The sequence below is a fragment of the Tuber melanosporum genome (genome assembly GCF_000151645.1).
Source record: "Tuber melanosporum whole genome shotgun sequence assembly, scaffold_116, strain Mel28".
Lineage (NCBI taxonomy): Eukaryota > Fungi > Ascomycota > Pezizomycetes > Pezizales > Tuberaceae > Tuber > Tuber melanosporum.
The window spans coordinates 266592-337655 of NW_003298773.1; the positions used below are offsets into that span (position 1 = coordinate 266592).

Sequence of the window (71064 nt, forward strand, 5' to 3'; positions counted from 1 at the left end):
TGACCGTGTGCCTTTCTGCCTAGCAGATGCCGACCGCTTTTGCTCTGCGTAGATATTGGTTGCCTTCACAATCAATTTTAAAATTGCCGGGGTCCAAAAGAGAGAAAAGAAGACGATTGGTGATAATTCAATATCTGGCGGTAGTACAGCTTGAGCTGCATGCTCTGATGCAGCATACTCTAAAGGTTCAAAACCTTCTGATCCAACACAGTTTTCTGAACCAGTACTAGCCATAACTTTTGGCTTCTTCAAAGGTATATTGCTGCATTTTTCGGATAAGGGCTTTCGAGAGCGTTTAGAAGACATTGCGTAGTCAAAATCTTCCTTCACAGTCACTTTAGAACATACTGATGATAGCTTTACCTTGATGAGAGATTTTATGCCAAGTCATGCTTACCCATTTACAGCTAGTTTACTGACACTAATGCATGAGACCGATTTTCCCACCTTCTTGACCGCCCGGGAGATAGGCATGATACGAGATCAAAATGTTCAATGAAAAGTACCTTTACGTATGTGGCTCCTTAGTGTGATGGCCTATATGGCAATAACAGCTACAACTCAATTGGGAATAGAGAGACAACGCTTCTTCAAAGAATTCTGCCGAAATTATTGACCAATCCTCTGGAAGCACCTCTACCAGGCAAACACCAACCTTCCTTAGTGTTGGACGGAAATCTTTCTTGGCTGCTCACCGCATATTTCCCCTACGACAAAGACTGAACAACCCTAGCCCAAATACGCTAACCAGGGGGGTCTGCCCATTTTCACGTGACCATCCCTAACCCTCTCGACATATATCAACCACTCCGACACCTCTATGTTTGACTACAGGTTAGTCCTACACATCAAACAACACCTGCGACAACACCTGCGACAACTCCATTGGGAGTTCTTACTCCTATCATGTGGAGATACCGAATATCCTCGGTCATACTCTTATCCTTGGTCAGAACTTACCCTCGGTCGAATCTTCTCATCCGCGGCCGAAATAGCAAAATGGGAGGCAGTGAGATTGAGCATGATGAACACGGCATACGCTGGAAGTATGTGGGGAGGAATCAGGATGATCCGAAGAAGGATAAAAGGCAGCTTGTTTTCCCTTTTTTAGTTGTTTTCGTTTATCATCCAATTTGTCTCTCTTCCCTCCATTACCAGTATTTGAGTCAAATCAGTCTTTTCCTTTCTTTTCATTACCTATTTTCTTCGTGAGAATATTTCTCCGGTTAGGATATTTAATACGATCGATCTTTGCATCATTGTTCGACCATTCAATTCGAGTCAACAGTGTCCAAATCGCCGCCGTAAGCCTTGTTGTTGAAAACATAGGGTTCCTGGTTCTCCACTGTAGTATCATAACTTGGACAATCGATCCACCGTCGAATAAGCAATAGCGCTGCATTGCAATGGGCTTGGCCGAGTAGACTAACGGAGTTCCTAACACTAGTTAACGAGACCAGGGAAGTCCGGCTCGCTCAAGCCGTACCTTTTCAAGTAAACACCATTCCCAGATGTGTATTTTGTCGCCAACTACGGAGATTAGAGGTGTCACAGAAGCAGTGGATCGTCCAAGTTTCCATGGCGGCGGCACTGCTCGTGAATCTTCGAGTTCGACCCAGACATACCCGGCTGGGACCGGATTAGCGAACACGGGGGATGGGATTCAAGTTCGATGCTATTACCATAGCCTCAAACCACTCTATAGCTATGTCGGTAGTATGGAGAGAGCGATCGCCCTGTCGAGAGACTAGGGTGTTAATGGTGCCCCATACCCGCTCGAGGACTGCTTGGTTCCTCCACTAAAAGCAGCCATGGGCCGTCGGGGGCGTCCCTTTTCCTCCCCTACCTGGTATCATGAAGGCCATAAACCTTTGGCTTCTATCTTTGAGGCTTGGCAACTTTAAACATTGCTTTGATTGCAGATTGGAGTATCTGCAAGCGTTTCCTATAGGGTGCATTCCCCTCGCTTAAGCGACGGGGCCAAGTAGGTCAGATTCTGACCAGTACACTCTGCCCTTGCATTGGATTGTCCTCCCCAGCCTTTATAGCCCCTGCTACGAACTACTAAATCACTACCACAATGAAAGTATCAACACGGTGGAGCCCGGGAGTTCACTGAATATACTCGCACAAAGGGGCCTTTCCACCATAAAAGATTTAGTTCGTGTATATGACCAAAGACATGAGCAAAGTATATGATTGGATAGACTATCATAATATTATTGCAGAGGAAACACAACCACCGCCCCACACGTAGAGTACCAGAATCGCACCATGCCAGAACAGATCAAGCGTAGGCCAAATCAGTCGGCCAGGCTTCACAGCGTGATACTAGAACACTCGGGCAGTTACCACCGCACCCCGAATCAAAGATTCAAAATCCAGCATGATACTAATGACAGCACCCATCCGCCTGGCCCACTTTTGATCCTAGTACAAACCAACAACCCTGATATGGCAAGCCACGACTCTAACTCCAGCATCGAGGATAAAACTTGAGAAAAAATCAGGAGTACGGTATCATACTATCATATCAAAAAAAAAAAAAAAAAGGTTTTCCCTATGATACAGGAATAGATTAAGATGTTGGAATCTCCGGCCGCAAGGAAAATAGCGGCACCTTATTTATTCGAATAATTGGTTTGTGATATATATGTCCTTGGGCCCTCCCCCTCTCTTAGTAATGTCAGTAAAAGTTTTGTCTCTTTTTTTCTGTCCTGGAAGAGTGGAGTTTCTGACCCCATATAGCACATGGTCAGATTACCCGGGTTTGTATTACTGCAATTGAACCAAATGATACCGAGTGACTACAAGTACAGTCAGTGAACCCAAGCGTCCAGTTCGTCCGTCTTTGGGGGTGGACGGGACGGACGGCGGTACCTGAAAGGACGCCCGGGACAGCCCGAGACGGACTGGCGGGGACTACAGGTGTCTCAGGTTGCGGAAGGTGTTGTGCAACGTGAGATGACGGGCGGGCCCTATAGGTGACGAGCGGGCCCTGCAGGTGACGGGCGTCCTGCAGGAACAATTTTTGTGTTACCATGATATTGAGGACGGCAGGGCCCTGCCGTCACCCTCTTAGACGGCCGTCTTCTCCAAAAGACGGACGCCCTTGCCCTGCAGCCTGAAACACCTGCCGGGCGGACGGGACGCTTGGGATCACTGAGTACAGTATCCTACCATGCGCATAACAGTATCATGGAACAAGCCAAGAATCCTACCCACACCAATAGGCCTCTCAAGGACACGAATCAGTCAGTCCGGGGCCCAGCTGGAGTGAAGATCCCCCCCACAAATTTGCGAAAAACGCAGAACCAAGTTTCACTGGTGCTCACTCTACATTGGAACCACGCATAGTCACTCGTCTCTATCGGAAATATTTTTAGTCTAGTGCTCGTGCCTTTCACTCACACAGGTTAGCAATGCCGTAGCAGCGCTATTGGAGCTGTCAGTCATGGCTCGTTAAATAGCAATACCTCATTCAGCGTCGGAACCGTACCCGCAAAACCCCGCATATAAGCGGATCTACATAGCCCCTTGCTCAGAGCCAGAATCAGTCGCTGCCGAGTATGATATAGGTCGGCTTCACATCTCCACAACGACTGCTACACAAAAAAGATATCCCAACGAGTCCTCGTGAGCGAGCTCATCGAGGGGGCAGTATTGATCGACCCAGTCGTGTTGGCCATGCGCGAGGTTTTACGGTGCTTGTACTACCGGCAAGGGCTAAAGTACGCAGTACCGATGATCCCGAACGAAATCACAGAACACATCACCGCCAATCAAGAATTGGATAATCGGCCCAAGAAGACCAACCCCTATCTGTTCCACCCATTTTCCCACCCGTGCACGCCCAGGACATCTAGAGAAGGCAATTTAAAGTGAGGCAACCCAACCAAGCCCAAATGCCAATCCTATCCTCGCACAGGCGGTACCGTATCACACAGATTCCTGGATGATACGGATAAACTATCCTGTGAGAATAGATTAGAAGATTCCGCGGGTTCTCATCTACCATAAAGGTATTTGCAAAAGGTGTGTTTCGGTACTAGCTCGCCCGGCTGTCCTTTGTAGGCTAGAATCTTGTAAGATAGAGAGAGGAAAGAAAGAGGGAAAAACCCAACGGACTTCCCGTTAATTTATACTATTCTTCAATTTGGTCCCCCGTTGAACCACTTGACCGGAAAGGCAGTGAATACATCGCTTGATGGATCTGATATGAAGGGATTCTCAGGTGCAAAATTTAATGACCGCAGGAGCACGATGCAAGCCGGGGAGTGATATCTTGTGTTCACAATAACCTCGACCTGTACATCGCTAACCGTAGCATGCATATTATTGCCACACCTCGCAATATCCGCATTCCAGAGCCTAGTGACGGCTTCAATGTAACTTCTCTATCACGTACAACGTCTACCTTAGACCGCCGACACTCATCACACCCCCACCCACTTCTAACCCGTCTACAATCCGGCTACATCACCGGAGAGCACAACACAACTGAACTCAAGGCAAGCAAACCAGCAAAGAAAACCGCCAAACACATACGATACCATTACCATTATGATACCCAAACTAAAGCAACACGAAAACAAAACACCAACCTATGCAATGCAACTAGCTTACGGCGATGGTGTTGATCAGAAAAAGAAAAAACACAAGCATTACTGGTATATGGCATGGCTATGCAATCATTTCCCCCCTCTTCCGGTAGTAGTTTTGCGTTTCTTGACTGGAGCAGGGACCTGTTCCTCGCGGTACCCCTCTCCCCCGAGCTCTTCATCGTCACGACCTTCACCGCTGTCGTTGTTAACCAGAGATTTCTTCCCCCGGCTCCTCCTGGCTAACGCTCTCTTCCTCTTTGCCGGCTTCTCCGCCACTTCCGCCTCCCCCTCATCCCAATCCTCCAAATCCCCATCTTGCTCGCCCGCTGTGCCCCCCCCACTGCCATTAATCCTCTTGGCCCTCTCGTGTAAACTTAACATAGCCTTCTCCATCCGCTTACTCTTCTTAACTTTCCTCCTCGGCGCGCCCGCCATCCCAGCCGCACCCGTCCCCATCCTACCCTCAAAAAACTGTGTAATAGTACTCTGCGCACCCTCAACTTGCTTCGTATTCATGTCCTTGATGACCGGAACAAGTACTTCATCAGTGCGCTCCTGCGACCAGCCTACCGTCGCCATGAGAAAGCGCCGGAGACCATCGAGGTCTGGCATTCCCCATTCGAACTGGGAGGGGTCGTGGTCGACTTCTGGATGCATATAGGCTTCGTCGACACGTGGGTCTGGGAAGTTTGTTGGGAGGAAGACTTTTGTGGCGTTTTTGCGCTGACGGGGATGTCAACCCGGGAGGCGGTGGGGGGAACAGGGAAGGAGATAACTTACGAATTTCTTCCGGAAGGGGTTATCGTCGTCGTCCGCAGGCTTTCTCAAGCCGGTTTGTACTGCTGTCCACCACTCTTTGAATTCGGTTAGGCCATTATCGCTCGCGAATTCGGCTAGGAGCTCCATGGCTGTGACGGGACCAACGGTGGGCACGCCTTCTGTGTAATCACTGCCAAGTAGATGCGCTATCCGAATAAGCCCTGTCCGGTCGAGTGCGTATTCCTTCTCCAAATCGCCGGCGAGATAGCATTCAACGAATTTGGCTTGATTGAACATGTTCTTGTACACTCTCGTCCCGCCGAATAAGAACGTATCCGAATCATCTGTAACAATGCCATCAACAAGTCCGAGGCGAACCAACTCCGCGCATTGAGCTTCTGCCTCCATTGGTGCGGTGATGTAGGGTATTCCGAAGAGCGTAAGTAATTGCTGGCATTCTTGAACCATCGCTTGCGTGACCTCGTCAGCGTCTCGGCGATCCTTAGCTTGCTGTACACGGAGGGTGTGGAGTTCTCGCTCATATCCCTCTCGAGTTTGCTGCTGGGGTTTGTTATTTAGTTCCGCGGCGAACCGGGCATGCTCCTCCGATTCCGCAACGAGTTGCTGCGCTAATTCCAAGTCTTCAGGTTCTGCGTATTGTTCCTCGTCGTCTGTATATTCCAGTGGTGGAGTTGCCTCCCGAGGCACTCCGTTCTCAGCTCCATCAGGGTCAGGGGGTGGGGGCGATTCTCTAGGATAAGGTTTTGGTGCGGCTGCGGATTCCACTGTCGCTGGTGCACTCTCATGATCGCTTTCTTCCCATTCGATCTCTTCCTCATCGCCCTCCCGTTGGGAGCTTATCGGCCCGGGCGGATGAGTCCTTAACCGGTCTGCCACATCGTCCATGTTCAAGTCACCCTTCTCAGATAGACCATCTAGCATAACCACATCATCGTTATCCTCCCCATCGTCGGAATCAATCATCACCACATCCCGTTCTTTATATCGCTTATTAGCAATCCTCTGCATCTCTAGCTCGTATTCCTGCCTTTCCTTCTCCTCTCGAGTGAGTTCCCTATCGCGATTAGCCAAGCGCATCTCTTCTGCTAGATCTTTTTTTGGACCCCCAGTGAACCACGGCGGTAGTGGCACAGAATCACCTCCATTTTTATCCTCTCCCTTGTCTCCGCCCTCCCCCATCTCTTTAGGTTCCCCCTCCGGGTTCTTCCCTTTAAATAGCATACTCTTGCCCATGTCTAAACGCTCAAATGGCAACAATCCTCCAAAGGGATTCTTCGGGACAACAGAAGAGCTGGAGCCCTTGCTACTCTCACCAGGGGCGCCCCAGCCGGAATCCCTCGGCATGTCACCACCATTCATACGCCTGGATTCAGAAATAGCTCTGCTGAAATCTGGATCCTCACCAGGCACTACAAGCAGTAGTGGCTTCTCTTTTTCCACTGCAGGCACCTCGATGGCTTTCTCTTTGCCCTTATTATTAATGGGCTCGTCCTCTTCTTCCTCTTCGGCGATGTCACTAAGATCGCGACCAAAGAAGGTTGATTCCAACTCCGTATTATGATATCCTCGATGGGTCTCGAGTGATAACTGAATAGCTTTTTGCAGTTCTTCATCGCTACCTTGTCCCTCACCGACAAAGTCCAATGGGAATGGATCGTCGTCCCCGTCCTCATCATAGTGTTCATCATCGCCAAGAAATAAAGGATTAGTAGGTTCAGCTAGACTAGTATCAGAAATCGGGTCTGGCGAGAGCTTCCATTTGTTATTCGACCCATTTTGCTCTCTTTTGCTCTCGTAAATTGCCCTCCTCAGCATCTGCGCCTCCGCGCCGTCTAATACATCGTACGTATAGCTCCCTTCACGATCATCGCGGGATTCAATGTGCGGTAATCTATTCAAGCCCTCAACTGGAACATCCTCAAACTCCTCATCATCATCCGGGTCTTCCTCTCCTTCGCCTTCGAGTTCCTCTGTATTATCAACGATGATAGGTTTATTCCTCTCACCCTCCCTCGCCCCAGAACTACCGACAACACCCAGGACCCAACCGCCCTCGACGCCGTCATTCTTAACAAGAACATATTCCCTTCCCTTCTCCCCAGCAACCCTAGTTGGGTCATAAGATCCCGGCTGATCGCTTCTTCCATTGAGATTCATAAGGCGCTGGGTAAGGTCATTCCGTTCCTTAACCCGCTCAATCTGAAATTTAGAGAAATCCATCCGATTCGGAAACATAGAGTCGAGCTGCTCCTTCGCCAACCCCATTCTCATCCTGGAACGTAATCTCGCAGCATTGAGGATATTGTACCTATCCGCCATGGGTAACGAGATAAAGAAATCCGAGTCAAAGTCGATCTTGGAAAAGTCGTAAAGGTTGACTTCCTCCCCGCCACGGAACATACGGGCATACTCTTCCAGATCATCCTGCGACATGACTCTCGGGTCATTCGGAGCTCCCAGGCTCTCCATGCTGACAGGGAGTTCAGGTAAGTGATAGGGATCCGACTTTCTAAACCCACGGGCTTTCGCCCGCTCCTTGAGGGTCTGCTCCAATTCATCAACATAAACCAACTGACTCGCGTCCCCAATCCCCTCCTCCCCTTCAGGCTGCCCCTGCTCCTGTTCCCCATCAAGTATATCCTCCCAATCCCCCGACTTCCGGTTCCTTCGTCTCGCAGCCTCAATATCCGCACTCCGCTGAACCTGCAAGGCCAATATCCTTCCAGCAGTCCTCCTAGCATCCTCCTTCCTCCCTTCCCTACGGGCCTTCCTCCCGGCAATGGTCTGCCTCTTTAGCGGCGGCGCACCACCGTCGAACACGAAAACCGGTTTAATCCCGAAGAAAAGGAGCTTGCATATCCTCCTAAAGAAGCCAACTACGTGCGAGCTCTGGAGCGCGTGTCCTTCTTTATCTCTCACAGCTTTAAGGAACTGGTAGATCCAGATGGAGGCGTCGACGGCGAGACGTTTGCGAGCAAGTGATTCGAGCTTAACGGGGCGCGCACAGGGGTTTGCTATCGTCCATAGACCCGTAACACCCATGGTTTTTCTATATTATGAAATCGTGAGCTAGCGTGATATCATGGTATGATCAGTAGATTCTCAGAAGGGCTGGGGAAGAGGGTTGATGAGTTGTTATGGTGGGAACTGCCAAGGGGACTGGATGAGGATGGTTACGTGGTGTAACCTTACCCCATGCCCTAAGCCCAATAACATAACAAAGCTTTATCGGGATGAATCCGTATGATAGGGAATGCATGTGTCATATATAATAGCTCTGTAATTTATGAGTCTCCCATGTTTGATCGATGCTTCTAATTATTATCGTACTCATAACATCCGGTGTAGATGAAAGAAAGAAAGAAAGAAAGGTACAAGAAACTCTAGTCTACTCGAGTAACTAGGTGTGTGGGCTAACATGCTTCGTTCCCTCTATTTTCCTCCCGGATGAAAATTGCACATTTTTCAACACCACAACCACAAAATCTCGCCTAAATTATACTCGTATACACCAAACCCACCAGAATGGCATCTTCTGGTGGGGTTAGAAATTACTCGTGCCAAGGTTGTGGCTGGCCGCCATAATTCCTAGCTGCTAGCTCGCTCGCAACCAACAGCTCAATAGAGAGTTTGCGCTGTAAGACCTAGGTGGGAGTTAACGGAAAAGAGACCTAGGTCTTGCGATGAGTTTGCGCAAGAGGTATAGGTCGCTTGGCAGTCAGCTGACTGTGTGTCATCATCATCACATATGAGATTATAGGCAGTACGAACAAGTGTTCCATAGCGACAAACGAGAAGATCAGTTGAACGCAAGAGAAGTCTATGAAAGAGAGCCTGAAGCCTATCTTACTCTGTGAAGCCTCTACTAGGAGGTTACCATTTCGCATCAGGTGTCAAATGCTAGTGAACTGGCGGGTTGGTAGTGACATTTGCCTCATGTCCAGAGTGGTTTCAGAAAGTCTCTATTCTTTCAATGCTCACAGTTCAATTTCTCCATGCTCGAAAAAGGCGGCAGTTGACTGCCCTCCAGGCACTGCGGACCGCATTAGTGCATGATAATAGCCGAAAGCGAGGTGCTTTGCGCGATGGCGGGCAGGTTGATTTGGACATGTTAGATGAGGGGGAATGGAGGAATCTATTTCGGTATGTAGCAAGGAGCCAAAATTATAATTAAAGTACGTGCTTACAAAGATTTGAATAGCTTTACTCGCGAGGAAATAGAAGAATTAGTTGTCGCTCTACAACTACCAGTTGTGATTCGAACAGATAATCGAATGATAGAGGATCGCCGAACTGCCTTGTGTATGCTACTTGCTCGACTTGCCTATCCCAATAGGCTAAGTGATTTAGCAATAAAGTTTGGATGGCCTGTGGAGAGAGTTTCTCATATGGGTACTCTAGTGCAACAGCTAATTCATGAACACTGGGAACACCTACTAGAATGGGATCCCATCCGCCCAACTCCACAAAAGTTAGCTCAATATGCACATGTAGTTGAGCGTAAGGGGGCTCCAATAGGGACTGTGTAGGGTTTCATTGACGGAACTATACGAGGTATTGCTCGTCCAGCATGCAGGCAAAGAACTTGTTACAATGGGTGGAAGAGTAAACACTGCCTCAAATATTATGCAATAGTAACACCTGACGGGCTAATCAGTCATCTATTTGGGCCAATTGATGGTAGGAGAAATGATGAGTTTCTCTGGCAAGAGTCAGGTTTACTAACTAGACTACAACAGCATGCACGATCACCAGATGGTAGTCCCCTGCAGATATATGGTGACTCTGCATATAGCTTTAACTCTTTCCTTCTCTCATCATATCAGAGGGCACATATAACTAAAGACCAAGAGCAATAGAATCAGTCAATGTCACGGTTAAGAATTGTAGCTGAATGGGCATTTAAGGAAATGATATCAACATTTGGATTCCTAGACTATGTTGAAAACCAAAATCATTTGTTACAGCCGGTGGGAATTCAGTTTAGGGTTGCTGCCCTTCTTAACAATGCTCATGTCTATCTTCACTAGCCGTAAATTACACAATACTTTCAAAATCTTGATCGGCCGGGGCTGAACGCAAATGAAGAAAATCCTGGTGACGAAGTACTATTAGAACCACCTACACTAATGGAATATTTTCACAATTAAGAGTATTCCCCCTTCTTAGCCCTTGGTTTCTCCTTCGTTAGGTTGTCTAGCTAATTGATAGATAGAGATTTAGCAGACTTCCGGCTCATAGAATAACTCTCTTTGACCATTCACAAGCGCATCTACCGCGCCTTCAAACAGCTACAAATACAAAACGTCACAATATCACATCAAAGGTAACATCAACTCTTTTAATACAAAATTTTTGGTTAATAATGTGTCGAATAACTATAGGGTAGCTAACGAGAAGTCCGAAAATTTTGGCCTTTCTTTCTCCACTCAAACCCCATTGGCAGAGATGGCACTACGACATTCAAACGCAATGGGTCAAGGAGCTGGGAGGCTGGCTTTCACGAATGGAGGAATATTGGAATTGGTTTCATGAGTTTGATAGGGGGAAATTGGTTGGTTCAGCCCTGTATTGCTATAGAGGTCCAGAGGTTGAAGAGACCTACATTGCGTAAGAGGGAAGATACACGACGGGAGACAGATATTGCTAATAGGTTCTAACGTCAGCTCGCTAGTGGATCTTCATGCAAGCCTAGACACCAACCCCGACCAGGCAGGCGCATCAGGCTGGATGCCACTCTTTTAGGCAGCTAGGTACAGGCATAAGGCGGTAGTGAGGATGCTTTCGGAACAGAAAGATGCCCCCACCGCTATGCCGGATAACAAGGACCAAACCTCATCTTCGCTGGCTCTCTCCAACGGGTGTGATGGAGCTGTGCAGATCATACTGGAACTGGACAATGTCGATTCTGGCCGCCTGGCGCCTCTTCCGCCCTCCGCTGAATATAGAGACCGGTGTGTGATGGAGATACGATTCGGGATTGGTGATTCTGATACTGTCGTCGCGGGCCTTGATGGCCGTCCTACGCTCCTATCCATAAACCCTGATGTGGGATCAAGAGGAGACGTTAAAGATTCTATTTCCAGGTCTACAGGTAGTGACATTGCCTTAACCGCACCACTCAGGACTCCTCAAACTCCTTCCGTCTGCCCCATAACGTCCCCGCCCTCTCCAAGGTAAACTGATACCCATCCTAACAGCACAGGTCTAACACCCCTCTTCCTACTATATGAATAGGAATGAGTTATCTAGGCCGCAGCCACCAGGCTCGAGTTCCCCACCGATTGGAAGAGCTAAATTTTTTCGACTCGAAAAACCTTTATAATTGTTCCTCAACCCCAAGTCTGAATACCTCCATCACTCCGCCGCCCAAAGCTAAGATTAGGATTGATGAGAGGTTGAAGAAGAAGATTGGAGTGGGGAGGGAGAGCATGAGGAAGGAGAGGGAGGCAGTACTTGCGAAGCAGAGGATTGATGGTGGTGTTGGGGGCAGAGGGGAGGGACTTAAGAGGAAGAGAGAACCTGAAGAAGAGGATTACGTCAGAATGGATGATTTGGAAACCGAAAGGCTGATGTTGCAGGAATTGAAGAGAAATCGGAATTTTGGCAACGGATAGTTGATAAACTACCCACAGCTACCAATGATCTGGCAGCACATTGTACCCAACATTCCAAAATATATAGCCGTTATGAAGTAAGTTCTATTCTCTAATAACTTGCTTAATTAGGGTGCACTCATTTAACAGCTGAATAGACCATGAATTAGAAGGTAAAACCAGTACATCCAACGGAGGCATGGAGATTCGGGGTTCAGTTACCATCACAATATCTAAGCGAATATGAGATATAAGATCTCCTCTACTTCAGTTAATGGGAGTGCTGTGAATAGAATTACAATAAGGGGGGGGGGGGGTTGGTCTACTTGGTGCTTGGGTACTCAGAAAATATTTGGGATGAGTCAAAAATCTCGTTACCATGTATTCCTTGCACTTTACCAATTTATTATAAGCAGGGGAGCCTATTGGCTCAAATTTCATTGTCCTTTCGTAGTGCCTCCAATATCATAGCTAACTCCTCCTTTTTTGCCTCCCGTTCCAAGTAGGCATCATGAGAACAACGCTCACTTTGCTCCCGAATCTCCTCTGTAAGCCCTAAGATACCATACATAAGATCATCATGCTTTGGATCAGCCTTCTTCTCCATCTCCTTTAGTTCCTTTTTGTCTTCCTCCATACCCTCGGCAAAGTCAAGAAGGATCTTCTCAACATTTTTAGCAGGAAGGTTTTTGGCTCTCTTCTTGGGCTTTGTTCTTGCCCCACTGCCGGTAGCTGAATCAGACAAATCTTTCTCCTCCTCTTCATGACGCCTTACTAACCCCCTCATCGAGTCATCTCGTACCCTCTTTCCATCAAGCTCCAATTGAGCGGCATGAAGTTGAGCAAGCTTTCTGGTCCCAGGATCGATACTGCTTTGGTCCCAGCGGGTACTGAGCTCAAACATGTTGAGCTCAAACTCGCCAAACTCCTCATCTGTACCAGTCTTTTTAAGAGAAGCCAACTCTGCTTTCTATTCATATAGGTAAATATATGTCCTTATATTTTATCCTAAGTGACAAATTATTACGTATCTTATAAATCTCAACAAGCTTTTTCACTCTTTGCAAGCAGGACTCAGAGGTTTTGCTTATTGGTTGCGGTTTCAACTCCTGCAAAATCCGAGAAACCTCGCTCCACTTGGCTACTGTATTCCCCCACCTGCAGTTGATAGGATCAGTGGCTAGGACTTGACGAACGAGAGCACGATCCATCCATTCGGACCACTTGAGAGACTTTGCTCTTCTTCTTGCCTAAGTTCCCTCTCTTCGAGTCTCAGAGTCTGCTAGAGGAGGTACAGAGCCTCGGTCAGCTCCAGCGTATGCGGGATCCAGGTCAATTGGATTATTCACTGCATTCAATTCCATCGTGTGCGTGATCTTTGGTTGGGTTTCACGGTCAGGTAATCCAGGTCTCCTTTACTGCAGTTTACACCTCTACCAGGTGGTAACGAAAATTTGCTTAACATATATTAACCGGTTTTCCGGCCACCTAGGTCTTGCAGCGCAAACTCTCTAACATGATACAACTTTGTGGTTTAATATAACTTTGTGGCTTGCCATATCATAGTAACTCCGGAGCTCAACACAACTTTTTAACTAAATACAACTACCGTAAAAACTCGAATACCGTAAAAACCGAAATAATCGATAACGGCGCTAAGAGGTGAGTTTAAAGTTGCTTACACCAAGGCTATTGCGCAATATCAGTTTCAGATTACACTAACATGTTTCCTCATAGAATACACCGTCCTCATCATCTTCAACCTCAGGCAACTCTATCAAATTATCATCTAAATCTATCCCTGGATTTACCCCAATTTGCTAATCCTTAATTCCCTCCTGCAGGTAGGCACAATCAAGCCTGTTTATGCTAATTTCCTCATCACAGGAGCCATTGATTGGAAGCACTAACCCCAATACCCAAAAGGATTTCTTCATCACCTCTGCACGCTCCCGGGTAAACATCTCCCATGCCTCACATACTGTCCAAGTTGTGAGAATTCTTCACCTCCCAACTATAGTGCCTGCCAAAGCCCCCCTTGAGGTAAGAATTCTCTCCTCTTCTGCTTCCATTGCATCCAGGTTTTCTTCGAGCACTTTCTATTCATTTAAATGAAACGTTAGCTAACTCTGTTGTTTGTTTTTTTTGTTTTTTTACACGAACCACTTGAGAGAAGGATAACAGCTCATATCAAAGCAAGTCCACCCTCCAGAGACAATTCCCATACTATCTTTCAGGAATGCAGACTTCCAGAATAGGAATTCTCTAGCTGACGTGGACTCACTTTGGTGGGAATACCTTGCTTAGAAGGTCAGTAAGAATCAGAAAACATAGTTCTTTTATCTTCAGTGATTTATATGAAATTGTAGAAGTGTTTTCTAGTTTTTACTGACACTCCCGAGTACTAGTACCATAAAATCTCATATATAATAAACTGGCCTGGTGTTGGACGGGGACAACCTGATAGACTTCAGAGTTGTCTAGGTCAACCAAGATTTGTTTCTGCAGATAGAGATTGTCTTGGAAGGCTTGGATTCACTTGTTTCATTTATGACTACCAAGAGCAAAGTAGAATAGGTAAAGTAAGATAAAATTGTAAAAATAATATTTTATTGTTAAGGTCTCTTCTCCATTGCTTGATGATTTCTAAAAGCTTGGGAGGCACTTCAATATTTATATTCCGTGTCTGAGTGTTTACGGACTACATCTATCTATTATACAACTATGTACCTCTCTGATTGTAACTTACAATATCGGGTATTCTTCAAAGGTGCAAACACCTGAAAACCCTGAAAATCACTACACCTTCGGTAATTACAATATAACTATCTAGGAACTATGCTGTTCCCAATAATAATTACCTAATCATTAGAGTCTTTACACTTATAGCCTAGTTCTCATGTCGAACTGGGTTGGTCCCAATTATCTCCATTATTGATGAAATGATCAGTCTCATCTACATGTTGTATCTGCGAATGTAGTCGTCATCACAACCTTTCTTGGTTGCCTGATTTCAAACCTTTATAACTTCCTACCCAACTAACAGATATCTTCCAGGGAACTTCCTACTAATTTGCAGGAAGCTATTCCACTGGACTGACAGATAATCCCATGGTCAGCAACTCTTAGTTACTCTGGGTAGCCGGGTTTCAATCATTATTCTATTATTGGGAATTATTCCAGCAACCACAATGTATTCCAAAACTGTTAGGCGGAGACAACCTGATAGACTTCAGAGTTGTCTGGGCCGATCGAGATTCGTTTTTATAGACGGAGATTGTCTAGGAAGGCTCGGACTTCACTCATTTCGTTTATGACTACTAAGAGCGAAGTAAAGTAGGGTAAAGTAAAGTAAAATCGTAAGAATAATATTATATCGTTAAGGTCTCTTCTCCGTTGCTTGATGATGTCTAAAGCTTGGGAGGCACTTCGATATTTATATTCCGCGTCTGAGTGTTCGTGGACTACATCTAACTAACATACAACCATGTACCTTTTTCCAATATAACTCGCAACGTCGGGTTTTCTTCCAAGGTGCAAACACCTGGAGACCCTGAAAATCATCACACCCTCTTTGATAATTATAATATGACTATTTGGAAGTCATGCTATTTCCAATAGTAATTATTCGATGGTGAGAGTCTTTTTAAACAAATGGCCCAATTCTCAAGTCGAACTGTGTTGGCTCCAATCGTCTCCCTTGTCGACGAAATGATCAGTTTCGTCTGCGGGTTACATCTACAAAGATAGTTGTTATTACCGACTTTCTAGGTCATCTAACTTCAACTCTTCATAACTCCATACCCAACCGATAGGTCTTTTCCGGAGGACTTCCTACTTGCCTGCAGGAAGCCTTTCCATAGGATTGGTAGATAATCCCTTGGTCGGTAACCCTTGGTTGCCGTGGGTAATAGGATTCTGGTTACTGTTACCGGTTTGGGAGTCACCCCTTCGGTTGCAGTATGTACCGGAACCTAGTTGTAACACTCCTCGAACTTCATTGGGTTCGATGGTAGTATTCTCAGGAGTTCCAGACTCTTCTGGTTATCGTAGGGTAGATGTGAATGTATTGGTCTTTCATTAAGATCCTTTACTATTCATCATCATCTTTTTGCGCGAAAACGTCCCGTTACTTACGGCCTATGCCGAAGATATCTCGTTCTTGAAGCCTAGTAACTTTCTGGGTAGTTGACGGATTCACTCCGTTATACTTCCCAGACCTAGCCGAAGGTCCCCTCTTATAAATCCTGCGAACAGGATCCGGTCGGACGGACGGCGGCGACGTATACGGTATTATTTTAACACCTTCGATTCTGTGGTATAATACTCATAGGATGCAACTTAGATCGATATGTATGATGACGCGCGGGCCCCGTCAGGGGGCCGGAGGGGGGTGTTGGAGACCTGAGATTTCGATTTTGGGAGAGGTTACCCTACCTAGGGTGGTTCCTAGGTATCGGATCTCGGTATTCCTAACATGAGCTTCCTCCTCTTAAGGCTTCGTCCCGAATGCCTTTTTTGGTACATTCAAATAAAAATTAAAAAATTTAATTAACGCAACTAATTATTAAACCTTAAACATTAATTCTTTTAGGACCCGATAAGAGTAGGGTAAAAAACCTCCCGCGTTTGCTTGGCTACGGCAGGAAAACCTTTTTCTCATCGTCCTTCCTCTGCCCGCCGTGGCATTTCTGGGTTATCGCGGTGAAATTCATCCACCATTTCTCTTGCGTTATCCATGCCCATGGCAGGTTCCGAGGTGTTCTCATCTTCAGAACATCCTTGCCATTTAACGAAGTACCATAGTTCACGTACCTCCTGGTAGCGACTACGTACTCTTTTTCAGTAAGAGCGTATTTCGCTTCTTACTATTTTTTCTATCTCCTATTGTAAGTCGCCCTCAATGTCCTCGGGTTCTCTGGGAGGTTGTTGTCGGTTGGCGCGTACCGACTCCCTGTAAGGTTCTAACAGAGATACATGGAACACTGGGTGGATGTTCCATCGATCCGAAATGTTGAGTTTGCAGGCACGGTTTTCCCGTTTCTCCAAGATCACGAATGGTCCATATAGTTTTGGACTCAGTTTCTTCGACTTCCGACGCGTGCGAATGTTTTTTGCATTTAACATTACTTTGTCACCGATTTTGAAGTCAGGTTATTGTTTGGCCTTTCTGTCATAGTATTTGGCCATAGCTTCTCGTGTCTGTTGAAGTGATTGCCTTGCTTGTTCATGGATCGTTCTTATCCAGTTCGCATAAAGTGTGGCTCCTGGATTATGCGCCTCGTGTTCCTTCATCCATTCTGTTTGTGGGTGGAAACCATAGTTTGCGTAGAAAGGGGTTAGTCCATGTGCATTGGTTGCCGAGTTATTATAAGCATGTTCGGCTGACGGTAGGAGCTGGTACCAGTCATCCTGATCATAGTTGACGAAACTTCGCAAGTAACCTTCCAGCACTTGGTTGGTTCGCTCAGTTTGTCCATCTATTTGGGGATGATATGCTGTAGACATCCTTCTTTTTATACTTAGTGTTTTGCACAAGGATTCCCAAAATTCTCCAGCGAACTTGGAATCCATATCCGAGACAATTTCTGTTGGTAAGCCATGTAGCTTCCATATTTCTTTTGTAAAGGCTGTAGCCACGTCCTTTGCGGCAGCTGTTCCTTCTAATCCGATGAAGTGGGCCATTTTTGTAAACCGGTCGACCACTACCATAATTTGGATACAGCCTTGACTTTGTGGTAATTGTATAATGAAGTCGACTGATATTGATGCCCATGCTGCATATGGTACTGACAGTGGTTGTAGTAGACAGTATTTCGCATGTCGTGGGGATTTGTTATGTTGACAATCATCGCACGACCGTACGTAATCGTTTACCCAATTTGCCAAGCCCTTCCAATGGAAATCCCTCATAATTATCTCAAGGGTTTTTTCTTGCCCGAAGTGTCCTGCTATCTTAGCATCGTGACATCCTTCAGCTATTGTCGTATAAAGGTCTTGGTTATTTGGTACAAATAGTCTTTGTTTATAGTAGAGCAATTCATCGGATAGGGTCCAATCTTTTGGGAAAGGTTTGTCATTGTCTCATAGTTTTTCTAACTCGTTTCTTCTTTTAAGCCAATCTCTATCTTCCGTGATGGCTTTTTGGATCTGTTCCAAGAATTCCGGGTTGAATTGTTTGAGTTCCTTATGGGCTAGTATAGAGCTAGTCGTGAGGGTTCATTCAGGTATTTCGGCTGTGCCATACCAGTGTATATTCTGTTCCGCTGAGGCATGTAACTGGCTGACTACTGGCTCCAATTCCTGGATCATAATAGCCCTTATTGCGATGTCCGTACTGCTGAATCCCGACGTACCTCTTTCGGTATCTTCTAGATTGTCTATTTCCATCATATCTGCAGTATTAATTTTTTCTATCACTAGCTGGGCAATTCGGTTGCCAGCTTTAAGGTGACAGTCTGCGTCTTGATGATTGAATAGTAATACTTTGAGTTCGCCGGTATAATCCGCGTCGATTACTCCAGCACCTGTAGAAATACCGCTTTTGACTGCTAGTCCACTTCTAGGAGCAATTCTTCCGTAGGTTCCGGTTGGGATTCCGATTGCGATTCCAGTTGCCACAACTAATTGTCCCGGTGCTGGAATTATATCCTCCTGCATCGCGTAGAGATCATGTCCCGCTGCCCTCCGTGAACCCTTGGTTGGTAGCCTTGCTCTTGTATCTAACCGTTTTACTCGAATCACGGAGTTCGAGTTATTCCAGTTTGCTGTTTCCTGTATATCACCTGTACTTATATCAACCGGTGAGCCACCTGCTATTAAGCATATTTGAATTTCCCTTTTTGTAGTTCTTGTTACGGAACTGATTTGGAAATGTTCGGGTTTTAATATCGCCTGTTCGTGATGTGCAGCTCCCCCCTCAGAACGGTACTCCGGCCGTCTGCTGAGTGCATCAGGTTTACCTTCCTTTGTGCCTGGACGGTAGACAATTCTGAAGTTGTAGTCTACCAACTTCTGCGCCCAATGGATTTGGCGTCCGCTCCAGACCTTCGAGGTAAGGAAATATTGCAAGTTTTGGTGATCGGTATAAACCGTTATGGGTTTTTCGGTTCCGACAAGGTATTGACGCCATTCTTTGAATGCTTCTAGTATTGCCAGCAGTTCCTTATCATGGATCTCGTAATTTCGTTCTGCGGAATTTAGTTTGCGGGAGTGAAAAGCCACCGGATGCAGTTTTTTCTCCACAAACTGGGAAAGGATGCAACCTAAAGCGAAATCACTGGCATCCGTTTCCACCACCATTTCTCTTTCTGGGAAAAAATGGTGTAAGATTGGGGCCGAAGTAAACCTTCTCTTAAGCTCCTAAAAGGCTTTTTCTTGTTCCGGACCCCACTGGAACTTCTTAGGATCGCCTTTCAATGTTTCTGTAATTAGAGCACAAATCTTTGAGAAGTTTTCTATAAATCGTCGGTAGAAGTTTGCAAATCCTTGGAATATTTGAACTTCCTTGACCGACGTAGGTGACCTCCAGTTTAACACTGAATCCACCTTTCGGGTACTCATAGATACCCCATCGACAGCTACCATATAGCCTAAGAATTCCACCTCTTTAACGTGGAAAAAGGATTTCTTGATTGAAATCGCGAGTTGAAAATCTGTTAGTCTTTGTAACACTTTGGTTACTAGCTCAATATGTTCCTTCTCGTTTTTTGAATAGATGAGAATATCGTCCAAATAGCATACGACCTCTTGGTCTAGGAATTCCCGGAGGACTTCATTCATCATGTCTTGAAATGTAGCTGGAGCATTGGCTAATCCAAACGGCATGACCTTATATTCATAGTGTCCATAACGCGATTGGAACGCTGTTTTCCATTCATCGCCCTTTTTAATTCGGATGAGGTTGTAGCCATCTTTTAAATCGATTTTTGAAAAGATACTAGCTCCTGCTACCCAATCACGTAATTCCGACATTAACCGTAGTGGATACTTGTTTAAGATAGTTATCTTATTTAAGTTTCGGTAGTCCACTACCAGTTGTAATCTTCCATCCGCTTTTGGTGTAAACAGGATTGGAGCACCGAAAGGTGATTGACTCTTCGTGATCTTTCCTTCCCGTAACATTTGGTCAAGGTATTCTCGTAATAACTTAAGTTGTTTGTCAGACAGAGGATAAATGAGTCCCCAAGAGGGTTTTGCTTCTTCGACTAATTTAATTTCATGGTCGAAGGTTCTCCTAGGTGCTAACTTTGCCGCAGTTTGGGGGAGAAATAGCTTTTTAAATTTCCAGTAGTGTTTTGGAACAGAATCGAAGTTGATTTCATTAGGATCCTCTATAGTTCCAATTCTTCCTACTTGGATCGCATTTTCATCCCAGGCTACTGTCTCATCGTATTCGAACATATCTGCAATTCCTTCATCTTCTTCTTCCACGTAGTTCTTGCATTTGGAGTCTTTGAATTCCCACTTTGCGGGTTCTCCAATGTTGGATAAGGGGTGTTCTGAATGCCACCATCCGAAAGGGATTATCATCCCGTAATCACCTGCTGCTGCGATTTCGCACGCAACTTCAGATATATGTTTGTTGCGACCTATTTCAAGCCAAATAGGATGCGTATAAAATTTTCCTCCGGACGGAGTTGATACTCCATCAAAGCCTTGAATATTGACCGGATTCGGTCTCTCTGTGAACGGGATTCGTAATTCCTTTATCGAGTTCTTTGTTGATCAGGAATACGTTGGATCCTGAATCAAGTAGTATTCTTATTTGGTAGCGCTGACGTTTTGGGTTCATAATGTGGATAAAAGCATGTCCCTCAGGACAGTTATATCTTGTAGGTTTTGGTGCACTAAAAGCGCGTTTCTTTGGATAAGGTGTCGAACCGTTGTTTTGTTGTTTCGACATGTCTGAGGTGTGATAACAACTAGGGTGTTTGTTACCGTGCCTGCACAGTTTCGACCATTCAGGTCTCCTCAGACAAGCTTTGTTTCCTTTTGGTATATTGGGCAGCCCACTACTAGCGGTCTTTACCCCCTGCCGAGGGGTTCCCAAACCTTCCACTTTATACTTCCTGTGGAACCAATCTAGGGGGTCTCTGCCATCGTCCAGATATCATGGAAACAAAGGCCGGGTGCGTAGGGCTGGTCGGCTGTCTCTTTGATAACCTTCCCGGGCTTATTCTCCACCCTCGCTTAACCGTAGACAGTGTCCTCATTTTATCGAGTTCCGTTTGGTACCAGCGCGGCACCTAAAAAGCAGTAACTAAAGGTAAGGTCTAGAGCTCTTGTACCTATTTCACGTATAGATCGAAGATGTGCTTCGCTCATCCTCTAGATCCTTCATCTTAGCCCTACTGTCGCTCCCTTCGGAACCCTTGGTGCTGTCTGTTTCCTGTCTAGGCTTTGGTCCTTATTGGAGACCTTTCAGTATCCAGGTCACGTGCCTGACTACCCTAACGGTCATGCATTAGGTCATTAGACTGAGCTTGTGTCACTCTCTTGGGAAGTATAGAGGCGCCGCCAATGCGTACATTGCTCTTTATTAATCCCCTTGTCCTTGCGGCAAGAAGGACGCGTGTACTCCCACTCAGATCATGATCACAAGGTCGTTTTCTTCGCTTCGACGTCCCCTTAATTTGCCGTTGATTTCGATTCCTAGAGAGTATGTCTCTTCTAAACTACCCGAACACCATAGTTGTCGCTACCAATGAGATGACTTAAGTCATCTCTTCGTCATCGCCGAGTTCCCAGAGTTTATTACCTCTTGGAACTTGGGCGGTGGAAATCTTTCTGGGACGGTTGACTGTTGCCACCCTTCTAGGCCTTAGTGTCTTGAATGGTCGGTCATCTGCCCTTGTTCTAGATACCTGAATTTGTCCCCAGCAGGTTTTGTAGTCGTGGTTTTTCTTACCACAACGAGTACAATTGCCATCCCGCTTTCTTTCATCGATAGTTGACTGAGGGATTCCTTCATGGGCAGTTTTGAAGTTTGTGTGTGTTAACTTCGTAGTTCCAGCAGATTTCTTTACCGGTTTATTGGTTTCCGGTCCCCGTTTCCTTTTCTTGAAAGGACCACCTCCTTTTATGAAGGGTTTCTCCCTTTTTATTTGAATTTTGTCCGTAGGTTTCTTATCTGAAGACGTCCTTACAGGTTTTGATTTGTCCCGGTCCAGGTGGTCCCGTTCCTGTTGTTCCTCCTCATCCCTTCCTGCTTCCCGGACTGCTTTTTCCCATTCGGCATCGGTATCAAATTTGTTTAAGGAGAGTGGCCACCTAATCTTGGAGGGCAATTTCCTATCACATGCTATTCGCCAGGCTGGTCCCGTTAATCGGGCGTGGAGATTAAGATTATGCATTTTCCCCATGAGGGTCTGAATATCGTTTTTGTACTCCACAGATTCCATATCCCGTATGGCCTTTCGTCCTTCTTCGAGAGGGGCGTATCGACTAGTGAATTTGTGCTCAAAGCGAGTCCAGGAAGATAGTTCCGGATCTTGTTCTTCTCCTCGGAGACCATCCATTGCGCGTCAGTACCATACAGCTATTGGACTGACCTGATCCCCTTTTGTTCTTCCCAAGGCGTAAATGATGCGTTCTCGATCATCATCCCAGATTCTTGGGTTCCGTTCGAAGTAGTCTACACATTAGGTTAACCAATGGTAAATACATTGACTGGCCTTTGCTTCGAAAAATGGGGGCAGGTCTGCCGGTCGTTTAACTGTTTGAGCCAATGCTTCTGCAAGTACATCAGCTGTTCCACGCTGTTCGTGGGTTAATCCCCGTTTGAATCTGAATGGCCCTCCTCCACGTTTTCCTTTGTTTCCATCGTCATCTTCATCATCACTTCCATCATCCGGGTCACCACTCGGTATTAGAAAGGTTAGAGGTTCTCCTTCTCTTTGTTTCCCCTTGTCTCGAGAAGGGATTTCTTCAGGTTCCCCCTGTTCTGCAGTCTCTTCCCATTCCTCTGGGACTGGTTCCAACAAAGCGTGCCGACCACCTGGTTGTCCGCTATCTAGTGCCTTAAGCTTGTTAAGAACTAGTGATAGGGTATCGGATATGTGGGTTTGGTCCTTTTGGATGGTACGGGTAAAGTCACTATACCGTTCTGAGTCCCTATCTTGCCTTGCAGCCAAATTGGATATCAGGGTTCACATTGCGGTATTTTGCTAGGTCTGTTGTGCTCTGAACTCTTGGAAGGCACGTTCCAAGGTGAGGTCTCGTTCTAGAGCTTCTCACTGCAGTTGGGTGGTTACTCCTTCGTGATGTTCTTGCAGTGCATCTTGTGCAGCTAACTTGGCGGCAATTTCCCTATTGATCCTTTTTTGGATTTCTCGAACATTTGCTTCTACCATTGCACACTGACGTAACATAATAGCAATGTCATTGTCATGTATATCTTGTCCTTCCAACAATCGTTGCTGGACAGCTATCAGTCCTCGTGCATTGGTTTGAGAATCTGCTGATAGCGTGTCAAATGCAATATTGGCAGTATCAATACTGGTTGATATGTCTTGTCGGATTTAACCTATGACAATTCCTACCCTAGCGGCAAGTCTTGCGAGAATTGCTGCATGGGTATTTGGACGTGGTGTAGTAGATCGTGAAGCAGGAGAAGGGGCTCTTGAGGATGGAGGGACACTGTGAGCCCTGCCCTCTTGTCCTCCAATAGGTTTCCGAAGAGCGGGAGGAAGTGAGGAAGAGTGGCTGAAACTTGTAGAGTGATCATCTCCTGAGGTATCCATTGGTTCTCCTGGGAGGATCTGCTTAGGAGGTTGAGCCATCTCTCTTGCTCGTTTGCGAGCTTCTTTTTCTCATAGGCAGGCTATGAAGCCCGCGTTTTGGGACGTTTCCGTTTAAGTAGAATATGTGGCGGGACACTTGGTGTCCTGGCCGCGTCGTGCAGTAGGAGGAGATAGATTTTAATGAGAGTTCAGATGAGTTCCGAGTCTCCACACTAGCGGTATAGTAGCAGAGAATCTGCTGCTAAGAGAACTTTTCTCGCTGGTATCCCAGTCAAGGAAGAGTTTCCAACTGAATTCTGGTCCGTACCAGGTTTCGTATATCTTTTGGAATTGTTCCTCCGTAGGAACTAGGTTGGGGTCGGTATACTACGAAGGCGCTTCTTGTAACAGAAATGGCACTTCTGAAAGCTCGAACTGGCTAGAAAACACTTGACCAATAGATGGTAAGTGAATCTTAGTCGGTGGTTCGAAAATTGAATTGGTTCGGGATAGTTCTCCACTGGTATCTAGGCCGACCGTAGTATTAAGTACTTCACTGAAAGTGTGAATCGAACACATGCAAGTGGTAACCGATTAGAGAGCCTTGGTAACAAGGAGATCTAACAATATACTGTTAGGCGGAGGCAACCCGATAGACTTCAGAGTTGTCTAGGCCGATAGAGATTCGTTTTTATAGATGGAGATTGTCTAGGAAGGCTCAGACTTCACTCGTTTCGTTTATAACTACTAAGAGCGGAGTAAAGTAAAGTAAAGTAAAGTGAAATCGTAAGAACAATATTATATTGTTAAGGTCTCTTCTCCGTTGCTTGATGATGTCTAAAGCTTGGGAGGCACTTCGATATTTATATTCCGCGTCTGAGTATTCGCGGACTACATCTAACTAACATACAACCATGTACCTTTTTCCAATATAACTCGCAACGTCAGGTTTTCTTCCAAGGTGCGAACACCTGGAGACCCTGAAAATCATCACACCCTCTTTGATAATTATAATATGACTATTTGGAAGTCATACTGTTTCCAATAGTAATTATCCGATGGTGAGAGTCTCTTTTAGACAAATGGCCCAATTCTCAAGTCGAACTGTGTTGGCTCCAATCGTCTCCCTTGTCGATGAAATGATCAGTTTCATCTGCGGGTTGCATCTGCGAAGATAGTTGTTATTACCGACTTTCTAGGTCATCTAACTTCAACTCTTCATAACTCTATACCCAACCGATAGATCTTTTCCGGAGGACTTCCTACTTTCCTGCAGGAAGCCTTTCCATAGGGGTGGTAGATAATCTCTCGGTCGGTAACCCTTGGTTACCGTGGGTAACGGTATTCTGGTTACTGTCACCGGTTTGGGAGTCACCCCCTCAGTTGCAGTATGTACCGGAACCTAGTTGTAACACTCCTCGAACTCCATTGGGTTCGATGGTAGTATTCTTAGGAGTTCCAGACTCTTCTGGTTATTGTAGGGTGGATGTGAATGTATTGGTCTTTCATTAAGATCCTTTACTATTCATTATCATCTCTTTGCGCAAAAACGTCCCGTTACTTGCGGCCTATGCCAAAGATATCTCATTCTTGAAGCCTAGTAACTTTCTGGGTAGTTGACGGATTCACTCCGTTATACTTCCCAGACCTAGCCGAAGGTCCCCTCTTATATATCCTGCGAACAGGATCCGGTCGGACGGACGGCGGCGACGTATACGGTATTACTTTAACACTTTCGATTCTGTGGTATAATACTCACAGGACGCAACTTAGATCAATATGTATGATGACGCGCGGGCCCCGTAAGGGGGCCGGAGGGAGGTGTTGGAGACCTGAGATTTCGATTTCGGGAGAGGTTACCCTACCTAGAGTGGTTCCTAGGTATCGGATCTCAGTATTCCTAACAACTACTCTATGGAGGTAGACAAGTTCTCTAGAGTTGGGAACTCAGGTATTGGAAAAGAAAATTTTCTTCGGTTTTTGTTCCCAGCTTGCGATAACATCTTTGCTTCTAGCAAACAACTTTCTATGAAGATCTTTGAAGCAACTGGTATATGGCCTTTAAACCTGCTAAAGTACAAGATTGCTTTCCACCTCCACCTCCAAGACCTTGGCAACCTCCGCACTATGAAAGAGCAACAGAAAGCCTGACCAGAAACCTGGAATTAAAGCTTCGAAACTTGGCTACAGATAATAGGGTTCTTACTACTGGTGAAGATTTGCCTATAGTTCAAGCTGCTGATGAGCTCGTCCACTTAAGCTCTCAGGTAGTGCAACTACAAACCAAGCTAGCTTGTAAGGAGGTGGAACTGGAGAAAGCTATGATGGAGCTTGAGCGGATAAAGGACACTGAGGTTGACAAACGAGTGCTTACCAAAACCTGACTTTGTACTACTGAATATCTTGCTCAGAGGAAGAGAGAGAGAGACAAGGGTAAAGGGATAAAAGATACTACAGATGGTGGAATCACGGTTGAAAATAGAGATAATAGGAGGGGGTATGGAAAGGATACCAACTGGGCAGGTATGGGGGAGGACCAATATGCAGGTGCAAATGCTAAGAGGAGGCGCAAAGTAGGACAAACTAATGGCCGCAGTTATGCGGAAGGGCAGGCAAGTGGTATACAAGTACCTCTTGCTTCTGGTAGTCAAGGGATTTGCTTGGGTCATTTCAGTTCTTTGGTTTAATGTGAATATGAGTGTAAATAGTATAATTGCTCATGCATGAGCATCCAGAGATCCTTTTCTCTGTTGTTTCACTACACAAGTTCTGGAAATCTATTAGTACTGCTTCTGATTGGCTACTAACTCTCCTTCTTTTAGCCAATAAGAACTATTTGCCACCCACCTGTATATTTGGAGAGGGTGTATATTTCCCTGTCCCGCGATCGTACGGTGCTCTAACAGCCATCCGCCGAGGCACCATTGTCCCTACTCAGAATAGCCACAGAGCACTCGATTGGCTTGGCCACTACTGGTTTCTTGGCACGGGAGGAGTCATACGTACGAGTATGATACAATACATTTGGTAGCCGCACTGCTCCGGGATATATTTGTTACGGCACATTAGAGTTGATACTCAAGAATTGCACCCCACCGTTTGCAAATCCGAGCAATAGCATGGGCACTCCCGGTGGTCCCGTTCTCGCCCAGCACCCGGGAATCGTATGCGATGGATGTGACAGGGGGCTGGTAGGCCCCCGATATAAATGCGTACAATGCGCAGACTACGACTTGGTAACTAGACATTCAATCCAACTAGAGCCCCATCTACCCCATACATACATCCAAGCTAACCGCAATACATATAAATAAAACGTAGTGCGCAATCTGCGAAGGTGAACTCTCTGAACAAAAATTCCACGATACCAGCCACATCTTCGTCAAGATTAGGAATTCCTCGGGCCCGGATTTTCCAGGGGTGGTCCTCGCGGGGCCGATAACACACCCGGCACATCCACCACCCTGGGACAGTCCAAGAGTAGATCTACCGGCCGCGATCAACAGCTTCGGCTTCAACTTGCACAAGGCCCTGGATGGGTATACTATCTGCCCCGTAAACGTCTTCTCCGCACTGCTCATGGTGGCGAACGGCGCGGGTGGTGACACCCTAGCTGCGATCCTGAGAGCTCTGAATTTACCACTAGTCCGTGCCGATGAGATTACCGGCCTGGACGCGCAATATGCACAGCTGGAGGCCCGCATCTTTGGGGGGGCGGGCGGGGAGGGGATGGATATCAAGACTGCCAGCTCGATATGGTACCACCGAAACCTCCAGCCCCTCCCGCAATTTGTGGAGAAAATGAGGGCGTATTTCAACAGTTCCTCGGGGCCCATAAATGCCGTAGGGATCAACGAGTTCATCCGCGCCAGGACTCTCGGTAGGGTTACCACGAACTACAGCCCCACATCTTTCAAGGACTCCACGCTCGTGCTCATTGCATGCTTCTTCCTCAAAGCAGCTTGGGAGATCCCCTTTTTGAGGGCCGACTCTCCGAGTTCGCGCTTCAGGCACTTCTCGGGAGGGTACGAGCAATACACGTCCATGCACCAAACAGCGCACTTTGACTACTTGGAGGGCGAAGCCGTTCAGGTTGTCTTTCTGAACTACAAAGCCCCAACAGGAAAGTCACACACACCTTGTCAATGGACCGCAGCGGTACTCCTCCCCAAGTCACCAACTAGAGCCGCCCTGCAAGTGGTCCTAGGGTCCCTCACTTCCGACTCTTGGGCACAACTACGTAACGATGTGCGCAAGTCGAAAGTCCATTTGTCCCTCCCGCGCTTCGAAATCTGCGAGAATATCGACCTTGCCGAGGCATTGACGCGCAAGGCCTCCCCCGTCGATATCTGCCCTGCGTTCACCAACGCTGCCGAGTTCCCTAGGATTAGCGGTACGCCTACAAAGGTGTCCGGCGTGGAGCATATGACGCTTTTGAAGGTCGACGAGTTGGGGTCTGAGGTTGCGGCGGCGACGGTCGTCAAGACGACGTTTGGAGCAGCGCAGGGGGAGGTTCATGAGATGGTGGTGGACAGGCCGTTTTTGTTCCTGGTTTTTGAGAGGGGTTCGGGATTGGTGGTTTGCTCTAGTCTTGTGGAGAGCTTGCGGGGGCCAGATATATAAATTGGTTCTTTCTCTAATGGCTTCATGTAGTATCACTCGGGGACTGAAAAATGAAGATAGGAATGTTGGGTGTAAGGATCAAGCCTAATTTGGTGCTTGAGCGAGTATCCTAGTGGGGGGGATTAGAGTAATTTTCAGAACTCAGAGGGATGCTGGCTGCTCCATCGATACCGTGCCCCACATGTTCCCGATCAATGGACCTCCAAATCTAAGTAAAAGTGGCAACCACAGGGTATGACACTAGGCGAACAGAGGAACACCAATTGCACAATAATCTGAAAAGAAAAAAGAAAAAAAAAAGCCAGCCACAATATATATATAACCCCCCCTCGAGATCAAGTGGGCGAACCAGTCTCAAGTTTGCACCAAACTCAGTATAATACACCCACTGCACATACCCTCACAAGGAAAGAATATCTCCCATCGCCAATCTATTTCTTCGGAATAGAATGCCGCTGCGCAAAGATATACCCTCTAATCTTCGTATCCTTGAGTAATTCCATATACCTCTCTGCACCCCGCGCCCACCCCACCACCTATTAGCTCCTTCCGCCCCCCGGGTGCAAAAAGGACTTCTGAAACCCACCTCTCAAAACCCCACACCTGGCAAGGTGATTAACCCCCTCCCTTCGATAACACTTGCTCAACTCCTCGCGCACGAGTCTCGCCATCATCATGCGGACCCATTGCTCACGGATGATGGCGTCCTGGGCCGCCTTGAGCGCGGTGTTGTCCTCGTAGTCGACGCCGTCGAAGGTTGGCGGGACGGTGGGCTTTTTGGCAAGGAACGCGGCGGATTCGGGGGTTGGCATTTCTTTTGTTGTTGTTTGTCGTTAGTTCCTGGGTGAGCTTTAGTTTTTCTTGCCAGCTACTTGGATGGACTGGAACGGGGGCAAACGATTGACGATTCTGGGTATATCGATTGAATGTTTGCAGTGGGGGCGGGAGATGGGGTTTGTGACGTTTGAAATGGGGATGTTGGGAGAAATGTAGATTCTTAGTCATAGATTTAGTAAGCGAGATAAAAGATTTTGAAGATAAGGAACTGTGGGATTCTTAGGGAGCTCTTCATCAACATATCCTTCGCAACCAACAGCAGTTTGATACCCAACTTCCCTCCCTCCCTCCAGTTCAAACTTTTTCGGCCACTGCTCTCCGGAGAAGAAAATAATGCCATTCCCTTACACCCTCCCCACAACCTCTACAATCTCCTACCCAACCTACTTCGAATCCCCCCTCTACCCAACTCTCCCACTAGCCACCTCCTCCCACCGCGGCTCCCTCCGCAACGCCCTAAAGGCACACAAGCGCCTACCCACAGCTTCACAAGCCTCCAACATTCCCTTCATAATCAAGCTGTTAGAAAGCTACCTCGCACACCTGCTAACTCTCTACGACACCCTCACCGCCGGCGACGCTTTTCCCAGAGAGGGCGCTCCAAGGCTCACTACCAGCTGGCGCACGGTTCTCAGCGCAAGGAGGGTAACGGCAAAGGAACCACCGAGGGTGGCGAGACCGGGACTCAGCTATGAGATATTTTGGAGTATAAGCACGCTAGGTTACGCCTACACGCTACTCGCGCGGTCACAATTGCAAGGGATTCTAGCTCCCCCTTCGTCTAACACCACAAGCGGGAGTACTACAGACGCAACTGCAGCAGCAAACTCCTTTAACCAGGCAGCGGCAAACCTCTTCACCTCCGCCTCCATATTCCAACACCTCCTCACCCGGCCTCTCCCCCCACACGCAAGTTCCTGGCCACCAGACTTATCGCCGCAGGTTCTCTCAGCACTCAGCAGCATCTCACTATCTGCGGCGACCCTCAGCGCGGTTACAAAGCAAGACCCATACCCAACGTACCTGAGCACCATAGCGATCGAGAAGAAGAAACAGCAGAAGGGTAAAGAATGGCTGTACAACCCTCCCGCACCCCCCGCCGGCGTGCGCGCTCTGCTGATAGCGAGATTGTGCATTGCCGCATCGGACCATGCGGCAAAAGCATTGGGACTACTATCCACAGCGGAGAAAACGGACGCGGGGGAGATTGGCGAGGAGTTGTTGAGGTACGCGGGTTCGCTTCAGAAGGTTTCTAGGGCGAAAGCTTGTCGCTTCCTGGGCATAGATGCCGAGGCTGCGGGAAGGGTCGGGGAGGGTATTTCTTGGATCAGGGGTGCTAAGACCATTCTTAACGCTTCGGGTTCGGCGAGCTCTGTGGGGTCGTTCGTAGGGGATCGGTTACGAAGGAAAGATGATGTCTGGGGAGCTGATGCTGGGAGGGTAGATGAAGAGAAAACACTGGATGCGCTAGAGGGACGGTGGAAGAAGTTGAACGATAGTGTGATGTTTCAGAAATGTCCGGATTTGGAGGAGTTGATGGGTAGAATGCCGACCGGGAGGGAGCTTCATCAGAGTATTAAGAGTTGGGAACCCCCCAAGTTGGGGGCTGATGAGTTGAGGGCTTTGAGGGCTGCTGGAGACTTGGGCGCAGAGGTGGTGATCGAAGAAGAGGATAGTGAGGAGGAGGGGGTGGGGGTGGAAGACGGGGGGGATTACGCAGGAAGAGGGGGGTATTATTAGGGGCGAGATACCAAGTGTACTATATCCGATTCCACAGATGATACCAGTAATGATATTATGAAAAGTACGGCACTAGTACACTGTTTTTATTAAGGTATAATGCTATAGCTAGACTAAATCGCAACGTACAAACAATCGACCTATCATACAGCACATGCAAGCTCATGAAAGCACCATCGTAACTCAAACCAGCTGGAGCAAGATAAAACCCCAGCTATCGTACAATCACCCAAACGCCTTGCGGTAGCATCATGAAAAGAAAGCGAAGCCAGCGAAAAATTTCCCAAGAAACGATCAATCAAGCATTCAACCTCCCCCCAAACTTCGACGCCTTGCCCGCTGCAGTTCTTGCCCCGCGCCTCTTCTTTTCAATCGGTGACTTAATCCTCTCCTCCTCATCTTCCTCATCATCCCCTTCTACCCCTACTTCAACCTCAGACTCAGGAACCTCTAACACCTCTGGACTGCGAGAAACATGCTTACTCCTCTTCTTCCCAGGCCCCGCTATTGCCACTGCAGCGGTTGTAGTCGTGCTCGGCCCCTTGCCACCAAAAAAATCTCTCTTCCGATGCTCTCCAGACAGATCCACAATAATCCTTGGCCCCCCCTCCTCACTACCCCCTGTGCCACCGGCAGACTTCCTCTTCCGTGAATTTGTAGCACCAAACACGCCCAATTCCGGACTAACATCCCTCTTATCAACGGCGGTTCCCTGATCCCTCTGCTGCACAGCCGGCTGCCCACCCACCGCCGCCTCGACATGCGCCTCGACAAAGCCAACCCTCTGTGCCAACCCGTCGAGCAGAGCAAGTTTGCTCTCCAACCTGTCCAACAACTCGATCTTATCCTGTACCCCCTCGCGAACCTCTTCAATCTCGCCAGGGCTGTCGAGGTCAACGTCCACTTTTGCGGCAGCAGCAACCCTTTTGAGGCCCCGGACAATATCACTCTGTTTCTCGTGGAGCATCACACACATTGTCATCACTCTGTCGATGTTTTCCGCGGTGGATTCCGGGAACGGGTGAAGGTGAGTGTACATTTCTTGAGTTTGGGCGGGAGGAAGAGAAGGGGTTCGCGAGGAGTGGTGGTAGAATGAGAGAGATGTTAGGGGAAGGGTGTATTTGTTTCTGAGAGCTTGTTAGTTGCTATACGGTAAAGCAAACCGCAGGAATTGGAGGGGGAGACTGACTGGAGAGTGGATAGTTTTGCAGTAGTCGCCATATACATCTTTCCCAGAGTGATTTCGCATTTTCCACAGGTGATATTTTTGTAATTGCTAGGTAAACAATTAGCACAAACTCACTCGCCTACCAATTCCTAGTCAAATAGGAATAGAGAGAAAAAACAAACCAAAACTCATCCCACTCCCCCTCATGACTCGTCTTCAACCCCCCCTCCCCGACAACCACCGAGACCATTGAACCAAGAGTAATAGTCCCCATCTGTCTTGTGGCGTACAAAAACGCAGAACTATCCCCAACAATACGCTCACAATTTGCACAAGAGACTGTGACAGGCGAGCACTCCATTTGGTCAATCTCAGCGCCGTTGCTTTCGCCGTCTTCGTTTGGGAGGGAGAAGTAGGGTGACAATTCGCGGGAGGGATTGTTGTTATCGCCTCTGGCTTGAGGGTCTGGTGATGGCATTGCAATATAATGTGTTCTTCTATTTTTCTCTTTTCCCTTGTCTGTTTGATCAGTCGGTGTTGGGAGGAGGGTGGTGGGGGAGGAAGGTGGGGAGGTGGTAATTAAATTAGGATGGATGTTTGTCTATGTATGAGGACTTAAGACGGGAAGACGCGACGAGTGCTCATGAAATCTTGGCACCCCCGTTTGCGGCTCTTTTTCGTGTCACCCTGATTATGATACTCTCAAGAAGGCCCTGAACTGTGGAACAGCATCAATCACATCGCCATGACGATATAGACTATAACCCCAACTCAACTGTAGAATGCAGGGCACAGCAGGGAAGACAAACAATACCTATCATTATGATACTTGCACGGTCACTTGAGTAAGGTATGCTATACCAGGCACAAGCCCTCTTCTTTTACAACACAAAACACTTGTATCTTACGGCACAGAGAAGAGATTTCGTCTAAATACGATGAAAACTGCCTTAAAGGGTACAAGAATGAGGGTGAAAATACAGACAAAAAAAAAAAAAAAAGCTAACAAAACGAAGGAGCAAAAAGGGAAATGAAATCGAAAATCGGAAGTGAAAATTGAAAGTGAGAAAGAGAACTTTTAAACATGAAGACAAAAGGACAATCACCCCACTGCTTATAAAAAAGGTAAAAAGCGAAGAGCAACGAAGAGCCTGGATAGAACACATGACCCGATAAATTTACATTTTGTTTGAATTTCCCCTCATTTTAACCAAGCTTTTTGATCTCTCTCACCCTCACTTTCAAATCCCACAGCCCAGTTCATTACGTTGATTGATCAATAATGAAAGACTCGTAATTTCGTTCCCTCGATGGACCCCCCTTTTGAACCTTCACGCCTTTTTTACTCTTGATTTAATAGGAGCCATCAGGCTTAGGTGCACCTCCCTCTGAGTCGTCTGAACGTTCCTCGAAGGTCTCCTCTTGTGTAGGGGGTGAAGGAGACGCCATAGGATCCTCAAAGCCGGCATCCTCAGGGACGGCATTCCCATAGGCGGTATTCTCAGGGACGGCATTCCCATAGGCGTTATTCTCAGGGACGGCATTCCCATAGGCGTTATTCTCAGGGACGGCATTCCCATAGGTGTAATTCTCAGGGACGGCATTCCTGCGGCCAGAGTTCCTCTGGTCTGAGAAGTCGATGCGGAGACGGCGACCAAACACCTCAACACCAGCCAACTTCTCCTTGGCCTGGACCGCCGAATCAATGTCAACAAAGTCAGCGTGAGCGAAGCCACGGGGTTGCCCGGTAGCGCTAGTTAAATCGTAAGCATTGTGACGAAAGAATGAACAAAGGGTCCAAAAATATACCGATCCATGGCAATTCGGACATCAACACAACCAGGGATATCAGAGAAAAGTCTGTCAAAGTCGGCATCGGTCATATCGAAGCTCAAGTTTCCAATAAACAATGTCTTTGACGGCTCGTTAAAACCGTTAGCCCCGGTGGTGGGACGATGGACATATTGGACGTTCATTCTGCGTCCCATGAGGACAGCATTATGGGCGTTTTCAATGGCCGATGTGGCTTGTTCAACGGTCTCGAATTCAACGTATCCGAAACTAAGTGAAAACCCTTGTCAGTGCATTTACATCAAGGAGATCAATTAATAGCAATGGTTTGTTATATCTGCAAAATTTACGGGCCCGAGAAGAGAACAAACCCTTTACTCATGTTTCTAGCATCGTAGATAATCTTAACGCTCAGAATCGGGCCAAAGGTCTTGAATTCATCCCGGAGAGCTTCTTCCTTAACATCGAACTGAAGATTTCCAATATAGACGACTTTAGTGGGGGTCAGTTTCCGATCCCCAAAACCCGTCCGGCCAGCACTGTTGTTATTATAACCGCGATTATTGTTCCTAGGAGCATTTCCTTGATTGCCACCATACCCTCCTCCTTGATTACCGTATCCTCCTTGGTTACCGTATCCTCCCCCTTGGCTCTCCCTTCCATATCCAGAGCCATAGTTGGTATTGTAGCGTTGAAGAAGAGACTCAAACGAACGGAGTTCGGACAAGTTGGATGGGCGCGATCTTGTGTTAACAAATGTGCCCGGGGAGAATGCAGAAGCCAATGGACGAGCAATGGCAGACTGGCGCGAAGACCGCAAAGCAGCACGGCTGATAGAAAACCTACCGACAAATTTTCATCAATACTCGTTCATAATGATGGGGAAGTGGGGTGATCATGGTGGGGCAACAAACATTTTCAATTGTAGGTAATTCGGACAAGAGTGATGAAGATATCGAAGAGAAATGGGAAAAAGAAGATAATAATTGAGGGGTAGAGAGAAGATGAGTGAGTGGAGGATTTGGTGGAAGAGTTGCTACTGGTTTTGAGGTTGAGGTGGAATGGAGGGAAGGAGTCTCGAAGGGATTTTTTTTCTCTTCAGAGGCGAAACTTTTTCGGGCCCGCCAAACGACATTAGGATTATCAGATCGCACGAAAAAGCACCGCACTAATACACAGAAACATAATTTCTCCAGTCTTTTATTATCTCCAACCTTCTAGATGCCCTCGGGGGTTTCATTGAGTTGATTTCATGGTTTTCTTTTCATTTTTTCGTTCAATCTTCTCCTGGCTCCGAGGTCACGTGATTATATCATGCGACCAGCGATGTCCGCCGTAGTCCCCAGTACGAGTACGAGTACTCTGACGACACAGAACTCGTATCATAATGAGTCCGGCAAACAAACAAGAACCTCTCCCCTTCACCCTTTCTCTTCTTTCTCTACCCTCCTCAGCCCTAAATTATATCCTCCCTGAGCACATTCCGAACTGTCATTAACCCCCAGCCACAAGGGTTTTTTTTTAAAAATAAAAAAAACATAATTATAATAATATTATTATAATATTATTATTATGATATATCACCCAATTAAACCATTTCCTGCCACCATAACTATTAAAATAACTATACTATTACTCGTAATATTTTTCTTGGGGGTGAAGGAAAGGGGGATCGATCCGCCCCCCTTGTTGAAGCAACCATTGGTTTGCAAGCTATTGTTCCTGGCAGACCAACGACCAATATGCCAAGTGCGGTAGAGGCCCATTTAACTCCTACTCGTACAAACAAATCTACAATATCCATCTCCAACCCACTTGGGATCATTATCATGAAAAAGCACACGGAACTTCATGAACTTCCTCCTAAGAGCAGGAAATTATCATACTGGCTAGTGTGATACCAGTGTTTTGATGAGAACAAACATACAATATCACTCGTTTTATATCCTCGTTAGAGGTCGTTTTGGTAGCGCGACAGGCCAAAGCACACCAAAATTGGGGTTTTTGAGCCAGCACATCTCCATACATGTCTTGAGTATTGGCTTTGGGAAAAATAAAATAGAAGGGGTTGGCACTTCTGATATATAATATATACCCATTTCATGCTTTTGTCTCGAGTTCGGACTGGGGTTTTGGGCACCCGAACTGGGTCTTGACAGAAACCTCGAGGGACAGGACATTCCACTTCTCACTACTCTAAGAAAATGGAAGGAAAAAACCCCGGACTTTTTTATCTAGGTGCCGTTGCAGATTGCTTTTTGAACCTTTTCTGCTATTTGTGCCTGTGGTAGTTGGGAAATGATAGTCCAAGAACCCCCGGTCTTGGTCTGTTTTGGTCTCTGTTACCGTAGGTTACCAAGGAACCTCTACTATGATGTCCCTTTCTCTCTTTTTTTACTACAACTTATTAGAAAGCTCTCCTCAACAGAGCACTATCCACAAATACCTAGCCCCCCCCCCCAATTTGTCTCATGTATCTCCACCACCCCCTGCACCCAACCCAATACCAGGAAGTATATCCCTCTCCTATAGGTATGGACTGACCCCCCTCGATTGATGAATCACAGTTACCTCCAACACCATAACCTTACTTACTGCCCAGAACATTTTCAGAACAAACTTGAGTGGTCCATCCGGCTCTGGTAATCGTTCGGACGGATGGTAAGCTGGTCCAGATGGTGACGAAAGAAGGCCAGCTGCGTGGTAGTTGTAGTTGTTATTCAGACATTTCTAGAGGTGATCACGAATAAATATCTCGTGAGGTGAAGTATACTGCTGACTAGCGTTCACCCCCCTCCCCCATTCCGGGGAACGCATAGTTCACGCATGGGGTGCAGAGTGATGCTCGGAAAATATATCCTTTCTTTAGACATAAACTCGTAGCGGCATGCGTGCTGACACTATATTCCAATATCATACATTGGGACTAATCAATAGTATCTTCTTTCTTCCCCTTCCTGGGTCCTGGGAGAGTGTTACTACTGTGTTATAGCACGGGTGTTAACGAACTTTCGGACAGGTCTGTAGTTTATTGAGCGTACCAAAAGCAATACCGGTGGTACGGTACAAATCAATGCCCAGGTATTCATCATTCTTGTAATTCACAGGATTGAGGTTAGGAGTTACCATAACGTGAAAGCGCGGGATACAGGCTGTAAAGCGTTGAAATATGATGTCAGCTTGGGGTTTCATAAAGGATCACCTGAGAATTCAACTGCACACGACCCGGTTGGTGTGAAGACCGCACATGGTGCAGGAGAATAGCATTGTGGCGATATATTGTAGAGTTGAGTATTTATTTATTAACTCCCGCTGCCCCCCAGCATCCCTTGAATACCCAGATTACAATAGAGTTAAGTAGTTACAGGAGATAATGAACCCCCCCATTGCCTTCCGACTCTCCTGGTAAAATCACACAGTAACCCTAGTGCTGCCCTAGCAATACATATCACCTCCGTTCCTTTGCACGGAGAGTCATATCATTTCAGCAACGACCCAATATCCATCCCTTCCGTGACAAAATATCCCGTCGTGCTCGTTGGCAGGCCTGATCCAGCGGGCACTTGGCCCCCCCCCCCACCTCCCCCTCCTGTCGCATCACCTGGAGCGGTTGATGTGCTAGCTGGTGCCGTGTTTGTTGGGGTGGCGGCGGATGATGGGGAAACTCGGTACGTGCCGTCTGGATTGAGTAGCGGTTGCTGGGGTGGGCCTGGGAGTGCGGTCATCATTGGCCATGCGGGACTTTGGTTTGAATCAAGGTTTATACCTTGCATGAAGTTGTCCCATTCGTTCTTTTGATGAGGTTAGCTGAGGCATGCTATAGAAAGAGGAAGTGGGTGGGGTTACCCAGTCCAGGCCGCTTGGTATATCTACTCCACTCTGCGGCCAAAATTGCGACATGCTTGAACTCTCGCTCGGTGATGCGCCATATTCAGTATTGCTCGCGTCATCCATGATTACGTTGTGGCCTCCCGGTGTCCTGGCGCTGTAGAGCACTGCCGCGGCGGCGTTGGGCGATAGCACACTCTGGCCGACAAGGCCTAAAGACATCGCGGCTGTATCGCTTTTTGCTGGATTGGGAGGTGCTTGAGGTGCTTCTGAAGAGGATGGCGAGGGTGTTGCGAAGACCGGTGTGCCACCAGTGATGGGGGGTATGGAGCCTTGGGGCGTTGGGGCGGCTCCGTTTTTCTCGACGGCTTTGCGTGCCTCGATTGGACATCCGAGTGAGAAGTCGAAGTAGCCGGGGCCCCCACGGATCTTGTCAAGCATCACGGTTAGGACGCCGTAGGCCTTGGTGGCATCTATGCTTGTATCCCGTTGCTTTTCGTAGATGAGTCGGGCTTTTTCGAGAACGTTGTATTGCTCGGCTCTTTCCCTAGCACCTAGCAGGAAGCCTTGTTCCCCTTGAGTTTTACTTCGATCCCTCGCTATCCTGCATTGAGTGCTGAGGTCTAGGCATATTATCATTGCAGCGTGCAAAAAGTCATGACATCCAAGGCCCTCTGTAAACCATCTTGCATGCTTCAGGGTGCTCTGTGTATCCAGTATTATCTCGGCTTGATGTCGTAATAACACTAGAGCAGCCTCCACGCACTTCTGCCGACTCCCCTCATACCGTGGATTATGCTCTGCTCTGGCTGCATATGGCCTGTGCAATGTAGCCAAGGCCTTGTGGGCAATGAGATCTAGGTTGTAGCGCTGGATGATCAGCCATGCCGGATCATCTTTGCATTCTTCCGTAGGTTTCAGTCGCAAAAAGGGAGGGACCGCAGCATGCATTTCTCGAATCTCGGCATCCATCTTGAGAATTTGGTCGTACGCGGGCCTAGGCTCAAGCGAACTGGTCTGAGCCACTATGCGAGAGTACACTTTAGACATAGATGCCTTGGCGATCATGTACGAGACGCCGGTAAGCTCCTCTCTTGGCCTTTCCGGTGGCAGAACATCAACCCCTTCGCCAACCTCATCATCGTGAAGATTCATCGGCAAACGTGTGTCGCATTCCTCCTGCCTTATCATGGATGGTAATCCAATCTTGATTGACTCAAGAACGTCCATACAGCAGATCATTGTCCATATCCTTCTCCGAATTTCCGCCTCGCTGGGTGTGATGGTAGATCCAAATTGCATTGGATCGCGATGAAGCCCCATACACATCGCAATCCGGACCAGTAGACCCTGAAATAGCCATGATTCGTCGACGTGGTCCTTACTAGTCTGCCATGTGCACACTAGAATCAAAGCCTGTACAGTATGAATATACATCTTTTTAGTAAACTCCCCCACAATCAAACACTGCTCAGTTGCTAGCCTAAATGCGTACGACATCTCTTGCGTTTTGCCAGATATTTCAGGAGGCTCTTCCCCTGAATAATGGTAGATTTTCAATGAGAGGCACATTATCGCCATCAAAAGTCCTAACCAAATGAGATCAACCTGAGTCGGATCCCGCCAAAAGTCTTCGTATTGTTTGTAAAATGTGGGCCGGTGAAGGACATCTACATCGAGTAAGCCCTTGAGCCGGAGGAACGAATCCTGTGGGATACATACGAAATATAGGATCATAGTTCCTAAAGAAACCATCTACCAATAGATCAACCAACTCTCGACGTGGCACTAATGACAAAAGCTCTTGTCTGCTGGGAAGTTTTCCAGCGCTAAACGGGAATCCTGTGCGGTCGAGCTTGTTGGGGCCCGCATTCTTGGCCTTCATGTGTGCTAATTTTTCCTCCCAATTTTGTTTTACTTCATTGAAGAAGTTTTTAACTTCAGATATCTGTGAAGCTATTTTGTCAGCCGTAAGCACAGAGAGATGGGCGCCATAATCCATCCCCAAATATCGAATCCAAACACGCTTCTCTCACGAAGCCAATTTGGAAAGCTAGCTTCGCCAGATGAAGCGAATCTAGATTCTGAAGTATGATGGGTTTTCCCAAAAATTATTCGATTGCCAACTCCAAGCGCAAAGAAACAATGAAAAACCCCAACACGTACCTCCGATAAAATTGCTGCCCAGTGGGTTTCACCCCTATAGTAACTCTTTCCCTGGTCCACCTTCATGATTCCCAAGGCACTTCGCACCTCTTCCACATCTTCATCGCTTTCTCCTTCACCCCGACGCTTCTCGTCCCCATGGACACTACCCATTCCGACATCATCATCGTCATCGCAGCACTTGTTCTTATTTGTTCCGTCATCAGTGCTCGCTGATGTTTCCCGGTCCGGTGGCGAAGAAACATGATTGCCACCCGAACCCATCAACCTTAGGACCAGCCCCTCCAGGCGGTCGATTCGTGACTGCATCTCATCTGAGGAAAATCCATTCGACCCAGCTGATTGCTTCCGGGCGCGGCTGGGGCCATTGGGAGTTGACGCGTAAGTACAGGTCGAGGGGTCTCCACGGCGAGTACAATTTTCACAGGGGTGTGAGCGATTACATTTCAATCTATATCTATGTTATTGATATCCGATCCACCGCGAGCAAACCACGAGAAAAGAGGGGGGAAAAGCGGAATCCCGCTTCTTAGAAGAAAGAAATATACCAGTGCTTACTTTCTATTACGACAGGGAGCGCATGAGAGGGGTACACGATTGCGCTTCTTGACAACCCTAAACTCCTTTGAGCTTTGAGTGTTAGCATCCTGAGGAGAGTGACCACTAGAGGAAGGTGGTGTCGGCGCCATGATCAAGTTTGGAAAATCTCAGGACTTTCCGATGTCGGTATTGTTTGCTTTCCTCCGTATATGGGGGGGAAATGTTGAGACGGGGTCAGGTGAAGGGGTTTGATGGAGATATCTCGGTGGAAATAAAGTTGGGAGCGGGGTTTCGGGGGTTGATATAGCTATACGCGGCTTCCTAGGGGTTGGAAGGCGTAATACAGATTGTGCGATAGAGAAGGCTTTGGGACCAGTACGGACAGGGCAGTGCAAGGTGTTACAGAAACCGATATTTAATAATCAGAGTTCGATTTCCTCATTATGCGAGACTGTTGTCACACGTCAGTGCCGTGTCGCAATGGCAAGGTGAGAGGTGAGAGGTGAGAGGGAGAGGGAGAAATCTCAAGGGAAAAAGGGTTTGGGGGAAAGCAAGAGATGGAAGCGCCGCATTACAGAGAAGAGCTAAGAACATACTGCACCGTTCCTGGTTGGAGATGAGGAGCTACAATAATGGGTTGCATGCTGCGTGCGGTGATATACCCTGGACAGTAGTAAGGGTAAACCCAGATGCTCAATAATCTTTTGAGAGCAACGAGTTTTTTAAAATATCGGTATTGGGGAGGATTGGGGTACTCGAGCAGTACCGGTAAAGGTTTCTCCCCCCTTTCTTTCTTCTCTGGGCCAATTTTGCAGATAGAAGCTTTAAGATCCCAACCAGCTTAGACAAGTCGGCGGTGGTGTGGCTAGAGCAGGAGGAGGTTATCGTTGCCCATATAATGTCCGGCAAGAACTTATGGAACAGTTACTTGGGGTTAACCGGCCAAAAATACAGGCCTGTCCTTTCCGATTAATGGATTCCTGCCCTTGCATCACGATATGATTCCTCCTCGCCGCTCCTGTTCGTTCTCGGGGCCGTTCATTGGCTATTCTAACAATTCCAGAATTCCATATCCGGAAAATAGCCCCACATTGGTTGGATAAAACATCCTTTTCACAGATTGGGGATGATTGTACCTATACCACTTTATCATACCTTGGCCGCTTCGCATAAGTTCCCTGAGTGAATAACTCGCGTTAAAGGCTTGAGTTTCGACTCCCTTCTCGGTGTCATACAGCAACCACTTCTGAGTCACTCACCTTATGATACATGTGAGCTACCGGTATGATACTGGTATTCCCTGATTTTAATGATTACCGTAGGGTTGTTCCTAGAGGTCTGAGAGTGGCCCTGTTCCCTGTAGAACATTTGCTGGTACTTTCTGCCCCCTTCACGCGTGCCTTTCACTAGAAACAAGCTCCGAATTCATGCCAACCAACCAGCCCGTGAGCTGGACCTTTGACCTGGGAATTCCGGGGACGGGCTGCAGATATCGGCGCCATAAAAACCCTTGCGTTTCGCTATCTCCGTCTCCGCAGGATAGGATTAGTATGACAGGTTAGCGGAATTGCGTACACAATCGTGTATAAGTGCCAAGGGAGATGTTTTCGCATTTTGCGGGCGAGCCTAAATTGACTTTTCACCAACTTTATCGGGGGAACTGTACTCGTACTGCCGGTAATACTTATACCAGTTAATGAGATCCAACATGTCCTGAAGGCTGATTTATGTCATACAGTGATGGGAAAGCACTAACCCTTCCCAAGACCTTTTGTCTCTGGATCCGAATTACATGGGTTTTTACGGTACAGTACTCTACTATTTCTTAGGGAGTTCCCCACCAATTTTTGACTCACAGAATACACCTTTGAAAGTGCCAGGGGATATGTTTTTTTGCGCAAGAAGGGATTATTTTGCTGACCAACTTAAATTAACTGTTCACTGCAGCTGCAGAAACACAAAAAAACATATGATACCAGTATCATGCTCGAGTAGATGATTTTAGCCAAACTGGGACCAGTGTGATGTCTCATCCAAAAATGTGTGCCCTAACCCACTTTTGCCTATTGCAGGTATCATAACCGTTATGATACTTGAGGCTCTCATACAAAATGCCCTGACTTCGAACCCAAAAATCAGTCTTCCGATTTATATTTCCAGAAATTGAAATGATAGATCGATGTATGATAGCAGGTGTCTAGCCATATTTCTCTGATCTTAGAAGAAAGGAAAAAACTTTCCCATTGGTAGTGACCATTTAACCTGAAATTTGACGATTGTCATTCCCCATCATGAGGAGGTTTATCGCGTTTGGAACCACGATGCTTCCCCGCTAGTATCCAGAGATATCTAGCATCGAGAGCAGAGAGGAATCTAAACGTCTGACTTAACCACCTATTCCACGCATACAAGAGTTTGTGATCAGAGCAAAAGGTGGAGATACTGGCGGTCTGTTTGGAGGGGCACCAAAAATTGCGGTAGATAGATGAAGGTACGGTACGAATGTCCCCCCCATACGGGCTGCACGACATGATACCAGTATGAATAATGGGGCCCTCCGATTCACAGTGTAGCATTGGGGCGATTGATGGTATCAAATCCTCTAAACCATCACTAATCGTTGTGTTTGTTCACAGGTGTCATACTCGAGCACCGGTATCATAACACAGTTTACGATAGGCATAAGAGCGGGTGCAACCCAGGTTACGGCCCGCCATACGGTATTTCGTCTTATCATATCTGGGTTTGGTGGAGGGGTAAGGCCAGATCTACCGCGAACCCCCCAATTTCCTCGCACCAATGTGATGCCAGTATTTTTCGCCGTAATAAACTTCCCCTGTCGCTCTGTGGCAGGCGGTGGCTTGGCGATTGATGCGGTCCCGGAGGTACGGACTGCCTCTTTATGATTGTTTAGCGTCACGTTCAACCCACACCTTTACCACCGTTACAGTACCGTCACTTTTCCGGTATCGGTATCAGGCCGGTACTGTCACGCTGTCACGGCATCACTGCATATCTCACCGCGCGCCGGCAGGTGTCAGATCGAGTAGCCTACGCATCGCTTTCCCATCGGGCGTTTTGTAAATCCAGGCCATTTTGTATCAGATCTCAGCATCGATCAAGACCGAAGCACCTTGTACCAGTACAAGTACCGGTATCCGAGTGCCGTGCTCATTTCGATCGAGTTTTGGGGGATTTGAAAAAAATCTGATATAACACCATAAGAAGCTAGCGCGGTATTAAGTGATTGCACGAGTAGATATGGGCCCTGGTCTTCCGATCACCCACGGAGTTTGATTTAGCACAGGATCCTGATAATCAAGTTTGACACTGGCAAAGTTTGGCATACGTGAAATTACTTACTCGTGCAAACAACTCCCCCTACTCAACCTAAATTGGATGCGGGGTAGTCTAGAGGATGCATATTTGTGGAGCATGGCTAGGGCCTCAATATTCTCCAAAGCACCTTACGGTGTGCGCACAATTGGAACGCTAGACTTAGAGCGCAGCTTCCTTTGTCTACAGACATGCTTTTCCCGAACCTTAACCCAGAATTCTAGTTGAAGCCGTGATCACACTATAACACTTTATTTGTCTGCTTAGAAGGCGTTATTAGATCATGCTTTACAAAGACGATGCAATGCCGACATATACGAAGTATGCAACATATGAGTACAAGAGCTTGCGGTTTGTTGAAAGCTACCCAGAAGCCACGGGATAACCACTAATCCTATCTCGCCGGAACCTACATGTAAATGCGGGGATGTTTCATAACTTTCTTTATTGTTGCGTGATAGGTGGTGTCATATTCGAGGGCGCCGATCTAGGAACACAGAGACTAGCAGATCTCCCAATTCCTTATCTATGATCTCTATTAGCACGGAGCAGAATTGACAGGTTTTCTATGCATTCCCCCGTGAGGTGTGAGCCCGTGCAAACACAAAATGCTCCTATCTCTCTAAAACCCCACCTTGCGCCTTACTAGTAACGGGGGATAATCAGGAAAAGAGTTGGCTGCTTTAACGAGGCAGAGTATTAAAGAGGGTCGTAAGGATCCCAGTTACGTGGGGGGAAGGTCTGCGCCCAATTTTTTCTCTGGTTCAAATTGTGGTGAGTTGGATATGTTAACTTCCGAGGCCGTCAATTCTACAGCTAATGCTGAAGGTTTCGGGGCACGGTCCAGGAAAACTACTAAGACGGAGTTAATGACATAGACAACTCGGGGGATGGGCATCTCTGATAAATTACTGTAGGCTGTTGGCAGAGATATATATCGATGGGTCAGTTGATACTCACGGGAGACCTGTTGTGATTACGCTACAGTAGGTTGTTGTAATATCGAGTGATATATTGTGAAGCAGAACCCGTGCTAATCTACGAGCCAAATCCTACGATGGCAAAAAAACGGCAATACAAGACGCTCTTAATCCGCACGGAGCCCCTCTAAGGGGAGTTCGTGTCTTTCCATCTTGAAAAATCCTCATTGGACTAGGTAGGCCCTCAGAGCCAAGAGCTGCAAGTCGCCTCAAAATCCATCAATCAAGGTTCAATTCCTTTGGCTATCCAAAGTGTTTCATCCATATCTATCATAGCATCATTTCTCTTCTCATCTCATCTTTAACCGAACTGTGGTACCAAATCACTCTGGGTTTCTGGGCTTTTCCCGTTTCTATCATGTGCATAAGGGTGCTCGATTAGAGTGGTCTAGATCTCTGCTTGGACAGCGGATTGGGCTGCAAGCCAAGAAATGTTGGCATCTCCTGTTTCCCCAGATATTTTGACCACTCAGGTCGGGGTCGAAAGAATTACTTTCGGCCCGATTGGCCTCGGATCACGGTTGAAGACCTTGGGGGCAGGGGCGGGGTTCTCGTAAACGGCCTCGGGGCATTGTGGGGGAAGGAAGATCCCCCCCCGTTCGGGCTGCCTACCCTACAGCTTGCAGCATGCGCCCTTCAGAGCTTTTGGTTTCATACAATATTCCCTTGGGTTTCCTTCCCATCCCGGACCCTCGACTTGGACGGTATTTATAGTATTGATGGGGGAAAAAACACCTAATGACCGGTCCGAGCCCCGGGATGCAGGGATATTTCGGGGCAAGGAAATCCAATCCCGAGATACATCTGGGCTCATGCCCCACCGTAGGTCTCCTTATTCGAGTACTATGTCCCCCGGCTGATTCGATCGAGCCCGGGCTAGCATGTGCGCCATTAGCAGGATAGGGGTGGGCTGGGTTAACCATGTTCACACGCCGCGTGGAAAAAGCACTGATTCCTCAACTTCCCACGATTCCCAAAACTTGGTAGCAACCCCTTTTGTGAAGCACTTGAGGGCGGAGGCTTGAGGGGAAATTTTTTCCATTGGCATACTGTAGACGTGCTGTTTTGGCGTTGGATATGAGTAGCCACTCCTATATCTGTTGCCGCCGGGATTTTTTTTTCCCTTTTCCCCCTTCCTCGTCAGTGGTTTGGCTTACTCGTACTGTGCGGTCACTGGGCTTGTTATGACTTTCGGGCGGAATATGGCAGTCGTTGACGTTATGATGGCAACATTGGTTAACTTGAGTATGATATCGCATTCCGTTTTTACACTACGTTGGCGGACTTGGTGGTTACTGCAACTGATTAGGCCCCTAACCCTAATTTGTGTGCTGGCAGCACCACAGCAACAGATCACGATTTCCATTCCAATCGCTCAGACAACCTCGGAAGTGGATGAGCCGCCAATTAGTCTGTTCTAAATAAAATAATATCAGCCTTGACCAGGACTTATGCGATCATATACCTAATTGGGCTTGTATAGGGCGAAAGAGGAAAGCACCGAGATTCAAGAAACCTGTTTCTGACATTGCGCAAAAAACGGGTCTCCAGACAAAGTCGCAGTTCACGGGCAAAAAAATAAGGGCAACGCTGGTAGTTCTCTCATAATGAATCATACGTCAGCATTCGAACAGCTCGTTGATGCAAGTTCTGGGGCCCAATGGTTAATGATACCACCTCCGGGAGTATTCGGATTATTTTATTCGGGCCTGGGACAGTGCTCCTGCATTCGGATAAGAATTTACGATTGGTGAACGTTTCGTTCAATGTTCGAACTGCGGGCAGAGGATGCTTGAGCTCCGAGCCCCTCGAGCTTTTTTTGACTGGGGGGAACTTGCATACACCATGTGTATTATTTATTACAACTGTTATTATTTTATTCAGTCGAAACAAACGGCTAAAGTAAGTTGGGTGAAGCATCTCACAAGAAGGTGATTCGGGTACTATATTTTATTAAAATTTTAAACGGAAATAATTTTCCGTCTTATCTTCGATCATTCACAGAGTTCTGGGTTCAATTCTAGGGTTTATGATCTAGAACTAGGTCGCTATCGTCGCCTAGTCTCGATAGAAGTATAGGTCTGCATTTCCGGTTTTTTCGATGCCTTTGAGCGGTTTGTCCTCGTTGGCTGATCTCGAGCAGTTGGCTGTTATGAATTCCCACTCGAACACCAGGGGTGTGGTGGGGAGTAGGAAACCCGAACCTCCAAAGCAGTAACAACGCAGACTATTCTGACTACTCAGCGAAATTCCGGGATAACTATTCGCGGATTATTGCGATAGCCCCTTTTTTTCTTTTCCCTATCTGCTCAAGGCGTTCTCCCATAGTCTTTCTCAGCCCCCACTAGGTCTCGATCACTATTCGTACCCTTTTTTTCCGGGTCGTGCTCATGGATTCTGGCCTTCTGCATGTTTCCCACAGGCTATCGCCTTTCAGTTTGCTTCACATGTTTTACGAATATCAAACCGCTAGTTTGCGGACTGCATACTCGAGTAGTGGTAGCGGAAGGGGTGCGACTGTCTCGATAAGCCTCCAATAGCTGTGAAACGTGTGGATTTGCGCAGTGGCACTCGTAGAGGGGTTAAAAGGAATCTTTTCCTCCTCCTCCTCCTCCAATATATGAACCTTTGCCGTGCTTCTTCTCATTTTACCTGTGGCAATCCGCATGAGGGAGATACATCGTTCCTATTAACACAATTCCCAAGAATAATTCCCGTTATATTTCGGATCCCCCACCTTACCTTCTAAAAACTCTACTTCCCTCTGTCATCTAGTGATTCTGGCCCATCTCATCTAAATTTGTTTCGAGCTCGTTTTCCTTGTGTATGGTTTCATACACTTTGTGATGTCTGCTACTCTCCAGTACCAGCCTTTGCAAGACCTTAGGCGGTATGTATCTTTGCTGGATATGCACCCAGTAGATCCAGAAACTGTGAGTTTGCTTTCCGCTCCTTTGCGCATCCTGGTTAGAACTACTCAGATCGAGTGTTTTTTATATGGCCAATCACTGACGTGTTATGATAGGAGACAGATATTTCATTGCAAGCCATGGTACCCGGTCAACTATATGGACGCTGGGATAAGAGTGAAACGTTTCGGCTACCTCGTTCATTATGGAGTCCTCTCAGTAAGGCCGTGGGTGGTGCATGCCGTTCAGTAGCGTCTTCGAAAGAAGTAGACCCCAAAGACTCAATATCCCACTCGAAAGAAACTGTTCCGGACCCAACAAGAGTGCCCATCCCCATCAGTGATGTCTCTGGAACTGGCGTCCCACGCAGCATCCTGCCACATCCAGGGCTCAGAGGCATTCGGGAGGAAACTATAATTTCTCCAGGTAGCGTAGCAGAAGCAGTATCTTCGGCTTATCAATACCAAGCCAGGTTGGTTTCTGCTGACTCGTTCCCATTACTGAAGAAGACCGCTTCTATCCGTTCCGCTCTCGGGAACGGACCGGAGTTGGGCTCACGAAGGGGGGCGCAGTATGGCTCGGCCTCAGATCATTTCATGTCCCCAAAGCTACCTATCGGGTCGCCGTTAACCCCCCCAAAGGGACAGCAGGTGGGCCTTATACAGCAATACATACCAACCAGACAATACACTTCCCGCACTTGGAATTCCTTGGCGCCTACGAAGCAGCATGATAGGATTGATCTAGACCCTCTGTACCATTTCACTATCAGCAAGTGCTTTGAATGTTTTCAAGCCTCGCCGTCAAAACTCAGGGACAACTTCACCGCCGGAAACAGTAGTACTGCCACTTCGTCGCCGGGACTCCTAGCCAATATGCCATGGGTATTTACTATGTTCGGCAGAGCCTCGGCTTTTCACACGTCTTCCCCATTGAAGACCGAGACTTCGGCTCCTATAGGTGGTCCTGGTATTGAGGCTCTCATCCACCCACGCCACCTTGCCTATTTCCATCAGTTCTTAACGAAGTCTGTGCTAAAGGGTATTGAAGGCTTACCTGAGGCCAAGGGGACTGCATGCGAGATTGTAAAAGGTATAAATACTTCTTCTACATCGATGCCGTTAGATAATTAGCTAAGACATTTATTAGATGGCGTCGCATTGGAAGAAGATAACGACGGCGAGCATAAAATCGCGGACCTTGAGCCAAATGTTGAACTTGACATGCATAATCGACCTATTTCCGCTCATTGTCGAAGGGGATCAACTGTTGCTACACGCATGATGGAAGAGTCAGACACCGCCGAATTGATTGAGGTGTTGGCCTCGACTTTTCATGAGAATGATAATCGTGTAACTGAACTTGGCCAAGATACTGAGGAGTGTGAAGTCGCTGAGACGGTGAGTAACCGTAACAGGAGACCCAAAATTAATTAACACCTTGACTAATTTCTTCCGTACGTTTTTAGGCACCATCAGGCCATCGCAGGACCAATTCACTCCGATATGCTGTTCGCCAGAGGGCTTCATTGTTCAAGCCAACCTCAGTAAAAAGTGATTTCACATTCGTCACTGAAGTAACTGCCAGCCCACCAGTGAAGCGCAAGCAGGATGATAATACTGAAAAGGCATCACGCAAACGGACCAGAGATAACTCAGTAGAATACAGCATCGCTAGCCCTAGGAACTCTATCGCATCAAGACTCAGCATCCTCATCGACAACGCGGAACAAAGGCAGGCTAAATTGAACTCTCCGGGACGGGAATTGATTCTATCTCCTATCAATACGCAATGTGTTCAAGTCACCGAACATCTAATCACCGAACCATTCTTGTCAAACTCAATCCCGGATTCCCCAGTTACGCCTACATCTTTTACTGAATCTACCGCTCGATCGTCTACACATTCAGTGAGCTCTGCCGGTACAAGTCTCACGGTCCCATACTCCCATGCTTCGCCATCGGCGTCCAGCGCACTACTCACTAAAAAGGCTTGGGAAGAGGAACAACTACGGGGTCGCCAGTCAGCAAGGGGCCAGAACGAGAGCAGGTTTCCTTGCGCCCCCGGCTCCGGCTTGGGACGGAGTCGCTCCACCGGTGGCATCGATTCAGAACGCCCAACCGAATACTCCGTTGAGCTAACCCGCCGAAGGAGCCTGAGCACGAATTCAATGTTGGAGAAGTACGCACCAATGTTCCAACAACCCACCGTCACCTCTGCTCCCGAGTCGCAGAACCTCGAAATTGGAGAAACTCCCAGTTCCTCAGGATCGTCTAGCTTCGTCGAGCCAACAGAACTCGAAGATTCGCTCATTTCTTCTCCACCAACACAACCTCAAGCCACTCTTTTGGTCCCGGAGATCAAGCCAGAAGATACAAAGAAGGACGCGGCGCAAAAGAAGGGCCCTAGAAGAATCTCTTACCTCGGCCAACTAAAATCGCACAAATCCTTCACTGCGAAAGTGACGGAGCCATCGACCACTGTAGTGGTATCCGAAACAGAAGACGGCGCTAACAAGAAGAAGAAATTCCAAAAATTGAAAAACAGAGTTAAGGGAATTACCAGAAAGGTCAGCGGCGTGATGAAGGGAGAAAAGTACTGAGGGGAAGCAAAAAGGTTTTATCTCGATATGCATTTTTTGGAGTTTTATTTTTTTATTTTTTTGCCATTCCACAACAGGTAGATCAAAAAATCGCTTAAAGGAGTTCATTCCTTTCTCTCCTCATCATCATTTTCATATTTCGGCGTTTTTTCCTTTATTTTTCTCTCCTATGATACTTTTCCAATCATTGGCGGTTGTACATTTGCATACGATATTGGGACGGCGTTTTCACTTGTTTATTTACTCCTCTCTTTCCATTCTTTCCATTCCCTCTATCTCACCATTTTCCTATCCGACAGGATAGGGGAGGGCTGGACAAGGCAAAGAGGAGAGGAGGGAGAAAAAGAAAAGAAAAAGAAACCAACATTTTTGCAGTGAAAATTGTAGCATAAGACGGACAACAGGACCGTCCTCTTCAATGTTCTCTTTCTTTCTTTCTTTCTTTTTCTTTTTCATTTTCCCCCACTTTTTCCAAGACATTCTTGACTTCCTCTCCACTCCATCATCGTTCTTCATCTAAATTGCATTTCAAAGGGCGGCATTGGTTCATTTCATTTTCATTATATCATATCACATTAAAGGGCTGGGAGTTTGCATATATATTCATTGTTATAACTTATTCGCTCACCATCATCATAGCACAACATAACAATTGCATGAGAATATATTATTATCACACTCATAATCATGAAAAAGCGAATGAAATGGGAATGGGAAAATTCACTATGATATTATGAAACTGCCAGTTCAAGTCCCCGTGAACGTTGGCCTCTTCGCCGCACGGTATAACTACGTGCCCACCTATTTATTCACTTGTTGTTGGTGAGGTGGGCCCGGTGCGGGGTATAACCCAACCAATCGGATACATCTGATAAAAACGGTAGGAGAGGGAAAAAAAAAAAGAAAGGTACATATCATACTGTTGTGCTTTACGCTGCTTTAACCTTAACCTTAGCACTGTTCATTCCTTCCTTCCTTCCTTCTCCCTCGCTTTCTGCACTCGAGAACTCGCAGCGTTGGGAAGCCCGGCTGTAAGACACAGAGTTATTTACCGGCATGATATGGATGGTGCGGAGCGGCTGGACTTTGTTTATCCCACCTGAGAACAGGAGGGGGGATTGGTGGGGGATAAGCATTAAGGTGGCGAGGGGTACTCGAGTAGGTGGTACAGCGCTCACCACATTGCAGTGCCGGTATCTATGTGGTGGGGTGGATGAATGCGTTTCTCCTCTACCGGGTGAGGGATTCGAGTGAGGGGTTGTGATGTGTGGATCCATTGGTGGGGATTCAAAAAAGATTTCTTGAGAACTGGTTGGTAATATGGGAGAATGGGGATATAGCACTTTGTGTGCTAGAGTGAGGGGCGGGAGTGATCCTCTGTGAGGTAGGTGGGTAGGTTAGCCTAGCGTGAAAGCAGTGTTCGCCATTTGGGGGGGGGGGTCGATCAAGTTCGCCTCTTGGAAGGGGGATAGTGCGGGTATCACTCTGGCGGGAGTCTTTTGTGGGGGCGTTTGCATGGCCACTATCGCTATTACCCCTATGAGCCGAGCCTCAGTCACAGCGGGGAGCTCAATAATGTCAGAAGTGGGAAAAGTCAGAACTTCACCGGGATGAGCATCGGAAAAATCCTCAGAGAGAAAGAGACAAAAAACTGTGTATACACTTTTGAAGACATTTCGTGCTCGTCATCCCCGCCACACCCACTCGAGTATTATAATACTACTGCACAGTTGCGGTAGACTACTGTACTATACATAAAAAGCTTTTCCTCAGCCCGTGAAAAAAACTCGCCAGTTCCACTGCAAAAAGCCTCGCAAGAAAAAGAAAAAAAAGAAAAAAAACTACACCCACAGAAACCTGGGGTAAAAGTAGTCAAACTTCCGATCAAAACACTAATATCGAGAGCCCCCCTCCTCACTCGGGCACTAACAGGTATCATATCATACCCAAACCGTCGAATAAAAAATAAAAATAAAAAAGTACTCAAGGCCGGGGGAGTCGCCCTTTCCGCTGTGGGCAAACTGGTAACTTTTCACCCTCCGTAAGAGCTTATTTCAGGATTCGCCATGGATATTTGAGCCGAGTTGGGTTGGGAAACAAGGGGGACCCGTCAGGAAGGTCCATCATAGTCTACCTGTGGAAGCCTTCATTACGTTCCGAGCCGGCCCCGCGCACGTGGTGACGTCGATGTCTTACGGGAAACGCTGGCACAAGCCCAGCGTTATGGGATCGGTTGTTGGCCGATATATCGATGGGGGAGGGATGGAGTTTCGTGGCGGTTCTTATGCGGTGAGTTGTGGAGAAATTTGGGGGAGTTTCAGGGATGTCTTTCACCGAAGGTTGAGGGAACTGAGCTGCGCTGCGATACGACGAAGCGAGCCCACCGTATAGAGAATTCCTATATAAATAACCCCTGCACTGTAATTACTCTATGGGAATACCCGCTTCGCTGTGTTCTCGCTTCGCTGTGGGTTACTGTAGCATTGCGGTTGGGTGGAGGGGTCTGTGTAATCATGCGGTATCACTCGATCGGTTTTGTATCATATGTATGATGCTGAAACATGGAAAACTAAAACCCAAGCTCTCAAAGATCTGGTCAGATCTGCCACACTCATCCCCCGCCCCCATACCCGCCCCACCAACCCCCCACGTACCCACGATGACGTGCAGCTAGAAGGCCAAGCGGGGGGAGCAGAAGGAGTTGAAAAAAAACCAAAATAGGATAAAAGCAGAGCCAGCAGATGTCTACGACAGTGGGGGATGTTCGCACGGGGAGTGTTAGGTGGTATCACAACATTATCATATCGGATCGGCAGTACGGTTCCTTGATCGCCGCCCGGCTGAGGTGTAAAAGGGCTTGAGATTGAACCTGGAACTGAGGGGGTCTTGAATCCCAATTTCAGCCATACTTTTTTATTCCTCCTTAAAGTGGTTTCAAGATACTCGGGAATTGCCCACTCTATAATCTCCCAAGAGGACCCGGTTTAGCGAGAGCGACCTTCTTCGGGGGTTCCTCGAAGTTTGATACGAACGACAACCTCTGGCAACAATATTTCTAACTCCCACTTATGTCAGATTGCGCGAACCCTCTATTACTCTTTCTTCCTTGCTGGGAGTAGATCCCCATTGCCCAGCGAATAAGATGGCAATACTAGGAAGGCTGGCGGAATGCAAGCGTGGAAGATGGGAGATGTTATGGATAAAACAGCTGAATGAAAAAAAAAAAAGACAACTACAATGAGTAAATGTCTATCTATGGGAGTAAGCGCCGGTGCTCCGTCTCTCGAGGGGGGACTTGCTAGTAGTGGTATTGCAGAATCGTTTTCGATGTTGTGAGGTATCCGACAGCGAATGGGGCTTCATATCCATGCGAAGGTATTATATATTGGCTACCAAAGGACCACCATTAGGGTGAGTGGAGGGCACGTGTGGAGGAGTAGAACCACAGACTGGGGAAGCATAGAATAAAAGTCTAATTTGCACCCAGTGAACCAACTCCTTTTTTCGGGCAAGCGAATTAATTCTGTTCATCGGATCAGCATAACGTTCCGCCCCCTATCCGAGTACGCTGCGCTCGGAATGGGGGAAACTTCACTCACCGATCTCTGCTTCTCGCAAAACTGTCACCCGGACCAGAAATCTAAAAACGAGTAAAACATGCCTCTATCATCCAAGCCTACAACCGTTGATCTTAGTTTCAAAGCCCCAGCACCGAGTCCAGGTGTCAACCGCACTGGGGTTCCACGAGCCGTCCGCCAACCCATGATGGGCAGACGATAGCCGAATCCGTATCAAGACCATGGTCTAAAGTATCCTTCCTACCATATCGGGCACCCGTGAGGTTTGGGGTTCTAGAAAGGGTTTCGGTGTATTAGTTTATCGCAGCTGGAAAATTGAAACCCATAATTAATGTATGATATTGCTTTTGCCTAAATAACTTTCAACCGTTGCAGCTCCCCCCCGAAGTGCTGGCGTCGTCCCCCCTAACTCTGGTGCTTTTTGACCCCTGCCAGCCTAATTTATGACGCAAAATGTACAGTATTTTGGCATCAACGGCTATTAGAGCTCAGTAACTAAAGAGGCTATATATGATAAATATCGAAACATTCTGCTTGTGCTCGTACACTTAGTTCTATGCACTCGAATACTGCACGGCCGCTTACAGGGACTCGGGTGGATCCAGAGAAAAGGGTAAAGGGCAGTCATTATGTCATATGGCAGTGATATTCCACAGATTATTTGAATAGGAGTAAGTTCGAGCCATCCTAACGGCGGGAGGAACACACGAACACCCCAAAGATGATTTCATTGCGCCGCACAAAAAAAAAAAGGAGGGGATTTTGACCCTTCTAACATCTATCGGATCTATCAGATAAAAGATATTATTAATTAAGAGAGGCAAAAGAGTTCAGCAACCGGGATTCCCACATGGTCACCCACTGTAGTACTAACCGGTCGATACGATGCTTGTTTACAGCAGAGCGGACGGGATGCGAAATTTTCATCGTTCTGTGGCCGAACACATCAAATGTGTTCGTGCCAGGTATTTAACGGGATAGCCGAGAAGCAACGGGCTCACCTCGAAGAAGAGTTGGCAACCATCTGAGCGTGGTTTGAGGTGTTCTTTTTGGAGGACCTCCTCCGGAGCCCCAGTGTTCCCAAGGGAGCCTGTAATTCGAAGCCTTGGTAACGGGCATGAACTGAGCTGTAAACCAAAAGCGATCGATGGTTGCCCCATCCGACTCTGCCCAAAACAGATGTATCCCCCCTTCTTTTAGCTCTTGAAGCGGAGCGGGACACAAGAGAAGGCTCCCTAGGAGGGTAGTAAGCGAATAACAGGGTACTGATATGGAGGTAGACAAGATATAACATTCTGGCGCCCATCGTGCCGAGTATGTTATTTCTTACACCCCGCCTGGTATCTGAAATCTCAACTCGCCTTTCGAAATTTCCTCCGCAATTGGTCCCCCGGTCACTCGCCGCTTGTTCTAGCTGATGATTTAATATTTTCCAAGAATCCGGAGCAGCGAGGAGCAAGTGTCGAGATTTCCTTCCTCTTCTCTGTGGCATCGTTTTAGCTTATGCAGGAAGAAGGACAGTCATGTAAATTCTCGGCTCAATCTTAATCAATGGGTGTAACTTCTCTGCCCGAGTGGCGTCGTTAGTCCTCAATATAATAATATATTATCAAAAAAAAAAAAAAAAAAAAAGTACCCCAAAATTCCTCTGCTCTACTAATAGTAGGCCAGGTCCAATCGCCCCCTCTTCTTGCTCTGCACATGACATTACACTGCAGTACTACCCGCAGCTTCGAATTTTCACTCCCTTCCCTACAGCTATTCCACATCTCCTTTCCCCACAAACGCGCCGCTACCTGTACCAACCCCTAACGTCAACATCTCTCCCTTTTGGCAGCATATATACCCTTACCTCTGGCTGCCCAAGGGTTTGAAAATTCCCCTTCCTAGATCTGATCCTACGTATAATATGACAGGTTTCCTCTATGGTTGAAGCTGCGGAGGGGAGCATTTGGGGGTTATGGGGCAAACGGGATACCCGGGGGGCGGCGGGGTGGTTCACCGGGGTCACTTGTTTCTTTCTTTCTTTCTTTCTTTTCTCTCAATATCATACCTGTTACATCCACAACCAGAGTAGGAGTTGGATTCATTCAAAATTGCATTTAACAAATAAAAAACAATTGTTCAGCATCAACCAAGATGGTCAATGCCGTAGCCTTACCACCCGGATTGAATATCATGCCGTAAAATTTTTTTCTTGATCTTCCCGTGAGAGGAAACGCCCCCCAACGACATAGCACACGGTGTCCTATTATGGGAGTTTTTTTTTTTTTACGATATTTGGAAATGCCAGCTAGAGTAGGATTATCCTCTCCAGTGTTAACGACTTGGTCGCAGAATTTCAAAAAGCTAAAAAATTCCAACTAGTGGTACTAATATAAAACCAATACTCCAAGGGGTTATGTTATTGAACGATCTAATAGTACAATCTCGACTATCCCGATACTTGAAAATATTACAAGACCTGATAGTCTCCCATTATCCACTAAGTTCTTTACAGTGGATAACCTTACCGCTAGGGCATGCCTGTTTCTAAGCTCCAGGACATGTCTGAAGCTACCGGTATACTGGTACCATCAGGAGGCAGCTTAACTACCGATAATAATAATAGTATTAGCACCATCGAGCTAGGGCTGTCACCTCTACAACCAGATAGTATTTAACAGAATAATATTATAGGGAAATTTAATCTTATAACAGAGATGTGGGAAGGTAGTTCTCCGGGATAGTATGATAGTTCAGTGTATCTGGTCATAGAACAAGATATTAACGATCTATGACAACAAGGATTCGCTAGAGAAAGGCTACTACGGTATACATAAGGCTATCACTATAATATTATAGATGTTAAAGCATATACAAGAGGCATATCATACGGGTCAGGTAAATAATATTATAAAAGCTTATCACCATGCACAATACCAGTAGCCGACTACAGGCGAGTGGGTATATTGCTACCCAGGAGAGCGAGCCTGGTACGGTATTCCAATAATAGGGTCTGACTTAGGCTGCTAGATGACATTGAGGTTAACAGATCTAACTTCTTGTTTCATCTCTGGAATTTTATAAGATCATGAGTTGAACGTGTGTTCCTACCTGTATACCTGGAGATTGGACTTTATCTCTTCTATCATTATAATATTACTGTTAAAAAGGGGAAATGGGAAAATCATGAAACATAGTAGTAAGAAATAATTTTCGAGCGACACTTCAAGGAACCGTGGGATAATGGTGTGGTTGGACTTGTAAATTATCGTGATCGTGACCTCCTATTAAACAGTAGGACAGCGTTACAAGGAATTAACTCGCTGGTATGTCGTAGTGATAGGGAAAGTTCATTCTCAATTCATATCCAAATACAAGACAACCACCAAACTGGTATCCGTGCCTTAATGGCATTTTGTCCAAGTGATAAGCCAACACCTCCCCTAACCAAATAAACAAATAAAATAACACTACCATGGGCAAACCCATCCTGCAACCACTCCCCCCAAACATAAATCCAAAATTCCACTACCAGCAGTCTCATGGACACTCATCACCACCAGGGGGATTCCAGATTAATGTGTCTTACTGATCCGCAACCTCTCCACCAATATCAACCCCATTATCAACAATTTCACTAGCTACTCAAACAACAAACTGAGTATACAATTTGTTCCAACATCTCTTTGATGACCTAACATGCAGTGACATACTACCATGCTGAACCATGTACATCCCTTTGCACATTAGACATTGCTTTTCTGGTATCAACCTATAATGCTTGGCATCTCATAGGATTACCTTAATATGATACCCCAACTTCAGATCCTCCCAACACCTCCACACATCTTCCCAAAACTTCACCATCCACAACCCTTCACACCTGGAGCTCTTAGCAAAGTGTCTCTTATATGGGGTACCCTGCCCCTTTGCACCTCCCATGTGGCCACCACAAGTCCCACATTCTGATCTCTTGTCTTTACCAATAGTAAAAGGCCAGCTGTTGTTTATCTTCCCTCAAATACTTGGCAATACACATTCATGCTGCCACCTACCTACCAGATTCATCTCATACTAGGGACAGGACATATTAACATCTGCTACCACTCCCCCAATCCCATAGAATACTACTCAAAGGGGTTGTCTACCATGAGCCTTACATCATTCTGGAGTTCTTAGGGAATCTCCATCTCCAGCCAGATGTGCTCTTCTCACTATTCCTTCTACTATAGAATATCATTATCTGAAAACAGCCAAATACGGTAAGGCCTCTTAGCCATGTACTGGGGGCATTCGACCAAGTGGTGTCTATCTCCTTTCTCCAGACACTCATCATGACCAACTATCTCTACCCCACTTTTAATCTGAACAAGGGAACACTTGTATATTCTAGTCAGCTTCCTCAAATGTCGAGGTTTAGTCAGCTTCCTCGGATAATATGGCCTCCCCGCAGCTGCACACTAGACCTCCCATTCTGTCTGATGCATCTTGTAGGTGATCATGTTATTCCCAATCCCCAAATCTATCCTGGAGTATGATAATTCCTTCTAACCCAAGCAGCTCTTGGCAATCCAATCGGTGTCTCCAGTACCAAGCAGACCTGAATAACCAGTGATTTACTGGGATTTGACCAGGTTATAGGCATTGTATACCAGCATCAAGGCATTCAACAATCCGATCCACTCATTATCCAGACTAATGTTCTCGATCAGCCACAATACTTGCTGGCAATCCAGTACTACTAGGACTTTCCCATAGCAAGTAATTGTCTCCACCTCACAGGCTATGAATTATCACCATAATCTCTCCTTCTACAGTGGACTACCCATTCACCAACCTGAAGTCCCTGGACCCAATCCTCCATTCCCCAACCGACGCCATCTGGGTTGTAGCCACCCTACAAGAGGACTTGGATGTATTGGAGTACACTGTACACCAGCCTTCCCTACAGACTTCTAGCCTCTCAAGTCTCAACAAGGCCATCCCCTTATCTTGGCTAACTGCCATCTCAGGAACTATGATGCTAAGAACAACTAAAAGTATTCTAGCACCCTGTATCCCTGATGTACCCTAATTCTTCCAGATATCCTATTAGGAAGAAACAATCTGATAGACTTCAGAGTTGTTTGGGCCAACCAAGATTCATTTCTGTAGACGGAGATTGTTTGGGGGGGCTCAAATTCACTCATTTTGTTTATAACCACTAAGAGTGAAGTAAATTTGGTAAAGTAAGATAGAATTGTAAAAACAATATTATATTGTGAAGGTCTCTTCTTCATTGCTTGATGATGTCTAAAGCTTAGGAGGCAATTCGATATTTATATTCTGTGTATGAGTGTTTGTGGACTATATCGATTTATTATAAAACTATGTACCTCTCCAGGTATAACTCGTAATGTTGGGTATTCTTAAAAGATATGAACACCTGGAGACTCTGAAAATTACCACACCCTCTTTGGCAATTACGATATAACTAACTAGGAACTATGTTGTTTCCAATAGTAGTTATCTGATCATTAGAGTCTTTAGACTTATGGCTTAATTCTCAAGTCGAACGAAATTGGCTCCGATTGTCTCCATCATTGATAAAATGATCAGTTTCATATGTGGATTGTATCTGCGAAGGTAGTCATAATCGTAACCAGTTTAGTTCACCTGACTTCAAACCTTCATAAGTCCTTATCCAACCTATAGATATCTTTCTACTAATTTGCAGAAATCTATTTCACTGGATTGAAAAATATTTCCTCCAGCGGCAGCTATTGGTTGCTTTAGGTAACAGGGTTTCAATCGCTATTGTAGTATAAGGAGTCATCCCTTCAATCCAACCTGTTCTGAAACCTAGTTGCAACACTTGGTAAAGTCTATTGGCTTTTATAGTAGTGTCCCTTAGAGTTCTAGACTCCTCTGGTTATTGTAGGGTGGATGTGAATGTATTAGTCTCTCATTGAGATCTTTTACTATTTGATACTATCTCTTTGTGCGAAAACGTCCTGTTACCTATAATCCATAGCAAAGATGTTACATCTTTGAAGCCTAGTAACTCTCTGAGTAGTTGACAGATTTACTCCGTTCCACTTCTCAGACCTAGCTGAAGGTCCCCTCTCATATAACCTGTGAGCAAGATCTGGACAGACAGACGGCAGCAACATATATGGTATTATTCTGGCACCTTCAACTCTATGGCATTATAGTTACAGGATGCAACTAATATTGATATGTATGATGACATGCGGGCCCCGTAAGGGGGCTGGAGAGGGGTGTTGGAGACCAGGGATTCAGATTCTAGATGAGGTTACCCTACTTAGGGTAATTCTTAAGTATCGGATCCCAGTATTCCTAACATATTCCCAACCTAGGAAATCTCTTTCCTAAACCCATATGTCTACATCGTCTTATAGTAGTACCTCAGTAGGTATCGTCCCTGTAAAGTGGCTGGTGGAATTCTCAAACCAGGGAAGAGGATCTTATTGGTCAACTGGTACGATATCCTGAACATACTCCATATGCAGTTATTGACATACACTTATATTTCTTTCACATACAGGAAAAACTCAGTTACAAATTCAAGGTCGTAATATGCAGTCGGCAGGCATGCAGCCTGTATCAGGCGATATATCTTCCATACCTCCAAACTTTGATCAACCCCCCATTACCTACTCATAGTACTGATCCTCCTCCTGACTCCCATACCCCCCCTTAGCCAGTAATCAATAAGGTTGGTTATGGTATTGAAGAAATTGAAGTACCCTGAAGCCCGCAGTTGGCAGTACTGCTTCATTACTGAAATCAATCCCATCTCATGGCATATTCCTGAACCCAATCTACTTCAACTTCCTAGTCGAGAAATCTATCCTTCTTCAATGTGTGACCCTCCAGCAGTCCAATATTATCTCATTAGCCAGCACCCAGGCTGTCTCATAATTCTCAGATGCAACCAAGATCATTCTATTATCTACATAACTGGACATATTCCTACAGACCCCAAGTGAGTACTGACACTGTGGCCAAAATAAGTTTGCCATGTAAGCTCTAAACAAGACGGGTAAAAGTGGAAATCTTGGCAAAACTCCCTATACTGTATGGCAGTTACGGGATAACCTCCCATTAAACTGAAAGTGAACAACTCTCTACAAATACCAATACTGCACCTACATTACCAGTACATGGTCAACAGCCTAGCAGGCCAAAAAGTCAAAAGAGAGGTCATGGCCAATATTGTCAAATCCCCCTTCCAAGTCCATCATCACCACCAATGTCCAAAAACCCAAGTTGTGTTGAATAAACTCATATACCATCGAGATTGGTTCATGCACACTCTTCTTACTTGAGGATCTGAACTGAGTCTTCTCCAACTCTAGTTGCCTAGCCATTCTTAGCAGAACTATCCTCTCTGCAATCTTGGCCATAATTAGAAGTAAATGTATCATCCTCCACGATTGGACAATATCATATTGTTCTTTGTCGGCCTTCTCAATAGGAACTGTCTCAGCCTAGTGCTACTTTGAGAAATCGAACTGAAAAATCATATTCAATCAACTTCAGGAATGTACTCTCATTAGCCTTTTATAGGAACTTAATGAACAGATACATGATATGATCTCTGCCTGGTACAGTGTTACTCTAGCTTGTAGTAATGGCAGTCTTTGGCTCTTCACAACTACTCCTCTCAATCTCCATTTCCTCCTACTGCTGCTTCTCCATAGCCAATAAGTGTTCCTCAATCATGTCCAAAATTTCATCATGCATTACTGCCCAAGTCTTATTACCCTTATCCATTGATGGCAGTGTCCGACAAGTCTCCAATTTTCTAACCAACTAAGGAATTGTCTGGTTATTGGTATTAGCAATGTACTAGTTAATGTAATTGTTTTTTCGCCATCATTATGTCCCTCTGATAAACCTTTCACACCAGCCGTTAGTCTTAGTATTAGGAATACCAGAACCCGATACCTAGAAACCACCCTAAGTAGGGTAACCCCACTTGGAATCGGAATCTCTGGTCTCCAACACCCCCCTCTGGCTCCCTTACGGAGCCCGTGCGTCATCACTTATATCAATCTCAGTTGCGTCCTGTGACTACATTACCACAGAATTGAAGGTATTAGAATAACACCATATACGTCGCCGCCGTCTGTCCGACCGGATCCTGTTCGCAGGATATATGAGAGGGGACCTTGGGCTAGGCCTGGGAAGTGAAACGGAGTAATTCCGTCAACTACTCAGAGAGTTACTAGGCTTCAAATATATGACACCTTTGGTATGGGCCGTAGGTAACAGGATGATTTCGCACAATGAGATGGTATCAAATAGTAAAGGATCTCTACTAGAGACTGATACAATTGCATACATCAGAAGAGTCTAGAACTCCAGAAGACACTACCAAAGAAGCCAATGAACTTCACGGAGTGTTGCAACTGGGTTTCGGAATACGTTGTAGTCTTGGGGTGATTCTCGATACTATAATGGTTACTGAAACCTACTACCCAGAGAGCAACCAAAGGTTGCCGACCAAGGGATTAATTACCAGTCTAGTGGAGTCGCTTCCTGTGAGTGAATATGAAGTCATCCAAAGAAAATCTATTGGTTGGGTATGGAGTTTCAAAGGATCGAAATCAAAGGACCTACGATGGTTGTAATGACAACCACCTTTGCAGATAAAGCCATGGATAAGACTGATTATTTTATCAATGGCGAAGACAATTGGAGCCAACTCAGTTCGACTTAAGAACTAGGCCATAAGTCTAAAGACTCTGCTAATTGGGATATTACTATTGGGAACAGTACATTTTCGAAGAAGAAATATAGTAATTACCGAAGAGGGTGAGATAGTTTTCAGAGTCTACAGGTGTTCGCACCTGGGAAGAAAACTCGATGTTGCGAATTATGATTGAAGAAGTACATAGTTGTATAATAAATAGATGTAGTCTGCGAACACTCAGACGTGGAATATAAATATTGAAGTACCTCCCAAGCATTAGACATCATCAAGCAACGGAGAAGAGACCTTAACAATATAATATTGTTTTTATGATTCTACCCTACCTTACCTACTTTACTTCACTCCTAGTAGTCATAAATGAAACGAGTCAAGTCCGAGCCTTCCTAGACAATCTCTGTCTACAAAAATGAATCTCGATTGGCTTAGATAATCTTGAAGTCTATCAAGTTGTCTCCGCCTAATAGTATATTGTTAGATCTCCTTGTTACCAAGGCTCTCTAATCGGCTACCACTTGCATGGGTTTGATTCACACTTTCAGTGAAGTCATTGATACTACGGTTGGCCTAGATACCCTTGGAGAACTATTCTGAACCAATTCAATTTTCGAACCACCGACTAAGATTCACTTGCCATCTATTGGTCAAGTGTTCTCTAGTCAGTTTGAGCTTTCAGAAGTGCCATTTCTGTTACAAGAAGCTCCTTCGTGGTATACTGACCCCAACCTAGTTCCTACGGAGGAACAATTTCAAAGAATATACGAAACCTGGTATGGACCAGAATTCAGTTGGAAACCCTTCCTTGACTGGGATACCAGTGAGGAAAGTTCTCTTAGCAGCAGATTCTCTGCTACTATACCTCTAGCGTGGAGACTCGGAACTCATCTGAACTTCCATTAAGATCTATCTTCTCCTACCGCACGACGCGGCCAGGACACCAAGTGTCCTGCCGCATATTCTACTTAAACGGAAACATCTCAGAACACGGGCTTCATAACCCGCTTACAAGAAAAAGAAGCTTGCAAACAAGCAAAAGAGATGGCTCAACCTCCTAAGCAGATCCTTTCAGGAGAACCAATGGATACCTCGGGAGATGATCACTCTATAAGTTTCAGTCATTCTTCCTCTCTTCCTCCTGCTCTTCAGAAACCTATTGGAGGACAAGAGGGCAGGGCTCACAGTGTCCCTCCGTCCTCAAGAGCCCCTTCTCCCACTTCACGGTCTACCACACCACATCCAAATACCCATGCAGCAGATCTCGCAAGACTTGCCACTAGGGTAAGAATTGTCATAGGTCAAATCCGACAAGACATATTAACCAGTATTGATACTGCCAATATTGCATTTGACACGCTATCAGCAGATTCTCAAACTAATGCACGAGGACTGATAGCCGTCCAGCAACAATTGTTGAAAGGACAAGATATACATGACAATGACATTGCTATTATGTTACATCAGTGTACAATGGTAGAAGCAAATGTCTGAGAGATCCAGGAAAGGATCAATAGGAAGATTGCGGCCAAATTGGGCGCACAAGATGCACGACAAGAGCATCATGAAGGGGTAACCACCCAACTGCAGTGAGAAGCTCTAGAACGAGACCTCACTCTGGAACGTGCTTTGCAAGAGTTCAGAGCACAACAGATCCAGCAAAATACCGCAATGCGAACCCTGATATCCAATTTGGCTGTAAGGCAAGAAAGGGACTCAGAACGGTATAGCGACTTTACCCATACCATCCAGAAGGATCAAACCCACATATCCGATACTCTATCACTAGTTCTTAACAAGCTTAGGGTACTAGATAGCGGACAACCAGGTGGTCAGCACGCTATGTTAGAATCAGTCCCAGAGGAATGGGAAGAGATTGCAGAACGAGGGGAACCTGAGGAAATCCCTCCTCGAGACAAAGGAAAACAGAGAGAAGGAGAACCTCCAAACTTTCTAATACTGGGTGGTGACCCGGATGATGGAAGTGATGATGGAGATGACGATGGAAATAGAGGAAAACGTGGAGGAGGACCATTCAGATTCAAATAGAGATTAACCCCTGAACAGTGTGGAACAGGTGATGTCCTTGCAGAAGCATTGGCTCAAACAGTGAAATGACCGGCAGACCCGCCCCCATTTTTCGAAGCAAAGACCAGTCAATGCGTTTACCATTGGTTAACCCAATGCGTAGACTACTTCGAACTGAACCCAAAAATCTGAGATGATGATCAAGAACGCATCATTTACGCCTTGGAAAGGACAACAGGGGATCAGGTCAGTCCAATAGCTGTATGGTATCGACGCGCAATGGATGGTCTCCGAGGAGAAGAACAAGACCCGGAACTATCTTCCTGGACTCGCTTTGAGCACGAATTCACTAGTCGGTACGCCCCTCTCAAAGAAGGACGAAAGGCCATACGGGATATGGAATCTGTAGAGTACAAAAATGATATTCAGACCTTCATGGGGAAAATGCATAATCTGAATCTCCATGCCCGATTAACGGGACCAGCTTGGCAAATGGCATGTAGTAGGAAATTGCCCTCCAAGATTAGGTGGCGACTCTCCTTAAACAAATTTGATACCGATGCCGAATGGGAAAAGGCAGTCCGGGAAGCAGGAAGGGATGAGGAGGAATAACAGGAACGGGACCACCTGGACCGGGATAAATCAAAATCCATAAGGACGTCTTCAGATAAGAAACCTGTGGACAAAATTCAACCAAAGGAAAAAAGGGAGAAACCCATTATAAAGGGAGGTGGTCCCTCTAAGAAAAGGAAACGGAGACCGGAACCCAATAAACTGGTAAAGAAATCTGCTGGAACTATAAAGTTAATACACACAAACTTCAAAGCTGCCCATGAAGGAATCCCTCAGTCAACTATCGATGAAAGAAAGCGGGATGGCAATTGTACTCGTTGTGGTAAGAAAAACCACGACTACAAAACCTGCTGGGGGCAAATTCAGGTATCTAGAACGAGGGCAGATGACCACCCATTCAAGACACTAAGGCCTAGAAAGGTGGCAACAGTTAACTGTCCCAGAAAGATTTCTGCTGCCCAAGTTCCAAGAGGTAATAAACTCTGGGAACTAGGTGATGACGAAGAGATGACTTAAGTCATCTCATTGGTACCGACAACTATGGTGTTCGGGTAGTCTAGAAGAGACATACTCTCTAGGAATCGAAATCAACGGCAAATTAAGAGGACGTCGAAGTGAAGAAAACGACCTTGCGATCATGACCTGAGTGGGAGTACACGCATCCTTCTTGCAGCAAGGACAAGGGGATTAATAAAGAGCAATGTACGCATTGGCAGCACCTCTATGCTTTCTAAGGGAGTGACACAAGCTCGGTCTAATGACCTAACGCATGACCATTAGGGTAGTCAGGCACGTGACCTGGATACTGAAAGGTCTCCGACAAGGACCAAAGCCTAGACAGGAAACAGACAGCACTAAGGGTTCTGAGGGGAGTGACAGTAGGGCTAAGATGAAGGATCTAGAGGATGAGCGAAGCACATCTTTGATCTATACGAGAAATAGGTACAAGAGCTCTAGACCTTACTTTTAGTTACTGCTTCTTAGGTGCCGCGCTGGTACCAAATGGAACTCGATAAAATGAGGACACTGTCTACAGTTAAGCGAGGGTGGAGAATAAGCCCGGGAAGGTTATCAAAGAGACAGCCAACAAGCCCTACGCACCTGGCTTTTGTTTCTATGATATCTGGATGATAGTAGAGACCCCCTAGATTGGTTCCACAGCAAGTATAAAGTGGAAGGTATGGGAACCCCGCGGCAGGGGGTAAAGACGGCTAGTAGTGGGCTGCCCGATATACTAAGTAGAACCAAGTTTGTCTGAGGAGACCTAAATGGTTGAAACTGCGTGGGCGCGGTAACAAACATCCCAGTTGTTATCAATTTTCAGACATGTCGAAATGACAAAACAACGATTCGATGCCTTACTCAAAAAGGCGCGCTTTTAGCGTACCAAAGCCTACAAGATATGAATGTCCTGAAGGACATGCTTACATTCACGTTATAAACCCGAATTGTCAGCGCTACAAAATACGAGTACTATTAGATTCAGGATCCAATGTGTTCCTAATGAACAAAGAACTTGTAAAAGAATTAAAAATCCCATTCACAGAGAGACTGAATCCGGTCAACATTCAGGTCTTTGATGGAGTATCAACTCCATCAGGAGGAAAGTTCTACACACACCCTATTTGGCTTGAAATAGGACGAAACAAACACATGTCTGAAGTTGCATGCGAAATCGCAGCAGCGGGTGACTACGGGATCATAATCCCTTTTGGGTGGTGGCATTGAGAGCACCCCGTATCTATCATAGGAGAACCTACAAAATGGGAATTTCGGGACTCTAAATGCAAGAACTGCGTGGAAGAAGAGGATGAAGGGATTGCGGATATGTTCGAATACGATGAAACCATCGCTTGGGATGAGAACGCGATCCAAATAGGAAAAATCGGAGTTGCAGAAGATCCTAATGATATCAACTTCGATTTTGTTCCAAAACACTACTGGAAATTCAAGAAATTATTTCTCCCACAAACGGCAGCAAAGTTAGCCCCTAGGAGAACCTTCGATCATGAAATTAAGTTAATCGAGGGAGCGAAACCCTCTTGGGGACTGATTTATCCTCTGTCTGATAAACAACTTAAGCTGTTACCAGAATACCTCGATAACATGTTACGACAAGGAAAGATCACGAAGAGTCAATCGCCTTTTGGTGCCCCAATTCTCTTTACACCAAAGGCAGATGGAAGACTATGACTAGTGGTAGACTACCGAAACCTGAACAAGATAACCATCTTGAACAAATACCCACTACCATTAATGTCGGAGTTACGTGATCGCGTGGCTGGGGCTAGCATCTTTTCCAAAATCGATTTAAAAGACGGCTACAATCTCATCCGAATCAAGGAAGGAGATGAATGGAAAACAGCTTTCCGATCGAGCTATGGACATTACGAGTATAAGGTCATGCCTTTCGGATTAGCCAACACTCCAGCTAAATTTCAGTACATGATGAATGAGGTCCTTCGGGAATATCTAGATCAGGGGGTCGTATGTTATTTGGACGACATTCTCATTTATTCCAAAAATGAGAAGGAACATATCGAGCTAGTAACAAAAGTGTTACAACGATTAACGGATTTCCAACTCGCAATATCAATAATGAAATCTTTCTTCCATGTTAAAAAGGTGGAATTCTTAGGCTACATGATAGCTACTGATGGGGTATCCATGAGTACCCGAAAGGTGGATTCAGTGTTAAACTGGAGATCACCTACGTCGGTTAAGGAAGTCCAAATATTTCAAGGATTTGCTAATTTCTACGGACGTTTTATAGAAAACTTCTCTAAAATTTGTGCTCCTATTACGGAAACATTGAAAGGCGATCCAAAGAAGTTCCGGTGGGGCTTGGAACAGGAAAGGGCCTTTCAGGAACTTAAAAGAAGATTTACTTTGGCCCCAATTTTGTACCATTTCTTCCCAGAGAGAGAAACCGTGGTGGAAACTGATGCTAGCGACTTTGCCTTGGGCTGCATCCTATCCCAATTTGTGGAAAAAAGACTACATCCTGTAGCTTTTCATTCCCGCAAGCTGAATTGCACAGAGCGAAATTATGAGATTCACGACAAAGAACTATTGACGATATTGGAAGCTTTCAAAGAATGGTGCCAATACCTGGTTGGAACTGAGAAACCTATAACTGTATACACCGATCACCAAAACCTTCAATATTTCCTCACCTCGAAGGTCTGGAGCGGACACCAAATCTGTTGGGTGCAGAAGTTAGTGGATTACAACTTCAGAATTGTTTACTGCCCAGGAATGAGAGGGGGAAAACACAATGCACTCAGTGATGGCTGGAGTACCATTCTGAGGAGGGAGCTGCACATCGCGAACAGGCGATATTGAAACCTGAATACTTCCAAATCAGTTCAGCAACAAGAACTCCAAAAGGGGAAATTCAAATATGCTTAATAGCAGGCAGCCAAACGAATGATACAAGCATAGGTGATATACGGGAAACTCCTAATTGGAATGACTCAGACTCGGTAATTCGAGTAAAACGGTTAGATACCAGGGCAAGATTGCCAACTAAAGGCTCAAGAATGGCAGCAGGCCATGATCTCTACGCAATGCAGGAAAACACAGTCCCAGCATGAGGACAATTAGTTGTTGGAACCGGTATTGCAATTGGTATACCAACTGGAATGTACAAAAGGATTGCCCTTAGAAGCGGACTCGCAGTCAAAAGCGGTATCTCCACCGGTGCTGGCGTAATCGACACAGATTATACCGGCGAACTCAAGGTACTGCTATTCAACCACCGAGATGCAGACTGTCACATCAAGACAGGCGATTGAATTGCCCAACTGGTGATAGAAAGAATTAATACTACAGAGATGGTGGAAATAGACAACCTAGAGAATACCGAAAGAGGTACATTGGGATTCGGCAGCACAGACATCGCAACAAGGGCTATTACTATCTGAGAATTAGAACCGGTAGTCACCCAACTACATGCGTCAATAAACCAAAATATACATTGGTATAATGCAACCAAAGTACCCGAATAAACACTCATGACTAGCGCTATACTGGCCCGTAAGGAACTAAAGAAATTCAACCCGGAATTTCTAGAGCAAGTCCTAAAAGCTATCCCAGGGGATGGAAAATGGCTCAAAAGAAGAAATGAGTTAGAAAGCTTACGAGACGATGGCAAACCTTTCCGGAAAGACTGGACCCTATCTGACGAGTTGATTTACTACAAGCAAAGACTATTCGTACTAAAAAATCAGGACCTTTATACGATAATAGCTGAAGGATATCACGACGCTAAAATAGCAGGACACTTTGGACAAGAAAAAACCCTTGAGATAATTATGAGGGATTTTTATTGGAAAGGCCTGGCGGATTGGGTAAATGATTAGGTATGGTCGTGTGATGATTGTCAACACAACAAATCCCCACCACACGCGAAGTCTGGTCTACTACAACCACTGTCAATACTCTACGCAGCATGGGTATTAATTTCAGTTGACTTTATTACACAGTTACCCCAAAGTCAAGGATGCACCCAAATCATGGTAGTTGTTGACCGATTCACAAAGATGGCTCACTTAGTCGGATTGGAAGGATCAACCACAGCAAAAGATGTGGCAACAGCCTTTACAAAGGAAATATGGAAGCTACATGGCTTACCAACAGAAATTGTCTCAGACAAGGATTCAAAGTTTGCAGGAGAATTCTGAGAATCCCTATTCAAAACACTTAATATAAAAAGGAGGATGTCTACAGTGTACCATCCTCAAACGGATGGACAAACTGAGTGAACCAACCAAGTGCTGGAAGGTTACCTGCGAAGTTTTGTCAACTATGATCAGGATGACTGGTACTAACTGTTACCTCTATCTGAACATGCTTACAACAACTTGGTAACCAGTGCACACGGGATGACACCCTTCTACGCGAACTACGGATTCCATCCACAAACCGAATGGATGAAGGAATGTGAGGCGCAAAATCCAGGAGCCACACTATATGCAAACTGGATAAAAACGATTCACGAGCAAGCAAGAGAGTCGCTCCAACAGACACGAGAAGCTATGGCCAAATACTATGATAGGAAGGCCAAGGAGTAACCTGACTTTAAAATTGGCAATAAAGTAATGTTAAACGCAAAGAACATTTGTACAAGCCGAAAGTCAAAGAAACTCAGTCCAAATTATATGGACCATTCGTGATCTTGGAGAAACGAGGAAACTGCGCCTGTAAACTCAATATCTCGGATCGATGGAATATACACCCAGTATTCCACGTATCTCTATTAGACCTCTATGGAGAGTCGGTGCGCCCGAACAGACAACAACCTCCCCGAGAGCCTGAGGACATTGAGGGCGACTTACAATGGGAAATAGAGAAAATTGTAAGAAGCGAGTTACGCTCTTACAGAAAGAGAGTACGCGGTCGCTATCAAGAGGTACGCGAACTATGGTACTTTGTTAAATGGCAAGGATGTTCTGAAGATGAGAACACCTGGGAACCTGCCACTGGTATGGATAATGCGAGGGAAATGGTGAATAAATTTCACTGTGATAATCTGGAAATGCCAAGGCGGGCAGAGGAAGGATGATAAGAGAAAGGTTTTCCTACTGTGGCCAAGCAAACGCAGAAGGTTTTTTACCCTACTCTCAACGGGTCCGAAAGGAAGTTAATGGTTAAATTATGATTATGTTTATTTTTAATTTTTTATGTACCAAAAGGCATTCGGGGCGAAGCCTTAAGAGGAGGGAGCTCATGTTAGGAATACCGGAACCCGATACCTAGAAACCACCCTAAGTAGGGTAACCCCACTTGGAATCGGAATCTCTGGTCTCCAACACCCCCCTCTGGCTCCCTTACGGAGCCCGCGCATCATCACTTATATCAATCTCAGTTACGTCCTGTGACTACATTACCACAGAATTGAAGGTATTAGAATAACACTGTATACGTCGCCGCTGTCTGTTCGACCGGATCCTGTTCACAGTA

The 71064-nt window shown here is 46.2% G+C and overlaps 8 protein-coding genes; 3 read left to right on the forward strand and 5 right to left on the reverse strand.

Moving 5' to 3' along the window:
- Positions 1 to 4569: 4569 nt before the first annotated feature.
- Positions 4570 to 7649, reverse strand: GSTUM_00001713001 (uncharacterized protein; the record flags this gene model as incomplete). XM_002835746.2 has 4 exons in its annotated part: positions 4570 to 5327; positions 5385 to 6782; positions 6834 to 7003; positions 7109 to 7649. 4 exons carry the CDS (start codon positions 7647 to 7649, stop codon positions 4692 to 4694), a joined length of 2745 nt encoding a protein of 914 aa, XP_002835792.1. The 3' UTR covers positions 4570 to 4691.
- Positions 7650 to 7651: 2 nt separating this feature from the next.
- GSTUM_00001714001 (uncharacterized protein) lies at positions 7652 to 8426 on the reverse strand (the record flags this gene model as incomplete). The annotated part of the gene is made up of 3 exons (XM_002835747.1): positions 7652 to 7837; positions 7961 to 7991; positions 8041 to 8426. The coding sequence occupies 3 exons, from the start codon at positions 8424 to 8426 to the stop codon at positions 7652 to 7654; spliced, it is 603 nt and encodes a 200-aa protein (XP_002835793.1).
- An 18396-nt stretch (positions 8427 to 26822) lies between these two features.
- Positions 26823 to 28326, forward strand: GSTUM_00001716001 (uncharacterized protein; the record flags this gene model as incomplete). Its single annotated transcript, XM_002835748.1, has 2 exons — positions 26823 to 26939; positions 27025 to 28326. The coding sequence occupies 2 exons, from the start codon at positions 26823 to 26825 to the stop codon at positions 28324 to 28326; spliced, it is 1419 nt and encodes a 472-aa protein (XP_002835794.1).
- Positions 28327 to 28757: 431 nt separating this feature from the next.
- Positions 28758 to 29138, reverse strand: GSTUM_00001717001 (uncharacterized protein; the record flags this gene model as incomplete). The annotated part of the gene is made up of 2 exons (XM_002835749.1): positions 28758 to 28837; positions 28913 to 29138. The coding sequence occupies 2 exons, from the start codon at positions 29136 to 29138 to the stop codon at positions 28758 to 28760; spliced, it is 306 nt and encodes a 101-aa protein (XP_002835795.1).
- A 274-nt stretch (positions 29139 to 29412) lies between these two features.
- GSTUM_00001718001 (uncharacterized protein) lies at positions 29413 to 30996 on the forward strand. XM_002835750.2 has 1 exon: positions 29413 to 30996. Exon 1 carries the CDS (start codon positions 29497 to 29499, stop codon positions 30901 to 30903), a length of 1407 nt encoding a protein of 468 aa, XP_002835796.1. The 5' UTR covers positions 29413 to 29496; the 3' UTR covers positions 30904 to 30996.
- A 1954-nt stretch (positions 30997 to 32950) lies between these two features.
- GSTUM_00001719001 (uncharacterized protein) lies at positions 32951 to 34997 on the reverse strand (the record flags this gene model as incomplete). XM_002835751.2 has 6 exons in its annotated part: positions 32951 to 33699; positions 33734 to 33824; positions 33881 to 34132; positions 34234 to 34704; positions 34777 to 34898; positions 34974 to 34997. 6 exons carry the CDS (start codon positions 34995 to 34997, stop codon positions 33403 to 33405), a joined length of 1257 nt encoding a protein of 418 aa, XP_002835797.1. The 3' UTR covers positions 32951 to 33402.
- A 2148-nt stretch (positions 34998 to 37145) lies between these two features.
- GSTUM_00001720001 (uncharacterized protein) lies at positions 37146 to 40645 on the reverse strand. XM_002835752.2 has 5 exons: positions 40415 to 40645; positions 39857 to 40307; positions 39413 to 39638; positions 37709 to 39360; positions 37146 to 37653 (listed from the first exon to the last, which is right to left on the reverse strand). Exons 1-5 carry the CDS (start codon positions 40543 to 40545, stop codon positions 37342 to 37344), a joined length of 2772 nt encoding a protein of 923 aa, XP_002835798.1. The 5' UTR covers positions 40546 to 40645; the 3' UTR covers positions 37146 to 37341.
- A 6762-nt stretch (positions 40646 to 47407) lies between these two features.
- On the forward strand, positions 47408 to 50579 carry GSTUM_00001721001 (uncharacterized protein). XM_002835753.2 has 4 exons: positions 47408 to 47645; positions 47738 to 48713; positions 48771 to 49021; positions 49090 to 50579. The coding sequence occupies exons 1-4, from the start codon at positions 47559 to 47561 to the stop codon at positions 50221 to 50223; spliced, it is 2448 nt and encodes an 815-aa protein (XP_002835799.1). The 5' UTR covers positions 47408 to 47558; the 3' UTR covers positions 50224 to 50579.
- The last annotated feature ends 20485 nt before the right edge of the window (positions 50580 to 71064 follow it).

Coding starts and splice junctions, on each gene's coding strand:
- GSTUM_00001718001 (XM_002835750.2), top strand. CDS start 29,497: ATGCCATTCCCTTACACCCTCCCCACAACCTCTACAATCTCCTACCCA.
- GSTUM_00001720001 (XM_002835752.2), bottom strand. CDS start 40,545: ATGGCGCCGACACCACCTTCCTCTAGTGGTCACTCTCCTCAGGATGCT. Junction 40,308..40,414: donor GCTCCCTGTCGTAATAGAAA/GTAAGCACTGGT, acceptor ACATAGATATAG/ATTGAAATGTAATCGCTCAC. Junction 37,654..37,708: donor TACCAAGCGGCCTGGACTGG/GTAACCCCACCC, acceptor CCTCATCAAAAG/AACGAATGGGACAACTTCAT.
- GSTUM_00001721001 (XM_002835753.2), top strand. CDS start 47,559: ATGTCTGCTACTCTCCAGTACCAGCCTTTGCAAGACCTTAGGCGGTAT. Junction 48,714..48,770: donor TGCATGCGAGATTGTAAAAG/GTATAAATACTT, acceptor GACATTTATTAG/ATGGCGTCGCATTGGAAGAA. Junction 49,022..49,089: donor AGTGTGAAGTCGCTGAGACG/GTGAGTAACCGT, acceptor GTACGTTTTTAG/GCACCATCAGGCCATCGCAG.